General features: G+C 40.7%; 1 protein-coding gene across 2 annotated transcripts; it reads right to left on the bottom strand.

Annotated features, from left to right (window-relative positions):
• Positions 1 to 38462: 38462 nt before the first annotated feature.
• On the bottom strand, positions 38463 to 56095 carry gdf6 (growth differentiation factor 6). Of its 2 annotated transcripts, NM_001016077.2 has the most exon segments (3): positions 38467 to 39174; positions 40414 to 42098; positions 55174 to 55529. In NM_001016077.2, coding segments are annotated over 2 exon segments (1191 nt in total). In that variant the 5' UTR covers positions 55490 to 55529; the 3' UTR covers positions 38467 to 39174; positions 40414 to 41223.
• Positions 56096 to 72089: the final 15994 nt, after the last annotated feature.

Below are 72089 nucleotides of genomic sequence, written 5' to 3'. Positions count from 1 at the left end.
ATTGAGTCGGCCCAGTTGGAGGAACATGAAGGGAAATTTGGCACAAATCCGCTCACTTATGCAGTTCGCACTGAATTCCGCTGTGAGTGCCTGCACCCATGCCAACACAATGACTCCGAGTGCAGGCACATCAGTAGGCTTTTTTAAACGTAGGGGAGAGAATCTACAATTGTGTTATCTATTTAAGCCCTCCTCTATTCATATTTGTGTCACTTTTTTAAACCACTGCCTGGTTGCTAGGTTAAATTGGACCCTACCAACCAGATAGCTGCCGAAATTCCAAACTGAAGATCCGCTGAACAAAAAGCTAAATAATCCAATAACCACAAATAAGGCCAATGAAGGCCAATTGCAAACTGTCTCAAAATAGCACTTACATCATAGTAAAAGTTACATTAAATGTGAATAACCCCTTTAACTCTTCTTATTCAACCTTTGTCTCCCAAGTCTCTAAATCTCTATTTTCTTTTCATTCTCAACTTCTTCCCTTGCTTGTCCCCTCTAGCAGAATGCTTGGCATGAGAGAGACCTGGGGGCAATGTGAACAGATCCCAAAGGGGCATATGCAGGTGTGGATTCCTGCAGCATCTTGGCATGTCAGTATAACCTTTTGTCCATTTCTACTAGGGATGCACTGAATCCAGGATTTAGGAAAGATTCTGCCTTTTTCAGCAGGATTTGGATGCATGCCTCTGGCCGAATAGAATCCGAATCCTTAAAATCACTTGACCTTTTGTCAAGTTGAAAATGTTTCACTGCACACAAAGCTTAGTTACAAAGCAATCACTGTAAGTTTTATTAGATAGACCATTAGGGTACTGGCACTTGGAGCAATTTCTGGAATTGTAAACCGCTGCCATGTTATCAGAAGAGAATCTAAGATGAGCTTAAACTATTGATTTCATGGGATTGTCCTGCGGGCCACTTGTGGGCACATCGGTTCCCAATATTCGATTCTGGGGTTTCAGTACTGCAGATCTCTAACCAGAACAATGAAGAGTTCATTTACTAAGAGGCACAAGATCCTACGCCTATATGCTTCCCCCTGTGCTATCAATATAACTGTAAGGGCTCTGGCACACGGGGAGATTAGTCGCCAGCGGCAAAACTCCCTGTTCGCGGGTGACTAATCTCCCCGAGTTGCCTACCCCTGCCATCCCACCGGCGAACATGTTAGTCGCTGGCGGGATGGCAGATGCGGCGGCGCGATTTCGCGCAAATCGCCCCGCCGCATCTGCCATCCCGCTAAAGAGAAATATCAGATTATGGTCCTAAAGGGTATATTCTCTATTACGTTTGCTTCTTTGGCAGTACACAATAATTTAAATAGCAAGACAGTGTTTGCTGTGTGGCTGCCTAGAATAAAAAAAGTTTTAAGCTACTGAGAACCTGCCTCAAATGCACCAAATATCATTTCTATAACTGTTTTTAATATACCTATGTAACAAGATCAGTAGAAGATATCTTCTTTTGGATGAACAGAATCTCTTAACCAGCACAATGATAAACCAGCAGAGTAGGTCCTTGCTTTTATACTTTGCTTGAGATACACCTTGCTGTTGCCATGCTCGGTCTCACAGATCCAGGACTCTTGCCCTGTTGCTCATTTCACCTACTCCCTGCCAGAATGACTGAAGTTCTTCCTCTTCTTTCTGCCTAAATAACCTGCCTGCAATAGACTTTATGGACAACAGACAAACAATGCTGAGCATTCTTTGAGAGTTGGTAGGGTTGCCACCTGGATGATAATAATAATGCTTGATGCCAGGCTGGTTAATTTTTTTTACCAGAGAGGTCCACAACCCTACAAGATAGCATACATTTTCCATTGGGTGGTTAGATAATCAGTAGTTATCTAGCTTTTATAGTTCATCTTAGAGGGCCATCCTTTGCTTAGTGCCTCCCATTCTGCCCAAATCTCATCCTAATTGACCTTAAGGCTGAGCCTTCCCATGTCTATGCTCCAACCTTACCAGAGAGGATCAGCCCCACAGCTTGGGGACCACTGATCTAGTTCCTTGTAATATTTCGATATAGTTAGTCATTTTAGCCTAATGTAAAAAACTGCTTTGGGGATTTAGAAAGATTAAGGGGTATATTCATCATGCTGTATAAAAAGTGGAGTGAAGCTTAACCGGTGATGTTATTCACTAACGTAGTGTATGGTGCAAAGTGTATTTTTTTCTCACAATACAGCATTTCCCAGAGTTCCAGCATTGTTGTGACTAAATTGAGTCCAATGCATCTGCTTCAGTAGCTGCAACCATTCAGTGCAACCCAAGAATTACATACAGATCCAGGGTGAAAGTAAATGCAGAGTTCCCATGCATTAGTACATATACTTGACTTGTGGTTCCAGTTGTTAATGAGCCTTTTACTTGAGGTTAACTAACCTTGCATAAATCTATACTAATGACAGCACAAAGGTTTTTAGCAGACTTAAGCACAATGTTTAAAAACTACAAACCACATGTTACAAATTACATATTATCTGGAAAAGCCCAGGTTTTGTTTGTATACCTGTTCCAGGTCAAAGTGAAAATGAAGACTGATGCAAAAAGGGAGACTGATGAAGTAATATAGGGATGCAATATAGGGATGCATATTCCAACATATTAAATACATTAGGGCCCCAAGGCAGGCAGTAAGCTTCACTGGGTGCCAGATTTTTGCTGAAGACTGGGGGGTGCAAGTGATTCTCAAATGAGCACTAATGGGTGCACTCTTGTGTCTCTTAGTGCTCTTGCACTTTCACCCTCCTCAAAAATGACACCAATTCAAAAAACCCTCTAGTCAAAACCCTTGAATGTGATTTCTTTAAAAAAAAAAATTGAATTTTCTTTCCCAATGCTGATGTCAAACTGTTTGGTGAGTGCTCCTCCATACTATAGATAGATATATATGTATACTCTGTGTATATATAACAGATAAATAACAATAACATCTGTCAGGGACTGGGCATTTGGTGAATTATTCTGCATCATCTTTCAGACAGTTCATGGCAATTTTTTACATGATATATTCACTATAACAAGTTGTTTTTGTCCCAGAAGTGTTGAACATGCTGCTGATCATGAAGAGGTGGCTTTAAACTTCTTTAGAGAGTAGGTTTATTAGGGGAAAAGGGAAGGGGAAGAAGATAAATGCCTTGGGGTAGGGTGGTTGGCTCTGCACCACTTTCAGTAAATGGCAGGGAAGGAAGATGGGACGCGGGGGGGGGGGTACTTAGTAGGAGGTTACAGTATATTAACCAATACAGGAATTTATTGGTCATTTAGTGAACAGTAAGGGGCAAAAAAGCCTAAGGCCACTAATAGGTTTCTTGATTTATTAATTCAGTATACCCTTGGGTTGCCATTCAGAGTGAAAAAAAATAAACTCTGGAATTGAAACCAATAATAATAATATGGCAAGATGAGGTTAGATTTTAAAATGGTTAAAATAATGGGACGTTCAACTTTCTTTTTGTCAGTTAGGTAGTGATATTTTAAGGAGAGCTGCAATTGGCCTTGTGTATTTTTTGTTTTTCATCTTTTCACTTAGTCAAGTTACACAATGGTTCTGACTACAAACTTATTTCACAAGGGGGGAGTAGTAAGTGTGCTAGAGCTGTCTAAAAACAGGCTTCACTGTAAATAGGATAATTGGCCCATAAGTTGAGAAACTTCTTCTTGACAGCAAATAGCAGCTACTTATCTCCCTGTTATCTCCCAATAGCCTTAAAGGAACAGTTCAGTGTAAAATGAAACTGGGTAAAATGGAAAGACTGCACAAAATATTTCTAATATTGTTAGTTAGGCAATCTATAAATGTAATCTATAAAGGCTGGCGTGGACAAATGTCTAAAATAATAGCCAGAACCCTACTTCCTGCTTTCAGCTCTCTAACCTCTTAGTTAGTCAGTGACTTTAAGGGGGGGGGGGGTACATGGGACATAACAGTTAGTTTGTGAGCTCAGATTCAGAAGCAAATTAACTGCTAACAAGCCAGAGAGCTGTAAAGGAGGAAGTAGTGTTCTGACTATTATGTTAGACATCTGCCCACTCTTTATAGATTACATTTCTGCCTAACTATATGGAAAAACTTTTTTTTTTCTTTTTTTTTTTTTATTCTACCCAGTTTCATTTTTACACTGAATTGTTCCTTTAAGATAAACACCTAAATATCAAAGCATATCCTCATTTCTCTCCCCTAAAATCATTTTAGGGACCACTCATTAGGTTTAGGCTCAACACATTGGAACATTGAGTGGAAGTCACCCATAGCAACCAATCAACAATTATTTTTTTTTTCAACCAGCTGCAGAGCAATGAAAGCAGAAGCTTGATTGGCTATCATGGATTACCAACCAAAATTTGCCTAGTGATGATAAATCAGCCCCAATTGTGCCAGTGCCCCATATTTATACTTATACTGCCACTAAACAAACGCAAGAGACTACCCACGACAAACCCTACAAAGCTTATGGCTGGATGATCAGCTACAACTGTTTAAGCAGGATCATAGTACAGATACCATTAGGTATGCAATTAAGCAATCTAGCTAATTATTAGCACACTGTTTTTTAATCAAATGTACTTGTAGTGACTATAGCAAAAGCAATAACATATGTGACATCAAAATGAATAACGTCTGGGCGTGATGGGACTGTAAAGCCCCCAGAAAGCTCCAGGATACATATGTTGGCTCATGAATCAGTTTTATGGAGCATATCAGGGATTTCAACCTGCAGCCCTCCAGCTGTTGCTGAAATCTAGCTCCAAACATTCCAATGCAGCTGATGACCATCAAGGGATGCTGGGAGTTGTAGTTCGAAAACAGCTGTAGGCATAACGATTGTGTTGTTTTATCCTAGAGCAGTGGTCGGGGACCTTTTTGGCTGAGAGAGCCATAAATACCACATATTTTAAAATGTAATTCCATGAGAGCCATACAATATGTTTGGTTACGGATGCTGCGGGGCAAGGTAGGGTGGGTCCCAAGGATGCCGGATGCGATGCGGAGGAGGGCGTGGCCTGCGCTCGGCAGATAGAAGACGTGTTCTAAGGCTTAGAACACGTCTTCTATCCGCCGAGCGCAGGCCACGCCCCCCGTTATTTTTTTTATTAAAGATTTGGCAGCGAGCCAGATGGAGCCATCAAAAGAGCCACATCTGGCTCCGGAGCCATAGGTTCCCTACCCCTGTCCTAGAGGAACAAGAAACCCCAGTGCAATGGGGTCAACACAAAATTCCATATTCAGATATGATGGTATAGTGCATAGTATTGCTACAGGGTTGCTAGTCGTGATTGGGGGAATGTGTATCTGGGGGTGATGTGGAACAAGCTCTATAAATCTTTAGCTACATCACTGCAAAGAACTTCCCTTTTCTCCAACAATCTGATATCAGCAGACTGTTAGGATTATAAATGGTCATGCACAGACACAACCAACATATCCCATAATGCTGTAGTGCACAGGAACCAATCAAATGCTTTCTTTCATTATTACACTTGGTAAAATCCCCTATTTCCCATGTGGGTCTGAAGAATTCCTTGTCTGGCAGATGGATAGAAATCACTAACATCTCTCCACATTTCAGAATCGTAGGCAAGGCTTCTCTATTAATTTTCAAATCTTTAAATTTTAGTGATTTCTTTCAATTTAAATAAACACAAAATGTAACTAAACTCAACTGTTTACTTATTTATTAAAAGATTTGAATATAATAAACTCAGTATTGCCTAGGACAACTCCCACTGACTTCTACATGAGCTTGTAAGCTTTTTGCCTTTGTGTTTGATATTGAACATCTGGGTTCTTGAAACTATAATTCGAATTCATGAGTTTTAGCACAAAACAAAAATTTGAATCATGGCACAAATTTGAATTTGGGTGTTGATAAATCACCCCCTTTGTAAGACCTGACTTAGGATTTATTATCAGTAAGAAGTAATTCACTTCCAGTGGCACAGAATTGGCGGTATATAAACATTTTTATTTTGCCATAAAATGTCTAAATAGGATATTGTTGGCTTTATTTACTAAAAGTAGTAACAACACTAGACACACAAAAAAATTCATGTTTGTGCACAAAAATATGATACATAAATATTTCCTTATGCTGAACCCTGATATGTCTATTTACCCAATTACAGCATTATGACTGAAGAGCAAGGTACATCAGAGGCACAAAGGAGACCTGCAGGGTCAGACTGGGCTGCTGGGACACCAGGAAAAAAAACCCAGCCCCAGATCCGACCCCTGTCGGGGCACCCCCGCCCGCAGCTGTCCCTCTCCTGCCGCGTTTCACTTACGTGCAATCAGGGGAGGACATTGGGCAGTGGCTGGGGCCCCTTTTGGGGGGGTAGGTTGGTGCAGCAGGGGCCCCTGAGGCGGACACGGCCGGCAGCAGCACCCTGGGGTGGCAGCCCCGGCGGGTCCTTCGCCCCCCAGTCTGACCTAATCTTTTTTAGAGATGCAATATTTACTTATAGGCACAAGCTTTGCTCTTATGTTCAAGCAATACTTGTGACTAACAGTGTGTAAAAAAAATTGCAGTGGTTGTGCTGGATTTCTGGGAATAAGTGCCTCCAATTTTTTTAAAGTTAGCCACATTGGTAAATAAGACACAAGACTCTGTAAACTTTATAATTCTCTGCAGCACTTTGGAGTTGTAGGTCTGCAAGAGCCACAGTTCCAAGCTTGGACATCCCTTGTACACAGGGACAGAAACACATAGTTGTGCTGCTCCTAGCTTTCCCATAATCCTTGCTTACCAGCATGGTGTAAGAATGGTGCTATTGAATGTAGATTTAGTGAAAAGAATGTAGGGCTGTTGTGACTGGGGCACAGTGAGATCAGGCAGCCTGGGCTTGGCGTATTAGGGGTGGTAATTGAAAGAGAAATTTCTCAGCACTATGGGGTATCCCATGCTGCTACTTACTCATTAAAACTTTGCCTCGGGCTATTCCTTCTGTCAGCTTCTGCTGCTACTAAAGGAAAACAAGTGGGATCTATCAACTTTCTTGCAAACACACAAACCTTCCGTGCATATTTTCTTGCTACTATCATTACACTTGAGGAATCCAGTGCCATTCAAAGAAATCCAGACCTTTGATTGGCTTTGGCCTGATCTAAGACATGTCATCATTCCGGAGCTCAGATTGGCTACTGGTTGGTTTAGATTTTCAAATTCACATTTGTTTACACGCTATTAAAACTTGTGTTTACCTCACTGAATTGCTCCCAAAGGCAGATTACACGTGTGTACAGGTATGGGACCTGATATCCAAAATGTTCGGAACCTGGGGTTTTCTGGATAAGGATAAGTCTTTCTGTAATTTGGTTCTCCAAACTTTAAGTCCAATAAAAAAAAGTTTTGCCTCCAATAACAATTAATTATATCTTAGTTGGGTCAATTACAATGTTCTGTTTTATTATAACAGAGAAATATCAGTGCTGCAGAATATGTTGGTGCTTTATCAATAAATAAGATTATTATTATTATTATTATTATTATTATTATTATATGTTTTAACATTTTCAATTATTTGATTTAACCAATAAATGTATCCATAAACTGTCATAAAGCTCAATTCCATGCATATTGATATCAGCAAAACAGACTCCCAAGGTGAAAATGACAGTAGTGAGAAGGAGTAAGATGCCTGGAGAAAATAGAAATATGAAATTGGTAGAAGGTTTTTATGCAAACTTATTAACAACAATAAAGCATTAAATTCTCTTTATCCCTTGAATAATTAATTTGTAAATATCCTGTGTTTCCCAACATATGCCTCTTAATCATTTATTTTTTATCTGATTTTTATAAAGCACTGACATATTTGACAGCACTTTACAAAGATTATACATAATTCGCATTAGTCCCTGCTTCAGTGGATGTTACAATCTAAAGCCCCTATCACATTCACACACATTATGTTTATCATAAGCCTATCAACCTGTCTTTATGTTTTTGGAGGGTAGAAGGAAACCAACATACCAGGAGGAAGCTCGCACACACTGGGAGAATATACAAAGTCCTTGCAGTGCCTAGGCCAGAATGGAACTCAGCACCCCAGCTCTGAACGGCAGAAGTGCTACTTACTGTGCCATCACTGTGCCACCATGCTATGTATATTTATTTACTGCAATATCCGATTTACTTTCAGATAGTTTGTTTTGTTTTTGTGGTGATTAGGGATGAGTAAAAAAAATTGACATGGATGAATTTGCAGCAAAATCTGTGAGCTCTCCCATTGCAAAGTTTTTGTGATTTCGCCATGAAAATTATCATCAAATATTAGCCTATGAGTGCACAATGAGTAGATGGGATCAAGGTGGTACAGTGGCTTGCAAAAGTATTTGGCCCCCTTGAACTTTTCCACATTTTGTCACATTACAGCCACAAACATGAATCAATTTTATTGGAATTCCACGTGAAAGACCAATACAAAGTGGTGTACACGTGAGAAGTGGAACAAAAATCATACATGATTCCAAACATTTTTTACAAATAAATAACTGCAAAGTGGGGTGTGCGTAATTATTCAGCCCCCTGAGTCAATACTTTGTAGAACCACCTTTTGCTGCAATTACAGCTGCCAGGCTTTTAGGGTATGTCTCTACCAGCTTTGCACATCTACACACTGAAATCCTTGCCCATTCTTCTTTGCAAAACAGCTCCAGCTCAGTCAGATTAGATGGACAGCGTTTGTGACCAGCAGTTTTCAGATCTTGCCACAGATTCTCCATTGGATTTAGATCTGGACTGTGACTGGGCCATTCTAACACATGGATATGTTTTGTTTTAAACCATTCCATTGTTGCCCTGGCTTTATGTTTAGGGTCGTTGTCCTGCTGGAAGGTGAACCTCCGCCCCAGTCTCAAGTCTTTTGCAGACTCCAAGAGGTTTTCTTCCAAGATTGCCCTGTATTTGGCTCCATCCATCTTCCCATCAACTCTGACCAGCCTCCCTGTCCCTGCTGAAGAGAAGCCCTCCCAGAGCATGATGCTGCCACCACCATATGTGACAGTGGGGATGGTGGGTTCAGAGTGATGTGCAGTGTTAGTTTTCCGCCACACATAGCGTTTTGCATTTTGCCCAAAAAGTTCCATTTTGGTCTCATCTGACCGGAGCACCTTCTTCCACATGTTTGCTGTGTCCCCCACATGGCTTGTGGCAAACTGCAAACGGGACTTCTTATGGTTTTCTGTTAACAATGGCTTTCTTCTTGCCACTCTTCCATAAAGGCCAACTTTGTGCAGTGCACGACTAATAGTTCCCCTATGGACAGATTCCCCCACCTGAGCTGTAGATCTCTGCAGCTCCCCCAGAGTCACCATGGGCCTCTTGGCTGCATTTCTGATCAGCGCTCTCCTTGTTCGGCCTGTGAGTTTAGGTGGACGGCCTTGTCTTGGTAGGTTTACAGTTGTGCCATACTCCTTCCATTTCTGAATGATTGCTTGAACAGTGCTCCGTGGGATGTTCAAGGCTTTGGAAATCTTTTTGTAGCCTAAGCCTGCTTTAAATTTCTCAATAACTTTGCAGTTATTTATTTGTAAAAAATGTTTGGAATCATGTATGATTTTTGTTCCACTTCTCACATGTACACCACTTTGTATTGGTCTTTCACGTGGAATTCCAATAAAATTGATTCATGTTTGTGGCTGTAATGTGACAAAATGTGGAAAAGTTCAAGGGGGCCGAATACTTTTGCAAGCCACTGTATTTCCTTATTGTGCTGTCATTTCAGTCTGCAACATCTGTGCCAAGCACATAGTCATTTAGGACAGAAATGACGGCAATATCCTGCTCTGCACAAACATTGGCCACTGAAATGACAGCCAGGGGAAGCAGGAAATGCCATAGGATTGCCATAGGATTGCATCTCCTGCGTGCACTGGCTGTCAAAGAAAATGGTGAAAAATCTCCTGGATTTCGGGACCTCACAGGTGAAGTGAATCTGCTATGATTTGCGTATCACTAGCGGTAATAATAATACCTTACTAGAGAAAATGAATTTTGGAGGGGAAATTTTCAAAATCATAAATATTTATTTATTGGCAAAGTGCATCCGGATCAGCAGAAAATAAAGCCTTTTTTTTAAAAGAGGACAAAAATGATGGGTTGGCTAGACGTCCAAAATGGAAACTGATTGAAGTGCAAGCAGAGTCAGGTGTCAAGCAGGTTTGCAAAGACATACAAACTGTAAGTGATTTAATGGTGCATTGCAAACTTGTCTGGGGAATTTCAAAGTATTTCTAAACATAGGTGGATTGCTAATCCATTTTGACCCTAAAGTCAGTTAATGTTAGTAAAGTTGTAGAACAGAGAGCAATTTGGTGATTAATTGTTTTGTCATGTGTCTCTTTGGCTTAACAAAAGACTAAATTTAAAAACAAAAGTCATATTAGTGCAAAGAGCACTCTTTCAGAATTCTTTAAAATAATCACATTTTCCTTTACTTAGCGGATCAAGTATCCCTATGTGATATCTTCAAACCAATTGGGAAATTGCCTTTTTCAACACCCTTTCTTTATGAATCACTTTACAGCATAAGCCACTGTGCAGAAATATTTCCCTGTTGAATGGAAATATTTTGCAGATAACAAATCCTGGTGTGTTTTGTATGAAGGTGTGTAACATTTTAGTGCCTAATTGTGCTTACTGCAGGTGAACGCTAGGCATTGAGACTTATTTATCAAAGAATGAAATACAGCCCTCCACCATTTACCCCAGAGAAATTTCACAGCTCTCAATTCATTTGTATAGGATTTTTAGAGGTGTAAAGTCTATTTTCTCTATTGATAAGGTTGCTTTCAGGGCAGAAAGATTGAACCTGCATTCCTTTCTACTGTGGTCCCTAGAAAGTAATAACCCCACTATTTTTTCTAGAAGGGGTCTCTGAACTGCCCTTTTTCCACTCACCCTGATATGTCCCCTGGGGTGTAGTATTAAACGGTTTAAGCTATTACTTGCAAACTCCTTTTTAACAGGGTCCTGGTCTTGCAGAATAATATGGAGAAATACCTCCCTAATACAGGGCACAGGTCACCAATATGTAACATTCTACCAAAGAGTTCCAGCAGTATCTACCTTGCCCACCCTTGAATAACCTTTCTGTAAGCAGTGGCAAGCATGTCCACCCTGTTGGTTTAGCCAACATCACCTTGTTTTACCTGCCTTTCGTGTCCTAGGTGTGCCCTAACAAAGAGCAAAGATTGTTCTACCAGTGCCAGTGTCCCCTATCCTGCCTATTGCCCGGTACCTGCACATCCAATCTAGAGGCCAGTGACCCCTACAGTCATTTCTTTTTTGTAAACACTATGGGCCTGATTCACTAAAGTGCGATAAAATGTGCGCTATTTTTAGTGTGCGCTATAAATTTTACCGCGTCTTAATTTTGGCGTTTTTTCGCACGATTCACTATAAGCATACTTGCGTTTTTTTACGCGCGATATTGCATGCGTTATTTAACTCGCGAAGACTATTTCAATGCGGTATTTGCCGGTACATGCACTAAATTACGCACGCGAATAGTTGCCGCATATGAATGGTAGCATAGAAATAGTGTATAAAAATTGTCGCCACATATAAATGGTGTATATAAATATTAGCCACATATAAATGGTAGCATATAAATGGTATCATATAAATAGTAGATGCTTATAAATAGTAGCCACTAGTGATGAGCAAATGTGTTCTGGTTATCTTTAGTGAAAAATTAGCAAATCTTTCGAAAGATCCACGAAACGGCAAAAATGTTGTGCGGGCAAAAAAATTGTTGCCCGTGACTATTATTTTTTGACGCTTGTATACATTTTTGGATGTGCGTTGAATTTTTGCGTGGCAAATTTTTTCATGCGTTTTGCCATTGGCGGATTGTTTTGCGAAACGCATGAAAAAATCCACCGCAGAAAAATTCAACGCACGTCCAAAAATTCGCTGCGAATCCATGCCTGGCGAAACATTTCATCACTTTTAGCCAAATATAAATAGTCGGGCAAATGAACGCACGCCATGTTAGCCATACACGCCAATACTTGCGGAAAATGACTGTATTAAAAATGAACATTTCGCTGCAAACTGGCGGCTGCGTCACTCTAGGGGAAACACAGACTTCAATAAATAACACTGTAAGTCCATATTTTATTGCAAAAAACTCATTTACTGTACTTTTCTATAATTATCGCCTGTCTGTAGTAGGTGTTAATTTTGAGTAAAATTGAGTAAAAAGACACATACTTGAATAAATAACACTGTAAGTCCATATTTTATTGCAATAAAATCATTTACTGTACTTTTCTATAATTGTCGCCAAGCGAGCGGATCTTCACCCGATATCCCCACCTACGGGTGGTGATATCGGGGAGGCATGTAGGCGAATTCGATCGTTTGGCCCTGGGGCCAAACGATCCAATTCTGCACCCGGCAATGGGGCAGTCGGTTCCAACTGGATTTTCTAACCTGGCTGATCGATATCTGGCCAATTTCAGGCCAGATATCGGTCAGCCAGGCCCCTCGGTTCTGCCCCTACACGGGCCGATAAGCTGCTGAATCGGTCCAAGGGACCGATATTGGCAGCTATAATCGGCCTGTGTATGGGGACCTTTACTTGCATTCAAAGATGCACCTTGCACTTCTCTATAGCTGTGCTCAGCACCAGTGCATCTTTCCTGCCTCCTCATTGCACTGATGGCGCCTACACACCAATATTACAGCTAAACAAATACATTTTAGACGGTAGAGTGAATTATTTGCTTTGTAAACAGCGTAATTTAGAAATAAAAAAGTACATCATAAAATTCATGACAGAATCCCTTTAATATCAGTATTTAGAGTAATTTAAATTGTAGTCTAGAAGGACCTGGATCCTTTTAAATTGGCCATAGATAGAGATCATCAGTAACAGAAAGCCCACCTAATAAATTCCAGGACCATAAAATTTGTAGGTAAATGGCACACTGCAGCTGCCTTCTGACATTTCTGTCCACCTTTTACTACAACTAATATTACTGAATATAAAGCACCCCATTACATTTGGGTGCCGAGGTCTACCATTCACCACCCAGTTAGCATCCACTATGGCACTTTCCTTTAGGCAGTATTAGGAGCACTTACAGATTAACTATGGAGTCTTGACTGCTGTTGTTCTCTGCCGAAGGGTAGCAGTGGTCAAATCACCTAGTGTTCCATTAATATTAAAGGTGTAGTTGCTCCCTAGAGTAGATCTTTGGCGTATATAACAGACCAAGGATAAAAACCAAGGCAGCATAATATGGGAACAAGGACCGGGCAGGAAAAAGACCTACAGGACAGGAACTCAAGACAGAATACTTGGACAGAATTCTCAGAACAGGAATTCTGATGACTGGGACACACAGGAGAGCTGAATATAGCTATGGAAGGCAAAATTAAATAGCCCCTAAATTGGACTGTTGCCTGCAGCTGGATCATGGTTGTGGGCCAGGGAATACAGACAGGAGGAAAAGACATTGAGATAACATAGGCAGGCTGCAACCACATTGCCTTCTATGGCTCAGCTCAGAGGAGTAGTGGGCCAGGTCCCTGGTTCTAGAACAGAGGGTTCCTAACACACCAATTCAGCAAAGCACACAAAGGCAGGGGGCAAATGTCCAATAATCACTTTACCTGTGGATATTTTGAGCAAATTAAATAAAAGAGCTATATTAAGGGCCTCATTGGTGCACTGGAGTGTAAGCTGACTTGTAAACCAAAGATGTATGAGTAGGAAAATAAAAGAAGAAGGGTAATATTTGTATGGGCATGGCATTGCAGAAGGCTTTGGCTTAATGAGCAAGAGGAAGTTTGCTTAAAAACTGCTTCTCCTATTTAACACATACATCTATCACGACCACTACGAACATATGTACTTACTCAATCTTAAAAATGGATACTGTACCGTTACCTTGATTCTATAATGTCTTTCCTTGTTTTTCTTTCAAAATAAATAAAAACATACCGGTAGTTAAAAAAAACAAAAAACTGCTTCTCCGCTCTACTGGGCAGAGAATATATTTCTTATGGACTTATTGGGTGGCACCTAAGGGAAAATAATAGAAAGCAGGAGTGGAATGATTAATGCAGCGGTACTTGGGTGGCACTTGAGTAAAGATTATGGGGGCATTTACTAACACTCGTTTTTTTTCACAACTAACGTTTTTTGCGCTAAAATACAGTTTGTGTGTTTATTTGTGGTTTCAAAAACCTTTTAAAACCAAATGTTGATAAATGGGCCTCCCAGTAATGTTTGGTACCATCTGTACCAATTCGTGTGGATATCCACTTCTCTCCTTCAAAAGTAAAATATGATCCAGGCAAAAGTGACTGGTAGATGCTAGAAAGGAACATTTTCTAAATGGGTGTTTTTTTCTGATTTCTTTAAAAGAAGACTGTTCCATATGCAATCATTTTCTAGCTTTTATAGTAATTACATCCAGTTTCATTTAATGTTTTTACAATGTAAACACAACTAATGCAGTCTTTCCGTATAAAACAGTCCTGCATGCAATTTATTTCTTGTTCTCTTTATAGAATGAAGATGCTTGACACGGAGTTCATTGCCAGATGCAGTAATATCCACTTATGAGCTTTAAGCTTTGTCTCTTGTCCATTAAAAGGGCTCCTTGCCCAGGTGCTAGCCCTTTAAAATCAGTAGGACAGACTTTTTTTTTTTTAAGAAAAATCTAAAGCAGTGGGGGATATTTTCCAGAAGTAAATATAGTTATCATTTGCATAAGTGTCTTCCTACTGTGTATGACATTTTAATGCAAATACAGGAATAACATCTGTTGGTTTGATGTCGTATGTTCATCTGAAAGGAATCAGGAATAAATTGCGGGGCACTTCAGTAAAGGAGGAATGTTTAAACAGTTCATTTATTAAACACAGTTCTCCAAGCGCACAAGGGTTCTCTGTGAAACACTGGGAAACTGCAAAGGCCGCCCTGATGGTGCGCGGCAAGATAAAGTAATAACAAAACAATCTCTACAAAAACCATTCGGACTGTCGCTTCTTATCTCTGAAGCTGCAAGCCCCTTCCAGATCATTTTTTAATTAAGCAGACCTCTGTAACCCTCGATAATAAAAGAAAGCTGTATGCGTCTCAAAACAAGCCCCGAAGAATCCGTGATAGAATTCCCAGTAATTCAAAAAATTAGAGCCTGAGATATCAGCCGATCTCTGAATATCTGAACACAATCCAAGTGATAATGTGAAACCATCAGATGAGAGAACCTATTAAAAACCAAGACACTGAAAGTCAAATTGCAGGCTGGTTATTCAAAACAGCTGCTCCAGACATGTCTTCTTGCATACCTATATAATTAATCTAAGCTTTGTGACATGTTAGATGTCTGTGGCTTGGAATTCTTCCAAACTTATGCCACTGTTCAAGAAGAGCTTTTTGACTGAATCAAACTTATATGGACTTCAGCCTACCTTTCTAGCAGTAAATAAAACTATGTAGTAGCAACATATTCTCAGCAAGATGTTATTAAATGACTTATATAAATGTTCACTGGTTTATGTTACTGTTACATTGCATTATTCAGACCTTGAATGCAATTGTGGGAGCAACCATTAAGAACAAAAAAGTACAAGACTGCCCATGCTCAAACACCATACACAAAACCATTGAGATGTTTCTGTGCTGATAGAGCCAATACACTTGTTGCTCTGAAAGGGCACGGGGTGGAACCCACAGGCAAAAGAAGCCTTCTATTTTACACTTGGCATTGAGCAGGTGCATTGCGTATTTTAGAGCTTGGTGTGGAACATATCCAGCTGAATGTTGTGTAAATATGCCGAGCTGTCCTGCCTTCACACACCAATTTTGACACAGAAAAAAAATTAATAAGGTTGAAATATTTTTGTGAAAGGCCGCATTAATGTACCAGCAGGCAGGGGGCAAAATTTAATTGGTGGGACCCCACTGCCCCAAAACCTTCTAATAGAATAACCCTCAAGCACATGAAGTTCAATATAGTAAGGCAGGCAGTGAAGAAATGGTCTGTGCCTGATTCCCAGGTACGCCAACAGCCCTGGGAGCAGAAAAATTATAAAATGGTGATGCTATTAAAGACCCATACTGTAAAGCTCTTCTGCTGTAGTTGATTAAAATTAGGGGTCTGCCATCTCTGCAGGATTCTTATGTCAAAGGTTATCCCACATGAAATGTGAACTGGTGTGCCCCAATCCTAGTCGGCACTGGGCAAATGCCCCCTTTGGCAAATTTTTACCCAGCTAAATGTCGGATTGTGTTGTGGTTTTTGCATATGGCCTCTGATAATAAAGAGGTTCTCATTATCTTATTTTAACATTGGTTGCTTGGTTGAAAGGGTAACTTACTGGCAGTAAGTTATACTACAAATTCTTGCTGAAATCTATTTAGATCTGTTTACAAAGAAGCATGTTCTAAAATGCATTAAAATGAAAAAAAACCTATTAATTTAAAGTACGCGACTGCTAAATCGTATTGATTGAAATGTCTGACAAGTAAAATGTGGCTGTTACATGCAATATATATTAATTTCTTCATCACAAAGAACTTGGCACGGTGTCTGATGAAAGATAAGGAGCAGCTCTGGGGGAATTGAAAGTTCCATGTTTGCTATAGAAGTGGGCTTTTTCTGACCGTTTCTAAAGATCCAGCAACAGTCTACTTGGGTTTATGAAGTCCCAAAAGCATTGTTTTATGTCTTCCTTTTCACTTCATTCTCTCCTGTCTACTCCAGTATTATACACCTTCATTTCTCTTCTTGGAGTATGGGTATGGGATCCCTTATCCAGAAAGCTCCTAATTATGGAAAGGCCATCTCCCATAGATTCCATTTTAATCATTTAATACAAATTTTTTTTAAAAAATATTCCCTTTTTCTCTGTAATAATGAAACAGTAGCTTGTATTTGATTTCATCTCAGTTATAACTGATCCATATTGGAGGCAAAACAATCCTGTTGGATCTATTTTTAGTGGATTTACAGTATGGAAATTCATATTATGCAAAGACCCCTTAACTAGTGATGAGCGAGTTTTTTCAGCAGGCATTTTAATGCATTTGGAGAGAGAAAAAAGGATGTGCATATAAAAAGTTGCCAGCGTTAAATTTGTCACGTGTTGACTTCAATGCAGAGTTTTTGGCAAAGTGAAACGGGACAGATTCACTCATCGCTACTTAACTGGAAAACCCCAAGTCCTGAGAAAAAAAAAGTTTCTACTAAAATGTTTTGCTAGTTATTTTTCACCACCTTTATATGCTACATGTATACCTTATAAACTGTCTTCAACCCATGGCACCTTTTTTGCTGTTGGTGCACTTTCTTTAGATTAAGTATTCTTTTTATAAATAATGTCTAGCCTAAAGAATTATCTATAATATACAACTTTATAGAGGACATTCTAGTGTTTCTACTGGTCACTACCAGTGTTATTTGAAAGGGTGGTACACAAAAGGCTTATTTATAGATTTACATTTGTTTTAGATATTCTAATGACTATGGATCACTTTTACATGATTTAATATTTTTTCAAGAATCTGGAATTCTTTTTTGACTTCTCAAGAATATAATAGTATCACAGGTATTCAAAAACACCTATCATCAACATGTTTAATATTAACTAGATAGGATAAGAGATATTAAAGCTGTTCTGTTATGGAGAAGCTATGAGTCCTGTTGTCCAGTTGTAATTGTGGCCAGAATCTGTCAGTAATTACTGGGTAAATGATATGACCTGATAAACGACTAAATGCATTGTTACTTTGAACCCAGGACTCCCTGTATCAGAATCTGGTTAGCATTAGGCAAGATCATGCTGAGGTGTAAGATAAATCACTTAATAAGGTCTACTTAATAGTTGGAATGACATCAGGCCATATAAAACACCAGGGTTTTTAAGTTAAAGCATAAGATGTACGGCTACAGTAGCACATAGAAACAGCTGGAGAAGCAGTGGATTTATGATCATCCACCAACCTTTTACTATAATGTCATACAATGTGAATTAAAAGGGTTTCATATTTATTTAATGCAGGGGAAAAAGAGAGGGAAGTAAGTAAGCTAAAATACAAAGCAGGTGGGCAGATATTTAGGTATCTAGGCAAATGTATGCCTGTATTATACATAGACACAATAAGAATATTAAAAGATTAACAGGATTTTAAATAGCCTCAGATAGAATGTCACCAAAAGCTCACTTGGCATGAATGACATTGGCATTTGTGCACAAATTCTACTTTCATATTCCAAATACCTGCTGTACAGGCAAAAGTAAGATCTTTGCGTTCTCCTATTGGTGATAAAAAGTTAAACAATGTAAATAATATGATAGAGACAGACAGAGCATAATTAGATATAAGCTATAAGTATAGGCAGGGCTGCCATTTGAGGGGACAGTCCCAGGGGAAAGCAGTGGGGTTAGTACAGATATGGGCACTGCATATCAGAGGTTTGTTTGACTGTAACAGGGTGTGGCCAGGAAGCCATAAATTCTAATGGCAGCACCTAAACTATCTGTGTCCAGTTTACCTTGGTTGCAAAGTTATGCAGTATGAAGGGTATCTTAACTACTATAAGGATATCCTAAATGGGTGTCATTATCAAATGTTATATATAAACAATAATTAGAATAACTGTGTGCAGGTACATAACTATAGACAAAACTAGCACCTTGTGTACTGAGGAGGTGCAGGGGGCCCAGTGGGGCACTGACTGAAAATAGGTCCAATACATTTTTAAGAAACGCCATTGCGTGCCCCTTGTGTATTGCTCCATCAAGAGATTAAAGGGGGGACTGTATCGCTGTGAAATCCTGTACCAATGTGCTTATGGTAATCCAATGTGATAAGGTTTAGGTCCCTCAGGAAGGTGAGGGAGGGGCAAGCACTTGTCTCTTAGATCCCTCTTAGGTGGGAGTAAGGATGTAGCATCAGAGTGTGAGGAAGTCTCAACCAAAGGCTGAGACTATGTTAGGAGTATCTGTGTAAAAGCTGGTCCTCCACTATATATAGGTGCCATATAGGTTAAGTTAAGGAGATGTTTTTCCCTAGATTAACACATGGCTGAACATTTTTTAACTGCTTTGGTATCCTAATTAAAATATGCAAAACATTTTTGAGAATTAAGGACTTCTAGATGCAAACCCTTCCAACACATCACATACACATCAAGGAGTTTATCATAGTCAATGACAACATGAACATGAAGAACAATGGACAGCAATAGCAGCTACCATAGGAAGACAGGTAGTTGGGAGATGCAGATAGACAGATCTTGCAGAAACTAGTACAACTAGTCCTTCTTTTTTATGTATAGCCTCTTTCTCATGTCCTTCAAAAATCATTCATTGGTTGACATCACTCAGGAAGGTTTGTAATGATAATCTGTAAAGGCCCATCCAGTGAAGCAAGCTGTTATCTGTTGATGCTGAACAGGAAAGCAACAAAATATATACTCTTAGGGCTCTGGCACACGGGGAGATTAGTCGCCCGCGACAAATCTCCCTTGTCACGGGCGACTAATCTCCCCAAACTACCATCCCACCGGCGAAAATGTATGTCGCCGGTGGGATGGTACACGCTGCACAGGCGATTTCGGCAAATCGGCAAAGTTGCCTTGCGAGGCATTTTTGGTGATTTGCAGAAATCCCGCCACCGCGTGTACTATCCCACCGGCGACTTACATGTTCGCCGGTGGGATGCCAACTGACGGCTCTCTGATGGCAACTCGGGGAGATTAGTCGCCCGCGAACAGGGAGATTTGTTGCGGGTGACTAATCTCCCCATGTGCCAGAGCCCTTAGTCTCATTTAGGCAAACTCTTAACTGACAGCAGATTTGTTAGGGATGTGTCACACAGGGAGATCAGTCGCCACACAACAAATCCTCCTTGTCGCGGGCAACTAATCTCACTGAAATGCCATCCCACCGGCTACAATGTAAATCGCCGGTGGGATGGCATACGCGGCAGCGCAATTTGCCAAAGTCACTGAAGTTTCCTCTCAAGGCGACTTTGGCAACTTCGGCAAATCGCGCTGCTGTGTATGCCATCCCACCGGCGATATACATTCTAGCTGGGGGGATGGCATTTCGGGGAGATTAACAAGGAAGATTTGTTGCGCAATGACTAATCTCCCTGTGTGACACAGCCCTTAAATACCAAACATTTATGGGGGCACAAACTTAAATTAAACAAAGATTTAATTTGTTCCATGGCCTCAGTGGCTACGATGGCTATTTATATTGCACATGCCTGTAAATATACAACATATTAACATATTGGGAAATGGTCTTGCTTACTAGTTTCTTCTTCTAGCTATAGATAAAGTTGTTCTACAACATTTTTCAGAACATTAACATTTTCAAAGACCAATAACTGCTTTCCTTCAGCCATATTCACTGTCATAAGTGGCTATAGTTCTAGACAGCTCCCTTTAGATAGGTTGATTTTGTTTGGAATGTAAAATTTTACTTCTGTTAACATCTCACTTAGTACACTTTCCATTTATACCTTCCAGTTTCTCTTCCATTTTATTAATCTCTCCTTCTTTCTTGAAGCAGTAAATAAAATACCTCCCCCCTTACACTACACTAGGGTCTCTCATCAGCATATACTTAATAGATTTTAGTTTATTTGACCAGCACAGGGTAATTTAACCAATGACATTAATTAAGATGTACCTATATGATTACTGGCTATTGGTGAATTACAACCTCATCTGAACTACACATTCCAACAACTCACTGAAAACTATAGGCCAACTCGCTGCACACATATGGTGAGCCATCACCATCTGATAGCATTTAGTGATAAACAGTTAAAATGAAAACATCTCATTATATCATTTACTGCTACAACATGTATTCCAAAGTAAATAATGCTACGACAATACAAGGCAAATTGCTATATACATTAAGTGCATATAAACGGACACATGCTTATTTATGAGTGTATCATGTTTAAGGGTTTTTGACATCTATTTTACATTATAAAATAATCTGCTTCTCAAATGTGGCTGCAGAACAAGGATATAGTTACAGTGTTTATGAAAGAAATGTTTAGGCTGTTTAAATATTTTTCTATCATATAGCAATGCAGTGTCATCTAAAACATATGTGGCTTGCTATAGTATAAAAAGATATATGGGTTAACTTGCTGTTCTGGCAATGTGTAAAACTCAAGGTCCAGCTTTGTGAAGGAACAGGTCTGTGGACAGTGGGTCATCCTTGTTTTGCTTAAAACCAAAAGTTATGGTATCTGAGCTGTTCCCAAGATAATAAGCACTGATTTCAGTGTGTTTGTAAAGATGGCGTTATGCAGCTGGTCCACTCCACAGTCATGTCATAAAGCAAGTGGGTCTTTACTCCATTTGACCACCGAAATGTTAAGCTACATCTGACTAATGGGATCACTGTCTTGTAGATCAGTCAGCTCCAAACTCTATCCCAATAGCCCAACTGATAGCTGACCAAAGCTAAATCATATCCAAATTTAGTAGGTTGCGATTTAGAGCCCACAGACAAGTCAATGGGTTGCAGACTCATTAGCCAGCCAGTATCTGCCTATGTATGGGTAGCTTTACTGTGGTTACACAATATGAACAAGCAAAAAAGAGGTGCAATCCCTTTCACTTGAGTGTTGGACAGTGACTTCCCACGTGAACAGCTGGGAGATACCTGTAGATAGGACAGACGGACTGCAATTCCATGGGATCGCAGAGTGATCTGTCTAAATTGCCTGCACAATTTGGCTGATATCACCTAAACTGCCAACCATATTACTCCCTATACAGAATCTCGACAATTTTCTAAAACTCAAATATTAGACATTTTTGTGAAGTACAACAATCTTGAAAAAATAAGTATTTTATTAAAAAAATATAAAATTAACAACTATAGGAGGGGTATTTTCAAAATTTGAGCTATTTAAAAAAAATTTAAGATCACAGACCCCTTGAAAATAAAGAGTAAAATGCGATTACCAGGGTCAAATTTAAGTGATTTCATTTAGAGATATCTAGATTTTTGAGTTTTTCTCAAATCCAGAAAGGTTATTATTGATAGAAGTGGGTCCCCCTGTCCTGCTGGATCCTAAGCAAATGCATCTTTTGCCTATTTATTAAAACGACTTTGGGTGCAGGCTAGTAAAATGATGGAAGAAGTAAATTAGACTCTTTTCTTGTAAACAGTCTACAAAAAATCCTTCAATACGGCCAGAATTTGTATACATAAAAATTAGGTGCATTTTACATGTATATTATTTAGATGTGATATCCATTTCAAGCTGAATGGTGTCAATCCTCCACCCTGAAACCCCTATGTAAAAACACAAATTAAATCATTGTCAGTAAATGGGATCCCCAGGGGGGCAAAATCTGGAATCATTTGCAGCCAGTTCATAAAAGACACCTTGTAAATTTAATTAATAACCAACATTTTCTTAAATGATGTAACAGAATAAAAAAATTCTGACTCATGTCTGTTTTTTATTTGTATTTATATATATATTTATTTCAAATGGTCAATGCATCTATTTGTCTCTTTATTTATTTATTTTTTAAGACAAAAGAAAATGATGTAAAGAATCCTGTTATGTATGTTTATGATGTAGTATTTACTGGGGAGAACCCTGTAAACCATCATTAGAGAGATGTCCAAGGAAATTTCTTGAATCTCAGCATCTGAATAGGTTAAATATACAGCTGAATTGTATAATAAGTAAATCAATTTACAATTTACAATGCTGGATTTTAGTGGTAAAGATGCTGTTTTCTTTGCGAAGGCTATCGTACAAATAGAAACGTCTTTACATTTGATATGTGATATGCAATGAAAAGACATAAAGTACATAAGAAATGATTCATCTACTCCCTCCAACAGCTGCAGCACAAACGGAGGTGCAAAAATGGTTTATGTCTGCTTAACCATATCTGCTTAATGTTCAGATTCCTGAGCTAACTTGTGTCACCGATCACTTTGTTTTAGCATTTCGGAGTAGACCACACACTTGGGCAACTTTTGAATATTGCTAGGCTAAGGAATCCATTGGGACTAGAATGAATAAATGGAAGGAGACATTGATTGATCTATGCTTAGCAATGGTCAATAATATGTCAAGCTCTATTAATGACAAAGAAAAGTCACAATCAACTAACGTTTCCCAAAGCAACCAGTTTCAAAAAATGTTCTGTCATAATTAACTAAAAACAATGACACAGTGAGCATAGTGCAATTTTGGACACAATCTCTGTGTTTTTCCCTAAACACAATAGTTTTCCCAGAAAAAGTGGGTGCAATTGCCCTGCATCTGTGTCCAGAGCAATTGCACCTGATTCATCAAAATGGATGCAATTGTGACTGTGGGTCATTGCAAATTGCACATTTGCACTGAATATTTTAGAAGTCTGCCTAGTGTCATTTCAAGCGTTTGTCGTCTGAGTGGCATCTGTGCCTGATCCTTTAGTCTCGACCACTCTGTGACACATGACACTTAGGGAACCCTGGAGCTACTGCCTGGTCAGGAGGTGATTGTAGCTTCAGTGTTCCCACTGCGCCATTCATCAAAATGGCGCAACAGAGCTCAATTTGAAACAGAAGGCTCAAGGACTAATCGGCACTAAACCATAAAATTAGCCATAATATTTTTAGTAGGTGAAAGAACTGCCAAGGTGGATGCTGATTAGTTCAACAGAGATATTTTTGGTTCTTATCTTATACACTATCAATAGCAATGTACAATTTATAGCCTGCATGACAGGGTGGTAAGAAATGAAACTCTTATAAAGAAGATGTATTTGACTGTATTTCTATGAAATAGTAAACTTTAAACTGTAAAAGCATTCCTTCTTTACATACTTTCTTTATATATATATATATACCCATGGGCGTCCGCAGAAAATTTTCCAAGGGGGGGCAAGTAAGCTAGCATCATCCTGCAACAGATAAATATATATATATATATATATATATATATATATATATATATATATAAATATATATATATATTTTTTTTTTTTTGCAGGATGATACTAGGGGAGGCTAAATATGGCCCATACACAGACTGACCTACAGCTAATGTGACACTTAGTGGATTCGCTGCTGACGTAAAAAGTTAACCTCCCAACTACCTCTTGCCGTTCCCACTGACTCCCAGGGATACTGTACAAAAGTGCGGGTGGGGGTGCTTTTTTTTTTACCCTAAAATGTTTAGTATTAGTAGTAAAAGTATTCATACGCGCACTTCTGTTAGGGGATCTGCAAACATTTGTGTTTGTGATCAGTTAGCTTAAAGGGGTAGTTCGCATTCGAATTCACTTTTATTTTTAATGGTTTTTCAGTTATTTAGCTTTTTGTTCAGCAGCTCTCCATTTGGTATTTCAGCAGCTATCTGGTTGCTAGGGTCTTATTTACCCTAGCAACCAGGTAGTGATTTAAACAAGAGATGGGAATATGAATAGTTAAGGGGCCTACTTGGAAAAATAAGTAATACAAAATTATAATAATAATAAAATTGTAGCCTCGCAGAGCAATATTTTTTGGCCCCCATTTGAAATCTGTATAGAGGCAGAACAGAGGCAAATTATTCAAAAAAATTAATTAGGAAGACCAATTGCAAAGTTGCTAGGAATAGGCCATTTTATAACATACTAAAGGTTAACTTAAAAGTGAACCACCCCTTTAGATGTGTTTATGTTAGTTTTATAGCAAGAAAGGCAGTGGGTACTGACTCCCCATTATATACAGTGAGACGCAGTCCGTATTTACAAACCCAGCACATTATATACAGTGAGATGCAGTCCTTATTTACAAACCCAGCACATTATATACAGTGAGATGCAGTCCTTATTTACAAACCCAGCACATTATATGCCATGAGGAGCAGTGGGTACTGATGGCAGATATTCAGGCCCTGGCACTATAACACTGGCACTGATACACAGCATTGGCCCCACTGTAACTTACTATAAATGAACAAAACAATGACAAAAAAAAAAAACAACAACACATATATAAACACACAATGAGCTTTTTCAGAGGGAAAGAGTTAACTTACCCTCCATGTGTTAGGGTAGGGGATAGATTATAAATTATTATAGATGTCAGGCAAAAAACAATTTAATGTCAGCTAGTGATTCTTTAGAACTGTATAGTACCTGTGTATAGTACCTGTGTATAGTGCCTGTGTATAGTACCTGGGTATAGTGCCTGTGTATAGTACCTGGGTATAGTGCCTGTGTATAGTGCCTTTGTATAGTACCTGTGTATAGTGCCTGTGTATAGTACCTGGGTATAGTGCCTGTGTATAGTACCTGTGTATAGTGCCTGTGTATAGTACCTGTGTATAGTGCCTGTGTATAGTACCTGGGTATAGTACCTGTGTATAGTACCTGGGTATAGTGCCTGGGTATAGTACCTGTGTATAGTACCTGTGTATAGTACCTGGGTATAGTACCTGGGTATAGTACCTGGGTATAGTGCCTGGGTATAGTGCCTGGGTATAGTGCCTGGGTATAGTACCTGGGTATAGTGCCTGGGTATAGTACCTGTGTATAGTACCTGGGTATAGTACCTGGGTATAGTGCCTGGGTATAGTGCCTGGGTATAGTGCCTGGGTATAGTACCTGGGTATAGTGCCTGGGTATAGTACCTGGGTATAGTACCTGTGTATAGTGCCTGTGTATAGTACCTGTGTATAGTGCCTGTGAGATGAAAACTGCAGCAAAAGTTGAGAGTTGGTTCTTAGGTAAAGTTACAGGGGCAGATTCTTCTTTTCAGTCTTTATTTCTGTTTCCAGTTTGCAAAATCTCCCGATCCCTGTGTGCATCTCTGCTCTGATTGGTCAATTTTACTGTCTGTCAAGGAAGCTGTGCTCTGATTGGAGAATCCACAAGAAGAAAGATCCAATCGGAGCACAGCAAAAACGGGCTTGAGGGCACAGTGCAGAAACGGAGTAAGGTTTTTGTTTTTTTTGCTACTTTTCCAGGGGGGGGCAAGTGCCCCCTCTTGCCCCCTTCTGTGGACGCCCATGTATATACCGTATTTTTCGGACCATAAGACGCACTTTTTTTCCCCCAGAAGTGGGGGGAAAAAGTCCCTGCGTCTTATGGTCCGAATATAGCCTACCGATATACTTTAAAAAAATGTTTTTACTTGCCCATGTGGTCTCCGCAGGGCCCTCCTCTATTTGCCGGCGCTTAGCTATGGCGCTGTGCGCATGCACAATGACGCGCATGCCCATACGCATGCGTGTCATTGTGCATGCGCCAGAGCTAAGCGCCGGTAAATAGAGGAGGGCCCTGCGGAGACCACATGGGCAAGTAAAACATTTTTTTAAAGTATATCGGTAGGCTATATGCTGGTACAGATGGGGGCAATATGTTGGGTGAAATATGTTGGGTGCTGCTGGTAGAGGTGGGTGAAATATGTTGGGTGCTGCTGGTACAGGTGGGGGGCAATATGTTGGGTGCTGCTGATACAGGTTGGGTTTTAATGCACACAAAATATTTTAGGACACTTTGTTTCAGAATCTTTTTTTCTTCATTTCCCTTCCCAAAAAATTGGTGCGTCTTATGGTCCGGTGCGTCTTATGGTCCGAAAAATACGGTAATGAGAAATTTTTTTTGTCAGAAGGCTCCCTAATATGGTACATGCAATGATACCATATGGTACAGGTTTGCTTTCCAGAATCTTTGTTGAGTAATACACAAACTATGATATGGGCTTAGCATCTCAAGAGATGGCAAGATGCATAGACAACACTGAGAATAGCCTTTGCTAAAACACACGTAGAGACAATTATCAGTAAATGATCAGTATTTTAGTAGCCATGAAAAGTAGCTGCTACTAATAGGTCTGTGTGTCTTTACCCTTATGTTTTCTAATATGAGCCCATTCCTAAAGGTCCCCATAAACTGGCAGATCGCCAAGCGAGTTGATCTAATCCCAATATCACCCACCTACGGGTGGGTGATATCGGGAGAACCCAGGGTAATTCCAACTAGATTTTCTAACCTGCCGATCGAGATCGGTCGGGCAGGCCCGTCGGTAGTGCCCAGACACGTGCCGATTAGCTGCCAAATCGATCTAAGGGACTGATATCGGCAGCTAGAATCGGCCCATGTATGGGCGATTTCGGCAAATCGTCGAAGTTGCCTCGCGAGGCATTTTCGGCGATTTGCAGAAATCGCGCCGCCGCGTGTGCCATCCCACCGGTGACTTACATTTTCGCCGGTGGGATGGCAACTGATGGCAACTCGGGGAGATTAGTCGCCCGCGAACAGGGAGATTTGTCGCGGGCGACTAATCTCCCCGTGTGCCAGAGCCCTTAATGTAGCAGATCTCTAAAGTCTGCTTTCCATTGTCAGTCCCAGATCCATGATTTTATCTTATAACTTTCACCTTGGACAAATAATCACAGGTGTCCATTTCCTATTGTTGCTATAAGTCATAGTGATGAAAGTCAGGTACATTGAAGTCTATAGTTATTAGAACTCTAGGGAGAGGCACCTCTGTATAAGCAGGGAATTTATGCTATCTCCCATATAGTCAAACCACACTCACCAGCACACCCTGGCCTTTCCACACTGTTCCGCCTGGTGCACAGTATTTAGAGAGACTTCGGCTCTCTCCACCACAATCCAAATAGCGCAAAAATACCGGCACAACAGGACTTGTTTAAGCGGGATAAACCCTGCTGATTTTTAATAGTAGCAAACCATGTAAAGTTTTGGGGGCACATGGAGATGTGAGTGAGCCCTGTATATTATATCTGTGTGGCCCAGGTATTAGGTATAGGGTCACTCATGTTCAGCCTAGTGGTACAGAATTATACATACATGCCCTTACGTGGTGCCTAATTTGTCCCAAGTGCAACCAGCTGCTATTGCATGCAGTTTGCCAACTGCCACCCAAATTGTTAGGCACAAAAATGGCAGTGACTTTTAGTGGGAGCAATTAGGTTGGATTTCTTGGAAAAATATGTAAAAGAGACCCTGTAAGTTGCTGACTTTAAACCTGGATTGTGGAGATCCATGGAATTTCTTACCTCAACTTAGCATGATCATAACAGTTACATATGTCCTAAAGTTTTTTTCATGTGCCACCCTACAATGCAAGTGGCCTCCAAGAAGATGGATGTAATCCCATGTAATAGGGAAAGCAGTGCCCAGAATAAGATCAATGCAATGTCTGTATTATTTGCAGAGAACAAAAAAAGAATTGGGAGTAAATAATCAATGTAGGTCCTGCAGATATTAATTAAAAATATGTCAGTAAATTGGAAGATCCCAACTTACCTGGTTTGAATATTTGCTTAGTACAGGCTTGCTCTTACCTGAATCACATTAAACTTATTTCTTTCGGGTTGCTGATGTTTTTGCATGAATGACAATGGACTTGTTTAGGAATAAGAGGGAGAGTGGGACAGATGCTCTCTTGGGTAAACAGACATATGCAAACAAGACTGGGACTGCAAAAGGTCACTGATTCTCTTCATTGTTCAAGGAGGCTTAAGCCCTTAACAAGCCTGGCACCCATTTATATGATAAGTGAAGTGGGGGAGAACTACTACAGATATATCAGAAGAAGAAGAAATGATAAGATTAATTTGCTTCTGTTGCATGCTTGTTGTTCATGCTGGAATATTGAGATCATGTGATACATATTTAGATGGTTAGGGTATTATGATTTCCATAGTGTATCTTTGAAAGTTAGTTGCACATAGGGTAATCTCACAATGTTGTATGCTGCTTTATTTTCCATAGGAATTCAGTATCAGAACACCCATAATCACTCTTTATGGACCCTATGAGGATCTCTTGAGAGCACCAGTGTAGATGTTAAATGGCAGTATGCATATTTCTTATAAAGGAAAAGGAGGGCAATTTCAGGCTTTTTTACATGTTTTTATAAAGGAAGAAGTACCCCTTGTATTATTACCCTAAGGGCGGTATTTATAGAAATAGAAATGCTTTGGTTTAAACTGCAAGTGGAGTACTGGGGTATATAGACCAATTTGATACCAACATTGTTGAAAGGGCTCCAACTAGTTTAGTTATTTTTTCCTTGTTCAAAAAGTTCAATATCACCATCTCCTAATAATGACAGTATAAAACCTATGAAAGCTTTAGTACAGCATTATTTTCTCTAAAAATGTGAAAACGGGGAAAAATATGTAAAAAAAAAAAACTGAAATTGCTGTGTGCACCATAAAAAACAGTGGAGCAGTGAAGACCCAAAGAAGCAGAAATCTCTACAGGGAGCTCTAGGTTTTCAGTTTTTATCTGAGTAGGAAGATGGGAGTTCTAGTGTGACAATTGGAGGACTGCAGGGTAGACAGCCCTAATGTGTATGTTGAACAAGTACAGGTATAGGACCTGTTATCCAGAATGCTCGGGACCAAGGGTATTCTGGATGAGTCTTTCCGTAATTTGGATCTCCATACCTTAAGTCTACTAAAAAATCAGTAAAATATTAATTAAACCCAATAGGATGGTTTTGCCTCCAATAAGGATTATTTATATCTTAGTTGGGATCAATTACAAGGTACTGTTTTATTACTACAGAGAAAAAGGAAATCAGTTATACAATTCTGAATTATTTGATTAAAATGGAGTCTATGGGAGATGGGCTTTCCGTAATTCTGAGCTTTCTGGATAAGGGATCCCATACCTGTTTAACAACTATTACACAACATTATATGACCACACAAGTGACTGCGATTATCTCAGACTTTGAAAGGGAAGCTAAAATTCTGCTGAGTATGAGGGACCCATTGTGCTGTTCACTATAATTGATCCAATAGCAAATAAATATTTATAAAAATCTGTTATTTCTCCACTGCTGGATATTGCTATTTTAGCCCTCTCTCCTCCCACTTACCCTGTTCTATTAACTACCACTGAGTTTGGGGCCTGCAGCAAAAACTCGGTGAGATCAATTGGTCTCCTAACATTCCATGGATCTCAGGGTGGGCCTATTGTATTGATCTGTGTCTTTGGGGTGGGGGTGTCCTGCAGATGGTCAGGCTTCCTGCCTTCAGGTCTCATAGGGAAGAAAGAAGGCTGGCTAACAAAAGCAAGTGGTGTTACCCTATAAAGGCTAGCCCCAGCAGGAGAAAAATAGAGTTTACCTCAGGGATGTCAAACTCTTACCCCTCCAGTTGTCAGAGTTGCCTTTAGGCTAATCAAAGATGTTGGGGAATATCCACTGGTATTTGTTCCTCAGCAATAAAAATCCTGTGATTATAAATTACATTGTGTTTCCTCTTCTCTCAGTTGGGGATAAAGCACCTCAGACAGATTAATGTCACTATTTAGCATGGAAAATGGCCTGGTTTGGGCTGACAAATGTGTAGTAGGGAACCCTAGAATATCTAAAAGGCTCCAAACAACCATGTTTTAGGTCAGCTGTCCAGGAAGGCAGAAATACATTTGGCACACAGTACAGAGGAAAAGTTATGGTTCCTAATAAATGTGCAAAACTGATTATCTTCTTCCTTAAGATTTTGGGTATGGGGGACACTAACTATATTCTGCTGTAGGTCCAAGTAAAGACTAGATATGTCATGGGATCATTTCACAAACAAATTTCCACCTTTGTGTGGGTTCAGTTGCCTCCACCCCATCTGGATATACAAACAATATGCAGGAAAAAAATAACAGTTACATTCAACAGACTGGTGTATTTGCCATTTCCCTGTATCCTTCTGTATATGTCCAGTAAGCTCATATCTCTTTGTGTTTACATATTGTGCTGGCATCTATATATAATAATGTATCCCTCGAATATTTACTATTTTATATACAGGTATGGGATCCATTTTCAGAAACCCATTATCCAGAAAGTTCTGAATTAAGGAAACGCCATCTCATATAGACTGCATTTTTAAAAATGATTTTCTTTTTCTCTGTAATAATAAAACAGTACCTTTATCCCAACTAAGATATAATTTATCCTTATTGAACATATAAAATAATCCTTGACTTAACCTACACATACATGCCCCCACGTGGTGCCTTAAAGGAACAGTAACACCAAAAAATGAAAGAGCTTTAAAGTAATAAAAATATAATGCACTGTTGCCCTGCACTGGTAAAACTGGTGTGTTTGCTACAGTAACACTACTATAATTTATATAATAAGCTGCAGTGTAGCCACGGGGGCAGCCATTCAAGCTGGAAAAAAGGAGAAAAGGCACAGATTACATAGCAGATAACAGATAAGTTCTGTAGAATACAATAGTGTTTTATCTGTTATCTGCTATGTGCCTGTGCCTTTTCTCCTTTGAATGGCTGCCTCCATGGCTACATAGCAGCTTATTTATATAAATTTTAGTAGACTTTCTGAAGTAAACACACAACTTTTACCAGTGCAGGGCAACAGCACATTATATTTTAGTTACTTTTATACACTTTCATTTTTTGGTGTTACTGTTCCTTTAACGGGTGAGGGCAGGAGGGGAGATACTTACATCCCTTCCCCATCCTGTCCCTCATGAATACAGAGCTGCTTAATGCAGGCAGCACTGTATTCATGGAGCAGATGCAGGTTATTGCATTTTGCACGCAGTCTGCACTTCCTAAATGATGTCCATAATGTATTACCATTGTAAATATAAGGGTATAAAGTTTTAACAAGGAGTGCCATTAAAAATATAATTTATAACTGGTGCTTAGTAGCGTCACTTCTTTCACATTTCTCATTGAACGCAGCATATGATATAATAATGCATCCCTGTTGTTAACAGATGAGGATGTTAAGATCACCCCATAGTTCCACAACTTATTACATATTACTTATACATATTAAAATCACTCAGCCATAGGGCCCCTAAGGGCACACTTTCATTAGAATGGTAAGGGGCCAGTTTGGATAAGCTAGCAATAACATTTGTCCAAGCACAGGAGAAGGAAGGAAGTGCACAACTGATATAATTATTATCATAATATCCCATTAAATTCTGCAAGTACATTCAATCATTCTAAAAGACATTTTCTCATCAGAGCAATATGCATTTTTAGTTACACAAAACACATTATGTAGCCATAAGAGCAATGGAACTCAATATATGTGGGCTTTGCCATACAACACACTCAAAATCCAATTTTCTAACTTCCCACTCTTTTTGTCTTTTAAGAGGGACATAAACAATTGCTACAGGCTAACGATCTGATACCCTTAGGCTAATGTCATAAGGCTACCGTCTACTAATCACAAACAGTGGGAAACTCTCCCACAAAGGCCATCAATAGCCCCCCTAGGTGGGTCCTGTGAGTTACTGTTAAGTGAGACACTCTTTCATATACGTAGCTGCCCTAGCTGTGGCACTAGCCAGAAATGGAATAATACAGCAGTGCTTATTAGGATGTAAAACCTACATTTTTCTAATAAAAGAAAATGTAGTTATATGCAACTTTCCAATATACATTCATTAAAAATGTTCACAACTACCATACAGCAGACCCAGTGGCTGCAGTGGGACCTTGAATTTAGGACGGTAGTCGACAACCATAGCCTCATCTTCTCTTTTAACTTTCGACAGGAAAGGGGCTTCTAGCAGTTGCACACCTGGTTCCACCAAAAGATTTTTCCAGAGGGGGTGCTGGTGCCTTGATGTTATTTTTAATACTAATACTATTGCAACTGAAGGATTATTTGTCTGTCCCTTTTCGCCCCTCTAGTTCTGCGTAGTAATGTAGCAGAAGCCAGCCTTTTACAGGTTTGTTAATCAGCTGGTTTCTGCTACATTGTTTCAAAAGTCAGAACCAACAGGCCTGAGAACAGAAAAGGGCAGACAACAAGTTTATAAAAAAAGTTTATATTCTTAGCAACATTAAGTAAAATGTTATATTTTGGAGTTATTATACACATTAGAGGATGAATTACAACTGATGCCATGGTGAGGCACAGAAGTCTGCTAAGTGTACATTATCATTGGTTATTTCATCAGTGCTTGACTGCATGATTAGTACTGGCTGCCACTGTACAATACAGACACGGTCATGTCACCTTATTCCATATTAACCTAAGCACTAAATGCCATTATGTCTGTGCATATACTGTATATATAACATTATCTATATATATTAGCAAAATAAATTCACAAACCAATTTTTATTTGTGTTTTTTTTCTTAATAGGAGCTGTGGCCGTGATACAATACAAATAAATATACTGTGTTATGTCTGTTTTTGCCTTTTGTAAAGTCAATTGCAACACCATTTGTTTTTCCAGATTAGACCTTTCATTAACTGCCCCCTAGTGGTCGATAAACACAGACAATGCCACTAAGAAACCAAGGAAGGAGTTCCAGTTCAAATATTTGTCAATAACTGTTCAGATACAATTTTAGGGTAGGGAATAATATAGGGGCCTTCAGAATCAGTGGGCCCGTATGGGGAAAAATACAGATTCAAGTTCATAGTCATACTATATTATGTTATTATTGTAGTACCTTTTCACTTGTAACATTCTTGATTTATATTCTGTGCCCCCATGGGGTCTTCTCCCTCATGTTTCATGGGAAACAAATGAAGCTGGTAAATGAACTTCAGTGAGACTTGCAATGTTATGTTTCATTTCTTCCAAGTTAGGCTACAGAGCATTATTCTGTAATTACAGTGAATTCCTTGGTTAATAATTAAAGGGAAAATACCTAATTTATGCGAAGGTGGTATATCTCAATTATTTTTCATCATGCAGACAGCAAAGCATGAGGGCACTGGTTCATGTTTGCTCAGAACATTCCTTCTACACAGATTTTCAGACTCTCTGACAAATACAGTTTTATAGTTTGCTTGGGCTGAGGTATTTTGCGATCACCTCATGTAATAATAAATAAATGGCTGATTAGTGTTGACAAGTAGTTTGACAGCTTCCACTTCACTTTGTATGGCTAAATCCCCTTATATTTATCAACTTGTGGCCCATTGGTTGGACAAAGCCCTATGGTCAGCCTATGTATGGCTACTTTTATGTCCTTATTATACCCATATGCTCCAGGGCTGGTTTATATAAAATAATTAGGCAAAAGCAGGCAATTGTTCTGTGTTATAAAATCTCTTGCAAACCCACAGGGGCTACCAATTGGACAACACTGTTCTGCATCACATAAAAATTCCCTTTTACCTTTTAAGACAGAAATATATCACAGTAAAAACACAACTTATGAAAAAGTCATTCATATTTTTTAAAGTGGCCGTACACAGGCAGATTTAAGCTGCCAATTTGAGTCCTTTAGATCGTTTTGGCAGCTTTCTCCCTGTGTATGGCCCTCCCGATGGGCTCCCACAATTGCTATCTGGCTGAAAATCAGGCAGAAGTCAATTGGGCAGGTTTGATTTTCCCTTCGGATTGTGGACTACATCGTATCACACTGATGCGGCCCATGGTTTGACGGCTTCTATACCTGTTGTTGCAATTTGATCGAATTAGCTCAATATAACCCACCTTGGGTGGGCATATTGGGAGAAGATCCACTTGTTTGGTGGCCTCGCTAAAAGAGCGGATCTTAACATGTATGGCCACTTTAAGGCTTATGGCACACAGGGTGTTTTTTTCTGCTGCTACAATCTAGCAGTGGTGAACAAAATGTCAGCCTGTCACTTCACCTCATGTTATGAATTGGGATGTCCCCAACTGAAACACACAGAGCAGGGTATTTTCATTCACTGTAACATTGTAGGGCTCTATAACAATATATCACATAAAACCCAGGTCAGGGTCGGACTGGGCCGCCAGGATACCGGGAGAAATCCCTGTGAAGACCTGACCCTTGCCGGCGCTCCCCCTGCCCAAGCGCTCCGCCCCTGACGCATTAAATTTACGCATTCGGGGGAGGATGACGGGTGGGGGGCCCTGCGAGAGGGGTTAAGGGTGCCCATGCGCGGGGGGGGGGGTTAGGGGACGTGGCCGGCGGGCCCCTGGGGCAGGAGCCCCGGTGGGCCCTTCAACCCCCAGCCTGACCCTGACCCTGGTTCCTAAAAACAAAGCCTTTACACAAAAAACATATATTTGTAAGACTATGTTTAATCCCATATTAAAACGCAGCAATTTTAGGTACTAAAGTTGGTCCCTCTGGTTCATATGGCACTCACACAGAGAACACATGCATGTTAGGTTACATGAGCCAATGAATGGGCAGAGAAATATTATATACTTCCTTACTTCTTTCCTGTTATGTGATCACAGAAAAATCAAAATGGTGGTTTCTGGTGAAAGATGTAAATGGGAAATATTGACTGATAGGTAACTAACTAGGATTTTTCTTCATTTTCCTTCCATAATGAAACTGCTATTTTATGTCTGACCCTCTGGGGACACATATGAGGCCCTGTGCTCACACACAAGCCAAGGTCATTCTAACTGCTAGGTTATATCAGCCAATGAATGGACAGAGTGTGTATTTACTTCCTGCTTGCAGTTTTTCTGTCACAGAACATCACAAAATGGAGGCACAAGGTGAAAGATATAAAAAGGCAATATTTACTGGTGTATATTTGACAGTTCACTTGTTAAGGTGCCCATACACGGGCCGACTATAGCTGCCGATATGGGTCCCTTGGATCGATTCGGCAGCTAATCGGCCCGTGTATGAGCAGAACAGAGCTGCCTGGCCGACCGATATCTGGCCTGAAATTGGCCAGATCTCGATCGGCCAGGTTAGAAAATCCGGTCGGATCGGGGACCGCATCGGCTCGTTGATGCGGTCCCCGAACCGACTGCCCCATAAACTCAAATGTAATCCGATCATTTGGCCCCAGGGCCAAACGATCGGATTATTTTTTTTTCAAGTCCCTTCCTACCCGATATTGCCCACCCGTAGGTGGGGATATCGGGTGAAGATCTGCTCGCTCGGCGACATCGCCAAGCGAGCGGATCTTATAGTGTATGGGCACCTTTAGTATATACATTATCTGTTGGTTTTCCTCGAGAAGATATAGTTCTCCTTTATTATCATCAGGAGCAATGCCAGGCGGAATGGGCCAAATGCCTGTATGCCACTGGCCTACAAATTTCAGCATAGATATATGCCAGAAATGTAAACCCAAAATAAAGACACCGGTATTTTATTGTTTTTTAAGGAGCTTTAATAGTATTGTAATAATTTGAATATCCAGAAAAGTTTATTGAAAAAAAAAAAAAAAAAGATTTGAATATCAATTTACCTCAGAAAAGCATTACGTTTGTAGTTACTTGAATGATATTGAGGTAGACAGTTATGTTTCAATCCAATATTAGCGTTGGAAAAGTTGAAATAACCTTTAGGGAGAAGTCTATGAATGAAACACTTCGATTATTGGTTTAACCCTGTACAGCTCAAATATAAACTTAAAATTTTTACAAATTATAACATTAGAGTGCATATAACATTTTTGTACATTAAACTCTATTCCATAGATAGCCAACATTAGGGACACTAGCTGGTGCAAAACTACAACTCCCAGTATCCTCTGCCAACTCAGCAGAAAGATGCATTGTGGCAGGAATAGTTAAGACAACTTCCGAGTGTGCCAAAGGTTACCCATCCCTGCTTTAATGCGCCACGAAGATCTGGATTGCAGACCACATGACAATTAAGAAAAATAAGATTTTAAGAAGAAATGTCGTTCCAATTACATTTCAGAAATGTTTGGGGTTTTTTTTTTTTGTGTTTTTTTGGTTTTTGGTTTTTAAATAAACAAATATGTACAACCATGTCATGAACAACAGTGCATCACAAAGCAAATGTGCATTTTATTATTATTGCTCGGCCACTGAAGCAACCACTCTTCTTTTTACCAGTTTCTCACGTTGCCGAACCAGGTCCAAGTCACTCAGTTTAGGGAACAGATAATGTAAATGCATGAGTCGGTACGTTTAGTCAAGTGCGCTCATCTTGGGGGTAAAACTCCCACTATAAGGGGGTTCTATAAGGGAATACTGTTGGGTGTGGCTGGACATTTGTGTGGTGTAATAGAAAAAGAGACCATTTACATACACAGTAAATTATGAGGTTACAGAATGTTGTGTGCATGTAACACTCTGCGTATCTGCTTTCTTACATATAAGAGGGTCTGCCATGCTGCTTGCACTTGCACTAAACAAGCAGCTCCTCTAATGATCATATACAGTAAATCAGTGCCTTCCAACTGGAGGCCACCCATGGGATTTTTATGACCCCGGCCTTCTCAAGCTTTGACATAATCATTTTAATGTAACATGGACCTCAAATATGTGATATGTCAAATAATATGCCTACTGCATACAAAACCTTGGACAGTACTAATATAAACCTCTGTCCAACTGGAGACTGACCCTCCAAAGATTTTTTTTGTTATGGCTCCAGTCTCCTCGACGGCTCCATAGACTTTACTGTATGACATCATCATTTTAAGATAATCCGGCCCTTGACCACGCTGTATGAGAAATGATTGGCCCACTACATGTTACTTGGACAGCACTCTAGAGTAACAAATGTCAGACTGCACAGCAATGTTTCAGCGAGTGTTCCCTAGTGATCTGTGCCAGAGAAGAGCAGATTGTGTAGCTACCCATGTACCTTAACAGACTGAAATATGAGGACATTGCTTTTCTGGGTACATAGAACTTTCTTTTTCTGTGATTGCATATCTGCATTAATGGAAAGTGCCATATGGTTTATCTCAGGTACAGCATTCTCTGTAGATACTCTGGTTATCAAACCTATCTACTTTGCAAGGAAACTTCAGGCGACTTTGGAAAACAAAGCACTGCCTATGTTTTGCCACCAGCAATTTATTTTATCGCCAGTGGAAAAGCATTCAGGAGAGATTTGCCGCGGTTGCCCAGAATTAACAGCAGGCAACAAATCTCCCTGTGTACCATCACCTTAAAGCAGATGTGTATACAGAGATATTGACTGTAAAGACATTCACTACCCCACCCTAAAAAAGTGTCCCAGTCTAAAGACCAGTAAGGGTGAAATTTACTCTCTTTGATAGGGCAGTAACCATTACAGCCCTGTATTAATTTATCTACAGGCCTATAATAAGCTAATGGGGATACTTCCAAGGAATATCTAATTTGCTTTTGCAATATTCTTTCATGGATAAATAATTTTTTTCACTTTTTCACTTCTGCAGAAGAAAAAGTTAAAACCAATACAGCCCTGCTAATTAATTAAGGATATGTATCTTAAAGTGATACTGACACTAAAAAACTACTCTTTAAGATATAAATATACGTAAAAAGTTCCCTATAGTTCATGGTGATCGTTCTTCGCTGATAGGGCTGCTTTTGTAAGTAACTGTTACTTGAATTTCCTAAACCTGACTGTTTTACCAACCTGACTGTCCCTGTCAGTTATAGCTTCTTATGCTAACGGACTCCTGCTGAACAAATATGGCAGCCCCCTCATAGAGGAACATGGGGATTGTATGTGTAATTTCAGAGCACTGGGCAAATACTTTAATGGCAAAATTATGAATAGCTTGCAAAGACAATGATATGATAGATGCAAAAAAAGGTTTAATTTCTGGTGTCAGTATCTCTTTAACTTCTGTAACCATTAGGACAAATGCTGCACTTATGAAGATAACAAAGTCCATTTTTAGCACAATAACTTTAGCTTTGTTTTCCTTTAATATTGCAGACAAATCCCATGCCAGCTATGGTGCTAGAAGCAACAAGAAGAAGCTCAGACAGCAATACTGAAGAGGTGTGTATTGCTTTTAATTTAGGCTCTTTGCTATGTCAGAAGACTTTCAACTTCAGTCTTAAAAGTCCTCTAACTGGTAATTATCATCTCGAACAAATCATCTTTTATCTTTGGCCCGGGGCTCTTTAGAACTAATAATCTTGTAGGAATGCTAAAGATTAAAAAAGGAGAACAAGTAGCACATTTTGCAATACTTGGTAATGCTGTGATTTGTTCCGAAAGGATCACTAATGCTCGGTAACAATTGTTCAGCCCATGTGATATCAGTCACTGAGGGAAACGTTCATGATTGTGTACTGCACAACAAAGGGGTAATAACCATTCCCATGCTATGCTATGAGAATGTTCTCCTTCTGGGCCCAGGTGGCCTTTTTAGGAACTTAAAGGAAAACTGTACCCTAAGAATAAATAGCTAGAAAAATTTTATTTTATATGGGGAAATTACCAGTCCAGCAGCCCTATAACTTAAATAATCCATGCATTTGAAGTTGTTCTCAGCAGCTCCCCATCTTGGATCTCGTTGGGCTATGTTATCAGCATTACCAAAACTGTGCTCATTGTGCTCTGGGCTGCTGTTCAGTGGTCAGTCTTAGAGGTCATGAGAAATTATCAGATATATGCTGAAAAAGATGCAATGTCTCACAGGCAGCTGATATTACAGGGCTGGTTATATATAAATTCTAATGAATAATATGTTGGTTTCATTGCTTTTTGAGTAGTAAAGATTACTTTTTATGCTGTTATGTAATATGAATGTGAAATTATTACTCACCATCCTCATACTACAAGTGTTATATTGGTATATATTGTAAATATCTTGTATATTGGGAGACATTTCCTATGCAAGTGACAGCAGCCCAGAGCATGCGCTGTGCAGAAAAGAAGAAGGGGAGCTACTGGGGTGATCTTCGGGGGCACAGATATTATCTGCTTAAAAGTGCTGGGCTGGTTCAGCTCCCCAAAACATAAGTTGCCATCTAATTATTTGTTGAACTTCAGTCCTCCTTAAAAAATGCAAAGGTATCTGCTTTATAAAATACAGCACAACTACCTCCTTGTATCCTAACATAAACATGGCATAATCTGACTTATCTTGCAATAGCACAATATGTTCCATCAAATAAGGGCAACCTGCTGTAACAGACTGCCAAATTCTCTGCTCCTTCTCTGTTTCTTACCCTTTGTGTCACTGGGTAATAGTGCTTTATCTCTCCAATAGACAGAAGTAGGTTTGGATAATAGATGTATATATCTCATATCTAACAGTGATAGACAGATTGATCTCAGGCTCAGCCTCTCTCTCTGTGTAATTATTGGAGATACTGTTTGTGGCAGATCCCTCTTCCCTCTCTGTGTAGATCTGTCTCACCCTTTCAGATTGATAGGTCTCACTCTAAAAGACTGATAGATGGGTCTCTGTTAGCCTGTTTAATAGATTAGGAATCTGTCAGTAACAGAGGAGTAGCTATACCTTCTCTGCAACTAACATTCTCTCTCTTTTTCTCTTTCTCTCTAGATGTGTATCTTCCTTGCTGTCCCACTCCATGATAGATAGGGCTCTCTCTTTCTATACTAAACTCAAACATGCAGGTCTCTCCCTAACAAACAGACAGTGTGTGTGTTGTTTCTGTGTCTGTCTAACTGATAGGTTCATTTATCTAGGCAGATGATATGCTATAAGGAGCAGCACTCACCCACCAACACCATTCACATATTTTATGACAATCTCTCACCCAGCATTACCTATCTTCTCACCATCTCTAGGTCTCTCTTTAGCTGCTTCATTGTGCATACTACATTGTCTTAACCTTTACTGCAATGTAATTCCTCATGTGTTTGTAAAGGAAATTGGGTGAAAAAAAACTTTATTGGGGCTTATGTGCTTCCATTACTCTCCGCATGCCAGCCCATGAAAGGCACACACTATATTGCTTCCCTGTAATCTTAAATGGACTCAGTTTGAACAGGTGCCTGTCAATGCATCTTGTGTACACTCCAAAAATCAACAGAGAAAGCAGAAACATAATCCCTTTCTCCCCACACCTGACTCCCAGCACTCTGTCTGGATGGGGCTGGTTCCATCAGAGTGGGAACAAAAATAAAATAAAGAGAAAGAGGTGGGTTTCAAAGTGCCACCATCAGACTCCCTTCCCTCCTCTCTCCTAGAGGTGAGTCCTGGAAACTGAGCCTCCTGCAAAGCAGATCCTTATTCAGACTAAAGTAGATTAGTCATTATATTCCCACTGAATGGTCATTCATTCATCACCTTCATTTTAGTGGATCTGCACAGAACATTGACCTGCCATAAGGTGGCAGCTGGATTTATTGCTGGTTGCTACAAAGTGTCTGTGAACAGCACAGTCCACACGATATAACCTTTGATATAATAGTGCCCAATCCACTGTGGAGGGGTGTAGGTGCACACCAGATAGGCAGAATTGAACCCCTCTGGGGATCTTGAACCTGGGGCCAGCCCGCTCTTATCTTTGAGTTTATTTATTGCTCTGGTATCTCCATGCTAGCAGGTAGAAGACCAACCACACCAACTGCTACCTACATCCACAGGACTCCACAACCATGTCTTCATACTGTTTGTAGACCACATTATTACCGGCATCAATATAAAGAATACTGATAGGAGTCAATTTTGTGGGCACACAACAGCTGGGAGGAGTAGAACCCGGGTCCATTGAGTTCATTAATGTTTGGATAATGGCATGGTTGGTGGGCTCTAGGTGAGATCTCAGGGGGAAATCGCAGACCCCTTCGCAGTGATAAGCTTCATATTCCAGGGGCGCAATAATCCAGTCATCCCACCCGAGCTCCTTGAAGTTGACATGGAGGGGCTTTTTGCTGCATCTCAGCCTTGATTTCCTTCCATGTCTTTTCCCGTGCCTGCTGTTGAAAGCTGTCCTTCTCCTCCTCCTGGTTTTAAAATGCAGCCTTGTCTCCTTCTCCATGCCCTTTGAGGAATGAACCTGTTCCTTCAGTTCGTTGTAGAGGTTCTTCCTGGAGGACTTAGTAAAGACCACCAAGAGCGCCTTCTCCTGAGAGGATCTGGGCTTTCTAGCCAAACCCAAGCTTCTCAGGCTGACCTCCAAGCCAGTCGTGGAAGAGATGGCTCTTAGCTCCAGACAGATCTGTTTCTTGCCTTGGCTGATGTCCTGTAGGCTTTTCCAGACATCAAATACTTGCCAGCCCGGTGAGGGGGTGTCCCTCAGGTCCAGGGTTCGGGAGTCCAGCTGTGCGTGGGAGGTGCATGATGTTACCTGCAGGTTATACAGGTCCAAAGGCGCTTTGGCTGACTCCATGGGGGTTTTACGAAATACCCTCAGTTCGGCCCCCACCAGCTCCTCTTTGTCTGACAGAGTGGAGACATCAAACAGGTATTTTTTTCTCTTTACAGAAGGGGGAGAGAGATCGTCTGCAAGATAAAGAATAATTATATAGTCAGTAAGAATCTGGAAAATACTCCGTCTAGCCCAGTGTTTCCCAACCTGCAACTTCCCAGCTATAATTCAGCTACACCCTCCAACATCCAGCACAGTTGCTGGGGATGCCGAAAGGTGTAGTTAAACTGGAGGGCAAGAATCTGCATCTGCCCGTTCTTCCTCTGTAGAGGTTGACATCTTAATTGTAACTTTTAATAAGCAGTGGATATGCACAGCATCTTTATGGTGCCAAACCTTGCAAAATATACATAGTACACAGTCTGGGGAACAAGAGAACTGAATTAAGTTCCCTTTAATAAAATATAAATCACTCAGATGTGATGCATACATAAGGACGGGGGTTGTCACTGCTTGCCATGGTAAGGAGCTTCAGTGACCCCACACCCCTAGTGACCACGATCAGAATTTTCTGTTCTATTGAAGACAATAGAGTATTCTTAAAATGAACTACAGCATATAGTATGGCAGCTCCATTTACTGGTTTAAAGACAAACATTCAGAGAAAGAGAATTGTATGCGCACAGCTAGCTAAGGTCTTGGACACAACAGTCTTCGTACCAAAAATAAAAAATGCAGAGACTTTAGGGTCTCTACAGTCCGAAAGTAAAAGAGTATATAACCCTGGCAGTTTTATTAACTGCCCCATTTACTGAGGCCCATTATTAACTAAGATAACTGAGAATCTGCCCTAAATAAACGTGCCAGGATTCTGAAATCCATCCCATTGAAATAACAGAACATTAGAAACATAGTCTCAATCCCTCAATAAAATTCTAACCAGCATGCTGTCATGCCTTTTGTATTATGAAATATTCGGGGGGGGGGGGGTATAAAACTGAAGCCTTTTCATATCAGTGTGTGGACAGAGGGCAGGGGAAACTGGTGAGAGAGCACGTAGAGTACACAGATGACAGGGGGGGGGGTACCTAGGGAAATGTTTATGGCCAGGACTATACACAGATCACATGCCAAGGACTGCTAAAAGAGTCCAAGCTTGTTTACTCTGGAGTGGGAGGGGGGGAACCAGACGCTTATGGGGGTGCTACACAATTACTGGACCATATCCTATACAGGCCATAGACATGCTGCAGTCGCCAGAGGATACTGTAAATACGTTACACACAATTCATCATGAAAGAATGTAGGAGGGACTTGGCTGGTACACAGCATGTCAACCAAGATTAATTAAGGGACAGCGCCGAACCTGTAACTTAACCCTCTCTCTACCAGGAGTGCCCTCTTACAGGGCAAGGGAGACCAAAGTGAGTAATGTCCAGTTTAATTCTATCCGTCTATTGGGAGAAAAGCACAAAATAATTGGGAGGGAGCTTTAAAAAATGAACAATGAAATATCGAATTTTTCATTGAAATTGAAGTTTTTTTCGTTATCTATGATATTAGGTGGAGGAAAGAAAATCTATGTTGATTTTGATTGTTTGTGTATCAGTGAATGTGTGTGTTGATATCAAAAACAACCCGCATTTAATACATGTTAAACAAAGCAACATTAGAGCTCATATTATATCATCAGGTTCTGTTGTCTTGGTATATATTCCCTGCCAAAGGCTTTTCTTAAATTAGAGGCAGGACAAGAGCACAGATAGTGTTTAATTGTATACTATCCATAGCCTGTGAATTTAAAAGCCCTGTCATATTTCCTCTTTGAATTTTATGGTCACATTAAAACAATAAAAAACAAAAACGTTCTGCTCTATAGAAAAAATCCCAACCTCATATTTGTTTCAAAATATTTAATCCTACATAATTATGAAATCTGCAATTACTGCTCGGTGCAGGATTTTTTGTCAGCCAGAAATCTCAACTAAATGGCACTTCGCCAGAACAGATTAAGGCCAATTTTACATTAGGCTAAATACAATTATAAGTGTTGGACATGGATGAAATATAAAGCGATAGGAAACAGTTAAATAAATATCCGTCGAAACGTGATTTTCAAGAGTTCTGGATTTTAATCGTACATTTTTATCAGTCATTTGGTCCACAAAATGTATTTTTACAATAGGACCGAAACGATTTTGTTACTTCTAACTGCCACAGAATGGAGACAAAAAAAAACAACACAGTCTTGACCTATTTTTGACACAAAACGTTAAAAAAAACAAAGCTCTGGAAACAATTTATATCCCAGTACATAATAAGTATTTATTAGTGTCACCTAGCGGCAAAATCGCTACACAAAATTGTAACAGGGGCTTACAAAATGTCCAAGTTTGTTAGATTGTGTCTATTTTTCTGGTCGTTCTCTGTAAAATTAGCTTCATTAATACGTTTTCGAGTGTTTTGGACAGTTCCACAGCCTACAGAAAACAACAGACATTCCTGAAATGATTGTAGTGACTTGGAGCTTCAAATAAAGCAGGATCAAACTGGGAAGCAAATGCATTTTTTTCGTCATTTCTAGGACAGGTCTAATTTTCTCCAAGTATCCATTTGATAGGAGTTTATAACTAATAACAGATGTGAAACGTTTAAATACCATCATGGATTTCGAAGGAAAACTTCAAGACAAATAACCAGCAATTTCATCAAATATGGATTTAATCTTTTAGATGGAAAGCGCTAATGAGCAGGGCCCTTGTTACCACTATTGTACGGCGCAACACATTATGTTGGAGCTTTATATCTTCTTGATAACAATAACTATTTTATCTGAATGGTTTCTCACAAAAATCTACTCTAGATAACAGTTAACCAATCATCAGAATGAAACTGCACACCTCTTGGGGAGAAAGACTGTGTATAGTATGGTATGATAGGGTATAGTATGGTATGGCATAGTATAGCATAGTATGGCATAGTACAGTTTAGTATAGCATAATCACAAGACACCATCTAAGGCTTAGGCACTTGTGTTTGGTAAGCCCTTGTCACTCCTATGCTGCCATAGAAGTCAAAGTAACCACCCATCCCCCTCTTTTAAATATATTATTTTAAAGGGGAATTAAGCACATGGAATAGTTGAGATCCCACCTAAAGGGTTTAGATCCAACCACACCGATTCACCTCCTTTACTTTCCACTCTGGGTAACAGAGAGATAGAGCTAAGTATAACAGATGGCTTTTGGGGAGAAGGGGTGACTTCCAATTTTCATATAAAGAAGGGAATATATATATAAAATACATATAATAAATAATCACAGCCGTGTATGGACACAGGTTGAAATGTTTTGGTCACACTGCGTTCCTTCAGCACAGGTATATTTGCTCAGAACCACTGTATTGGGATCACAACTACCCTGGAACGCTGGGCTCAGACAATATAGTAACACCATAAATGTTTCCAACAATGATCATCTTGAAAAATATTCTAGTTTATAAATATATGCTTGGAACTCAAATATTTGCTGTCCTGCTGCGATTGCTTTTAGGTTAAAGTAAGGATCACTTAATAATGTTTGTGCCCACACAGCGGGGGAATAGGCACCCACACAGACGCATTAGCACCCAGTATTCACACAAGAGAAACACAGGTAGCAAAGAGGACAGCTCCCACCAAGGGACAGTATATTGTACATTTATTTGGCTCTAGCTCTGACCCCTTTATTGCGAGCTTCCCGCTATAACTGCAGCACTGGATTGGCCCACACATGTTCTTGGATCACAGAACGCTATGTATATTATATCTATTCCCATGTTTTTGTTATTCTTTGGGGCTTATCCAACAAGAAACCCCTAGCAGTTAGGGAAACCTTCAGCTCCCCAGAATGCACCCAAGACTCTGCATCAATATGACCCAGACCCCATGGTTCAAGCTGGCACATATCAAGGAATCCATATAAATTTTGATATGCTTTCAGATTCCCAAGTGGAAATTACTTTGTAGAAACCCTCAGCTTTTTGTCTCACAAGTGAGACGAGATACTAAATATAAACGTGTTCCAATCTTTTTGGGAGATATGTAATGGTAATAGTAACCCCAAGCCCCCGGCCCAAAGTCCCCCAGCAAATGACACATTTAGGATTGTGCATCCCTTAACTGCATTATTTATGTAGGAAGTTGTAATAAGCAGACAGATGTAAGCGTGGGCCAGTACTAGGGCCAGTTGTACACACTGCTTACTGTCATTCTGGGGCTTCCTCTGGCAGAATGGGCTCATTTTACTCCCACTAGGAAACCATCCCTACGTTTCATTGGCTCGCACATCCTAAAAAGGTGACTAAGCAGTGGGGTCGATAAAGGCCACAAAAGTTTCCTTTTTTTAATAGAAGACGAAGGACTGGGCACTTGGCCAACTCATCAGTGTTCGAATCTTAACTCAAATTATACCCAAACCGCACTTTCAGGAATAATTTGCCAGTAAAGGAAGCTGTTTCAAACCACATGTAAAGAAGTGCGCCAGAAAACCCTCTGTTAACAGCAATCCTGAACCATTCATTTATATCTATATATATATATACGACCATTAAACAATTGGGCGCATAGGCAGATATGGTAGGAGCACTGTAGTACTACCAGAGCACAAATGTAGGTACATGAGAGAAAAGCAAGGAATAACTGCTCCATACATGTAGGTACATGAGAAGGGGTGCTGCCCTTTACATGAGCCTGCAGGTATATTAGACAAGATAATGACAGCACCGGTCCTACACATAGCTACATCAAAAACATCATTGTTGTGGTACTGCTGCCCAATTCATGCAGGTGTATGAGGCAGGAAGATTAAATACACATAAGTACAGGAGACAAGAGTGTGATAGTGCTCTTCAGGTGGGCACACAAGACATGGGCATGGTAATACTGCCACATACACAAGCAGCCAGCTATCTGTGAAAAGTGCACTGCCATTGCTCAATTGTGTAGGTTCATAAAACAAAGGCAGGGTGGAACTGCCTGCTTACCTGCAGGTCCATAAGTTACCCGTTTTTATTTATTTTTATTAGGAAATATCTATGTGTTTTATTTCTGGCTTTGTACAGGACTAAATTTGAAAACAAAACTAAAGCCACATTCTACGTCTTGATCCCAAAGAGCAAAGTCAAACAAACCAGCAGTCTACTGGGAAACCTCTGTATAAATAAACCCCTCCCTTGCCCTAGCTTCAGTCTGTTATCTTTTTAGATAAAGAGCAGCTCATAATACAGAGACTTCGCAGTGGGCTGGTGGTGTGTTCATTTTGCTCTTTTGGGTGAGGAAATAGAATGTGGCTTTAGTTTCATTAGATATGGATATTTCCTAATTAAAGCAATAGGCAAACAGTAGGTTCAGCACAAGCCCTGTTCATTACACCAATGTTGACAAAGGGGTATACAGTTACTCTTTCCCTGTATGGCAGTAATAAACTAATAAACAGAGGTAGGTAGATAAGATAGGATAATGTATTACAATCCCATGGAATGGCAAAAGAGCATGACAGTACTGCCCTACATAAGTAGGCAACCAGAATATCATTGAAGTACTAGAAAGGAAAGCAGGTGATACAGAAGTATAAATAGACCAGTTGAGACAAGAGACTGTATGTACTGACCCATATTCTCAGCTATTGGAAGACAAGAACATGAATTACATGAGAAAGAGATGTGACAGTAGGGCCATAAGTTTAGGCAACATGTACTACTGCTACATGTAACTTACAGCATCTCCCCTAGAATGGAACAGCCTCCAGCCCCCAGCACAGTCATCGAGTTCTTTCTATGCCTTGTCTTTCTGTAACCCTGTTCCATTGTGAGCCCTTAACAAGCATCTCCCAGTCACCGCTAGCCAGCCAAATAAATCTGCAGGTAATGGCTGGATAATGAAGGCTTGCCTGACTGATACATTTTGGCAGGAGCTGCCTGAGTAAATCAGCTCTCAAGAAAAGGTTAAAATACATGGAAAAGATTTATTTCGGGTCCTTAAAACTTCAAACCTCTGCAGCAATTAAGAGTCGGTTTGGAAATGCTTTGGCTTGGGGGCACATGTATAACCTTTGCACACTCATAGAGATAGATGATAGGTAGATATAGATGATATAGATGATATAGATAGATAGATAGATAGATAGATAGATAGATAGATAGATAGATAGATAGATAGATGATAGATAGATAGATTGATGATAGAGAGATAGACGATAGATAGATGATAGATAGATGATAGATAGATAGATAGATAGATAGATAGATAGATAGATAGATGATAGATAGATAGATAGATAGATAGACAGAGAGAGAGAGAGAGAGATAGACAATAGATAGATAGATAGATAGATGATAGATAGATGATAGATAGATAGATGATAGATAGATAGATAGATAGATAGATAGATAGATAGATAGATAGATAGATAGATAGATAGATAGATTGCCATTGCAAGGATGCAAACGGACTGGTCAGTTATGGTAAAATTTGACCATAAATATTAATATACATGAACTTTAAAAACACAAATCAACTATCAGCCCCCTGTGGCCTTTTATCTTGATTTGTCATGGAACTCCTCTCCTCCTAAATACCTTAATATATATATACAGAAAAAGACAGAGCACACCCTAATAATAATCAACTGCCCCAGGTGCTTGCAAAAAACATGTATAAAGCAAGACAGTGAGCTGCACACACAGGGACTTAGAAGACAAACAAAAATTTTAATTAATGAAAAAAATCCAACGTTTCGAGCACCAACTGTGCTCTTCCTCAGGGACAAACCACATATAATATATATAATATAATATATATATATATATATATATAGCAAGAAAAAAGAGCTGCACTCACCAGGACTTGGCAAAAATATAGTAAGTTTATTTAAGCAAAGAGATATATATATATATATATATTCGATATATATTGGATATTTATGGCAGCTTGATGGAAAAAAATGTTTCCCTGCTCATCTTGTTAATGCATGTCGTAAGTGCTTTTGCAATTAACTGTGTGAATCTACTGTTTGCACCCTGGCATATGGCTAAATAAGTGTGTGCCTAAGCCAATAACTATATATAGGGAGAGATAGATACTGGAAATTGATCAAATTTATTCAATATTTTAGTACCTTGAACTAGGCTTCCAAAGCCAACTAGCTGAGTAAGTGGAGGTTATGGGAGAGGAGTGACAGGGCAAGTTAGGGCTAATGCAGTCACTGCAGGGTTAGTTGAAGCCTAAATGCAATATATATAACATCTCCTGCCTCGGTTTGGCCGTCTGGTCTGCATTAGTGTTTGTATAAAGGCTCAGACAAATCTAATACAAGGTCACCAAATAATTAACAGTAGAGAATTCCCATCTTGCCCATTAAAATACCTCCCTCCTTATATTTCATTTTCCCCTTGCCAACCACAACATTTCTTGGGCAAAGCTACCGAATGTATTGCGCTGATTACAAGTCCCACCCAGCCTTCCCTCTACCGAGCTGCTTGTAAAAATGTACTTTTTTTTCTACGAATACCAAAAAAAAAATTAATAAAAATTTATATGGGAGTCTCTTTTCAATCGCTTCAAAATCGGTGCAAATTCGAAAACACGTAGTGAATCCTTGTTAGATTCCATTATGTCTTAAAGTGCAACAGAAACACTTTTGTACAATGTTCCAAAATCATTTTTGTACTGTTAGGTCACAAAATTCACATCTCCATACATACACACACACACAAGATGCAATGATACAGGCAGCCATGCTCTCATCTTTCAACAGGTAAATTAGATAAACACCATAACGAGCAGATCATTCCAACACAGTTCATTTATGGCGTATTTCCCTAAACTAAATAGGGAGCGGTTATTTTGCCCCGAGTTAATACATATGCCTCTAATGAATTAAATAAACGGATAATACATTGCTTCATTATTTTCATTACTTCTCGATTGCCATCAGTTTTAATACAAATAACATGACACCATGAAACACCGAGGGACTTAAATACATCAAATACTAAGCGGAAAATGCGGTATTATTATCTCAATATTGTTTGTTTAGATAAGAAAAAAAACTAGAAAGTTAACAGCCACATAATATATTTATGATATAGAGAAGGCTACGCTATGTAAATCTCTAGCCTTTTCTGTTGCCCCCCGGAGATCCGGTACTGGGGGTCCTGAGCACCATCTGCGTTTTAATGAGTTACTTCATGTGCCAAAAGTAATTTTCTTACAGCCCTTCTGTCTGATCTTGCAACCATAACAAGAGGAGGCACAGACATCCCCTGTTTCCTTTTAACTAGTTTCATCTTTAAGGAAAAAAGTAAACAGAACAAACATTTTGCCCCTCCAAAAAAATCTCATTATTTCTGCGGAGCAAATGAAGTAAGTACGGACCAAAGCCCCCCTTACTGAGTTGGGAAAGGAGCCGATTTTGGGTGTGGAGTTTGCTGGTTAACATGATATCCAACACAGACTTTTCGTTTAACATTTCGTTAACATTCTTAAATATTTCGGGTTTCCTAACGTATATATATATTTGCGTGTTTATGTTTTAATTATTGTATTCAGTTCACCATTTAGTACAGATAAATATAAAACAGATAGCGTCGTTTAGTGCATATTTACTACTACTGTATCTAAGGGCCAGAGACGGTTGGTTCCATGTCAGGGGTAGTTTGCCTAAGGACTTCTATAAGGCGGATTACATTTAATCTACATTTTGTAAAATTTTTTTTTTTAGTTTTTTTTTTGGGGGGGGGGGGTTAATCAGCGTTCTTTATACAAGAGTTTCAGTTTTCTTTTGGTTACCAGGGATTGCAGCCCCTAGCGACCAGGCAGTTTTTGAAACTGAATATAAATAGGAGAGGACATCAATAAATCTGATGAAAAAGCAAAACCAAAAAGAACTATATAAATGTAGCCTCACAACCATTGGGGTCAATGATTTTAGCAACCACGAAGTATTCCATCCAAATGTAAAATCCACAATGAAAAATCTAATAAAACGTTTTTTTTTGTTTTTTGTTTTAAAAAATAAGTGAAAAACTTATAGCTTAACTTTCCCTTTGTCTAAGTAAACGCAGGAAAAAGGGGTTTAACCCTTAACGTTGTACCAAGGCACCAAGATCAGGTATTTTGTAGCATTAGGTCAGTTTTCGTTTGAAGTGAACTGACCCATTTTAATCCAACATTTTTTTTTTTGGCAGTCAAGAAATGCTTGGAGGTGGGTTTCTTTCTGCTGAAAAATGAAATTTATCTAATTGAGTCGTGTTTGGAGGCTAATCTGTCTGTAAATGAATTGACAGCTCTGATCCAGAGAATGAAGCAAGAAAGGCAGCAATTAACAGGGATATGGCCCCTGTAATGGCAGCGGAAGCTTCTCTTGAAGTTGCTGGGGATAATGCCATTGGCTGGTGCTGTTCTTTATGGAAGACTGGGCAATATTTGATATGTTATGGCATGAACACTCAATTAGATCATGGGCTCAGCCAGTCCAATCAGTAGCTTGATGCTAAGGGAAAGTCTGAAGGTCCAGAGCAAGGTCACAGCCTGTGACACATCAAATCAAAATCAAAGGGAAAGTGAGGCTGGCCCTTCATCAGTCCATGAGGGATTCTGTTCAGACTAGAAATGAAAATCACCAAAGAAAAAAAAAGAAACTGTCCCCCCTGTGAGCAGGCGCTGCCATGCAGCAAATTGAGTTCAATCTCATTTGAGTGCCAGAAGGTTACACAAGGCATTGCTGCTTATTCTTTCTGCTAAAGATCTAATTTGATGGCGAATCCCGATCCCCCTCCACTCAGGGTTCAGCTGCACTAGAAATCTTACACTATTTTATTGTCCAAAGACTTTTGCCACCTTTGACTTTATATATCATATCAGCATTTCTTTTTAAAGAAACATTTTACCAGCCACCATGTTGAATATTCTTCTTTACTCTCCTGCAGAAATCAACATGTTCAACCAGCTGCAGACTGCAGTGCAAGTACCAGCCACTGGCAATAGGGGGTGCTGGACTGGGGCAGGAATAATATAAAGAAAACCGCTGAGTTTATGGATATTTAGAGCAGGTCTGGACTAGGATTCAAAATAATCCCTGGCATTTTAAGTAAACAGAGGCCCAAACAGCCCCCACCAGCCCAATAAATAGTGTCTGTCTGTGGCATCTTACAGCAGCCCCTCTGGCATTTGCCAGAACCCACAGATTGCCAGTCGGGGCCTGCTTCAGAAATTCACCCTATGTTACTTCAGAGGCAACAACAGCACTTTAAGGGCTGCAGATTGGGCAACACTGACTTATGGCAAATGTAATGTCACCATAATACCCCACTATACCTGCAGGAACCACTGTACTGTTTAGAATTAGCTAATGCACTGGGGGTCCACAGTGAAGGGCCAAGTCAATGGTCCTGTGGCTTCACCCCATTAAAGACAGACATGAGTTAACTGCTAAACAGCAGCTAAAGGAAGTACAAAGACAGACGATTAGACAGACAGATGATGATAGATAGATAGATTGAGAGATAGATAGATAGATAGATAGATAGATAGATAGATAGATAGATAGATGATAGATAGATAGATAGATAGATAGATAGATAGATAGATAGATAATAGATAGATAGATAGATGGATAGATAGATAGATAGATAGATAGATGGATAGATAGATAGATAGATAGATAGATAGATAGATAGATAGATGATAGATAGATAGATGGATAGATAGATAGATAGATAGATAGATAGATGATAGATATATAGATAGATAGATAATAGATAGATAGATAGATAGATAGATAGATAGATAAATAGATGATAGATAGATAGACATTTGTCTCTGTGGTGCCAGAAGCCCCAATTTATTTAGAACTACTTTGTAATAAAGGGGAATCATACAAAGCAAGTTCTTTTACCATTCGGTTTTGCCAGATAAAGGAACGTTTCTCTACAGATCAAAAAGGAAAGCCCTTTGGCCAAACAAGTCTCAACTGTGTTGTTTTATTGAAGCTGCGACTAAATAACCAGCTCCAAGAACTACAAAGAAGCCATGTGGCTTTTCAAAGCCCAGTTTTGTCCTAAAATCAACATAAAATATAGTAAGTTAATTTGCCCTTCAGAGCTCTCAGCAGCTAATGATCCCCACTGGCAGAGCACAGCCTGTGTATAGTCCAGCGCACCCATAGCAGGTAGCATAGGGCAGGTCCCACTGTGGGGGAGGCGGGGGGAATGGACTAGTCCATGTATTTAACATTCTCATTAGGGGGGCTGTTAATTAGTCGCCACATAATGGCTTGAAAACAAACAAACACAAAAACGTGGAAACAAAAAAGGGGCTAAAAGCTTGAACATTACATAGGTAAATTTCCAGTGTAATCTCAAGGAACCTCTAAGCAATCCATTTCCACCCCAAAAAAATAGGTTTGAATAAATCAGCCCCCATAGAGAGTGACAGTTTGCAAATCGCATCAGTTACCCTTTTTTGCTACCAACAGATCAGCCTCCAAGGGGGTAAAAGCAGCAATGGGATTAGATGAAGGCATAGCCTGGGGAAGGCTCTCCATCCTTTATGGCATCTAATAGTGCTCTCTACAAGGGCCACTCATGACCTGCTCATAAATCAGCAGAACAAAGCAGCGCTGCTGGGAGCACCAGGTAGCCTTACAAGGGAAGCCTCAGTTCCCAGGGCTCAGGGGGAAACAAACACAAGGATCTAATGCAAGAAATTGGCAATTTAGAAAACATTCGCCAAACATCATCATCTCCAGACAGAAATATATCCAGCGCTGCTTCTAGGGTTGATTTAACCCCAGATTTACAGGGCCCATTGGGGTGGGAGATGTACAATAGATACATGTACAAATCAACTGTGGTGTGTATGTAAAACTCGAATGCATCTTCTATTACCCCAGGCCCCTATATAGATATATCAAATGGTTACATACCAGTGGTACAGGAGTACAACCCATTGTCCCTTAGATATATAACGTGGCTTTGTAACTACTTTGCGTCATGTTATCCTTACGTCATCTTTATCAAGATGCACAGGAGTGATGATTAAAAACGTCCCATACATTAACAGAGAAACGCAGGGTAAAATGTTCATTGGCCGATTGGGTCTTGCCTTAGCTGTGATGTTAAACTGCAAACCCCAGAACCCTTGCAACTGGCAGGCTGATTCTGAGAGTTGTAGTTCTGTAACAGCTGGGGAGACCCCACTTGCGGGGGCTATACACAATCACACATTATAGTGCTCCTTCCCCGAAGCTACACACACACACCTATACGTACAAACACACACACAGCTAATCCAGACCCCAGTGTCCCTCTGATAAGATACAACTTGGTCAGTAAATGTTTGTCCTTATTCAGCCTGAACCTTGTATTTGCTTTAAATCGGGACAAGATAAAATTAAGCTTCTCTCCCTTATAAACCGGATCAAACAGTCACAGAGCAAGCGGGCCCTCCACTAAATGCATTGTCTTCCCTTATCTGTGCCAACCCAAAGTGGCACAACCACACTCCTATTTCTTCTGCCATTTCCTCACATCTCTCAGTACAGAGATTCCAGCTGGGTTAGTGCTCAACTGTCTGTCTGTCTGTCTGTCTATCTACCATCATATTGCCATTCATATCTCTATGTGCACAGAGAGCCTGTTGTGTAGAAGGGACGGTAGGAGGTATGTGGTGTGCATTGGGTATATGGGGCACTGGGAAGGCACATGGAGCCCAGGGTACATAAGAGGCAGTGCAAGGTACAGTTCAATTGGGCAGAAGGGGCAATGTGAATAATGAGTTACAGTTCATCTGTGTGCATAATGTGCAGAGGGGGGCACAGCTAACCGAATGTGTAGAAAGCGCTGCACAGTTGGCGCACAGTTGGCGCACAGTTCGCTCAGTGAGTGGGATGCTAGGGCACAGTTTAGGGAAGACAGGGCTATGGGGGCACAGGGTACCTATGCTGCAAAATGTGTAATAAGGGCACTCTATGTACAGTTGAGGCAGGGTGGAAGGCACTGTTTACCCAGCGGACAGATGGAGTAGTGAGTGGCACTAGTGCCCAGCTTTGATCCCAGCCATCGTACCCCCAGGGGGCCCAGAGTGCAGGCACTGACGGGCATAGTTCAGCAATGGTACAGCTGTTGCCCTACTCTATAACAGACTTGCACACAGAGGCAAGGGGCACTCACCTCTCCGCCTATCCACAAAGCTGCTGATGGTGTTGGCAGACTTGGAGGACTGGAAGAAGCTGGCATTAATCCCCAGTTTCTCTGCAGCAGAGAAAGTCTTGTAAATCGATAGCATGTACTCATGTGGCACCACCGTGGGCACAGGTCGGGGCAGCAAGCGGCTGTCAGGGTTGGAGACTTTGCCCTCCCTGCGCTGCCTCCTTAGTGCCCTGGGCTGCAGAGCTGAAGGGATGGATGCCTGCTGGATACAAGGAATTTCCCACAGAAAGAAGAAGACCAACAGGGCGACGGGCAGGGGGCTCCTGTATGTATCCATTAGCGCCAGCGGGGGCTGCTCGGTGCGCACTGGGTTCCCAGAGAGGTGCGCAGAGGGGCAAGGGCAGCACGGTTCTTTCCCAAGCGCTTCTCGCTGGAGCTCTGCTGCTGGGGGAGAGAGGAGACCCGGAGCCAGGCTCGGGCACGCCCCCTGGTGCCGCCCTGTGGCTGCGAGTTCGCTCAGGGTCTGTCTGTGCTGCTACAGGGGTCAGCGACTCTGCCGGAGCAACCACTGCGGTAACTTCACCGATTCAACGCTCAGCTACATCGCTGACTTGTTATAATAATACCGTACGGAGCGCTCAGCATTTACACAAAGTTTTCTTTTGTGGTCTGTCCGAGTTGTTGCAGAAGTATCACTTTCATTGTAGACAGATGAATGAGAATCCAGTGATGGGAGTTCTTGGTATGTTAGAAGAAGCAACTTCCTGGTGTCTACCTGCTTGGGATGAATAGAATCCCCCATATTGAGTTGGTGCCACTAGCCCACTGGGGAACTATGGGCAAACTCCAAAAGAGCACCTTTAAAAACATGGCAGTGTCACTACCAGTGATTGACATCCATGTCAAGAATTCAGTTATCATACCCCCACCCCATTCCCCAAGCGCTGATGTATGGCGGCTTGGTGAAGACTGGCACTAGGTTTGCAATGACATTTTAAATTAGTGTAGTGTGGCTTTATAAGGCCTTTAAATGGGAGGATTTGTTATGTTACAATAAAACCAGCCTTTCTGGCAAGCACTCATTGGGCAAACTAGTAATGACTGGGTTAAAAAGGTTTTAAAAAATCTCATTATGTGGAGTGCAGTTCCTCAGGGTGCCATTATAAGCCTCTCCCCAGGGTGCAGCAGGACTAGACTAGACACAAGGACTAGGAGAAGCACTTGTAGAGTAGGGTTTAGACAATTCTTTGCTTTACACCTTCTAGGGCATTGGGGGATCAGTCCTGTTTAACTCTATCACTACTGCTGGGTTTGTGGATTTAGGCATTCAACATCAAAAATATGACCTTAGGAAATTTTTGAGTGATGCTCATTGCTGGGGTGCTGGTCCAGTGCTCATTTTGTGCAATTTGATATAGTGATATCAGGATTATTAGTATGCTTTTTGACCATTAAAGCCAAATCCGCTTTATAACAGGTGCAGCACCGCAATGGAGTCTGGCTTAGCCCTAAACAAGACAAAGGTTCTCCTTAGGCAGGAAATTAAAGCTGTCCATATATGCCCAGATTTGGTCAGGCAGTTGGCCAATTTGACCATACTACAAAGCAGCTGCAGTCCCCTAATAATCACTTCCCCTACTATTGCACCCTCCCCCCCAAAGTATTCCTAAGAGCAGTGGCACACGTGGAGATTAGGCGCCAGCGATAAATCTTCCCTATCACTAATCTCCCCAATGTGCCATCCCACCGGCAAGAAGGTAAATCTTCGGTGGAATGGTATACGCATCGCTTTGGGCGTCCGAAGTTGCCTCGCAAAGAAACTTCAGGCAACTTTATATTTAGATTTATATTCTTGCTGGTGGGATGGCATGTCGGGGAGATTTGTCGCCCGCTGTAGTGAAGATTTATCGCAGGCAACTAATCTCCCTATATGCCACTGCCCTTATGGTGGCCATAAACTCACTGATATTACCGTACAAAACAAAGTACGATAATTGGCATATATGGTGGGAGACAAGGCGACTTATATCAGTAAAAACCTTGGATATCAATTGCCTTGTTGATCGGGCAGGAATGAAAATTTTGATCAGGCGCCTTTGAAGGTGCCCAACATTGTAACATTAATGCTGAATCGTCAGATGGGGTAACAAATTCCTTTGTTTTTACCTGCATATCTGACAATTCAGCCTTCTAAGTACAGACCCAGGGTCGGACTTGGGGGTGCAGGGCCCACCGGGGCTCCCGCCCCAGGGGCCCTGCAGGTGCCCCAGCCAGCCGGGCCCCCTACCCACCCGCAGGGCCCCCACCTGAGGTCCTCCCCGAGCGCGTATAAATTGAACGCGTCAGGGGAGGAACAGTCTGAAGGAAGAACGCCGGCAAAGGTCGGACTGGGCCGCCGGGGCCCACCGGGATTTTTCCCGGTGTCCCGGCGGCCCAGTCCGACCCTGTACAGACCACCCATTATTTCATAGCAAGCTTATATTACTATAAGTTCACTCACCAATAGTTCCATGGATAACCAAATACAGTATATTAACACTGACCCTCAGTTTTTGCCCTAATTGACCTTCAGGGTGAGCCTTCCCTTTCACTGTTTTGGACCCTCCTAAGGGCAGCAGCCCCACACATCAGGAACCAGTGCTTTAGGCCCTGGGCAATTAAATCAGTTATCTGCTGCTCTGAAGGTTGGAGTTCTTCATTCATTTTTGAGACTCCCCAAAGTTCAGTGAGGCTTGTGTGGTGGTCTGCTCCCTGCTGGACCCTAAAGGTGGCCATACACGCACCGATATTATCGTACGAAACCTCGTTTCGTACGATAATCGGTGCGTGTATGGCATGTCAGCGAGCCGACCGATATCGCAGGAAGCTGCTGAAATCGGTCGGCTCGCCGATCGGCCAAGTTAGAAAATTTTGATCGGGCGCCATAGAAGGCGCCTGACCAAAATTCTCCCTTCAGAGCTGAATCGGCAGAAGGAGGTAGAAATCCTATTGTTTCTACCTCCTTACCTGCCGATTCAGCCCTGAATGGTGTGTGGCGGATCTGACGATGTTTCGTGCGACCGACGGTCGTACGAAACATCGTGAGATCGCCACGTGTATGGCCAGCTTAAGAAAAGCCTATTGTAATCAGCCATGTCTAGTGAGCTTTAGGCCTCTGCGCATAAACAAAGTCCTAGAAAAGCACCTATGTTTGAATCAGCAATTTGTAGTTGTGTTAATATTTATCTGACTTGTTGATACCTGATAACTTGGCCTGTGTTTGGCCAGCGTATCACTCACCAAATGACACTTTACTTGGAAATACCAAAATTATCATGATCATATAGGATATTTTCTTAAAGAAAAAGCATCAGTTCCTAGTAGAAACCAAATAATTTTATTTTAATTTTATATGGTGGTATTGCTCAGTCTGATTTTTCATTTTTTCAGATTTTTTACATATGCCTTTCTGTTTAAACCCATCACTGCAAAATGAAAAAAGAATGTATTGGGGTAGAAATTCTCTCAGTTCCAGAAAGAGCAATAAAGTGACAGGGCTGTTTTTATTGCCTGGATGCACAATATAGCCAGGCAGCCAGCACAGGAGTACAGGGGGAGGCATCAGTAGCAGGAAGAGCCTGGGAGTCCACTTGCAGATTCTAGCTTTGAGAAGACACCAGCAAACTATGCAAATAACTCTCCATCCCAAATAACAATTGCTATGCTGAAGGCACACACCATGCTGGACTTTTCACCCAAACACATGGGTGTCCATAAGTTTCAGAGGGAGCTGCTTCTATGCTCCCTGAGTCTACCATTATCATTATTGGTTGTGCCAGATCTGCCTTTGCTCATGGAAAGATATACTGCAGTTCTCTCTCAGGTCTGCTGAGCTACCGACTGCCCACCCAGAAGAAGGGGATTTGCTGGTATCCTGCAATGCAAGTGCTAAATGCCGCCGGCTCTCATAAATACCTGGAAAAAACAGTAGAATGACAAGGTAGCACAAGAAACCATTTGGGACACATACTTATTAAAGCAGTAAGCTTAAAGGCACATTTACACACATCTTCCTTTTGTAATAGAGGTGTATAATGCAATGGTAATTACTTGTAGTAATTGCAAAAGGCAATTTAAAGTGAAAATCTCCATGGTTGTTACTTGCAATGCAGTATTTTTTTTATAAGTCAGCAACAATTTGTGTGTGCAGGGTGACAAAGTATCTGACACAATTGTGTGAATAGGTGCAATGCCCACTATTCATCAGAACATTGGTACAAGGAGCGGCTTAAGACACAAGTTCCTTTTATGAATGGTATTATTTGTGCAGCGAGTGTGGCAAAACTTTGCATGTCCACAATTTCAGTAGCGACCTCTTCAGGCTGATGGCACATGTTGCTGTACACAGGCAGAATGAAGGTCTACCTATATAAAGGAACCAGATATGGTCTACCAGTCCCTAGGCCTGGACTAGAATTCAATATAGGCTCTGGCATTTCAAGTACAAAGCAGCCAAATAAATGCTGCTGTTTCTGAGTCCACAATATAGATATTGTCTGCATATTCTCCCCCTTCCCTACAGTTTCTTAAAAGCCAGGGGAGAGCACCTGTAATGACTTCATCTCCAGTGAATCATGCAGAGTTCTAATATGCCTGCACACATATCTCCCCCACTGTAAGTGCACGTGTAGCTAGTTATCTATTGTCGACTGTCTACCTCTTATGCCTGGATGTTATGTCAGCATTAAAAACTAAAGGGATACTGTTCTCCTGTATAATATATACGTATATATTCTGAATTCATTTGCAGCCCAGTAATTTTCCTCATACAGATGTTGGAGGGGGCACCCTGTCTGCCTGCAATTGCACAATACTGTCTGTGTGTGCAACAAGGAGCAGTAAGCTCTGGACAAACTGACCTTGCTCATTTTCTGGCACATTTCAGTAGGCCCCTTCTATTAACTGAATGTACTGTGGAAGCATGAACAGATGGGGGCAGCACTGAGCCATGCTGACTAGCATTTTGGCCATCACGGAATGCTTCCTAGCTTGTGGCTTAACATGGTGCAAATTTGCTCTGGTCAAGTATAACACTGTTTTGGTGTTAATTCTGTACTCCAGCTAATCTGCGGCTGAGCACCTTTACATTGCGCCTCCTCACTTCAGATGGGCTCTTGCAGATGTATAGGAGAAAGGGTCCCCAGATTTAACTATAACTCTTAGTATATTCATGCTCAAATAAGACTTCTCATTGTCAACCAGGAACAGTAGATTTACTAATCAGATTAGTACTTACTTTGTCCTACCCACTTGAGACTATACAATTTGGTTAGTATCACTTGCAGAACTACCCCACACTAAATCTCCTTGGTGGAGTACAGATCTGCTCATCCCAGCCCATGCTGTCTCTTTCTCATTCCTAGAACATTCTACAACAAAATCTACCTGCCATCAGCTTTACCTATTCACAGGGTCCCTTAGCCCTGAATTCATTTAGGCCTTGGTTACTTTACGGTCTACTCTTCTTACTGAGGCCAAAGTATAGTGGTCATAGCATCTTAGGCCTATTCTTCTTACCGAGGCCATAGTATGGTGGTCATAGCACCTTAGGCCTATTCTTCTTACCGAGGCCATAGTATGGTGGTCATAGCACCTTAGGCCTATTCTTCTTACCGAGGCCATAGTATGGTGGTCATAGCACCTTAGGCCTATTCTTCTTACTGAGGCCATAGTATGGTGGTCATAGCACCTTAGGCCTATTCTTCTTACTGAGGCCAAAGTATGGTGGTCATAGCACCTTAGGCCTATTCTTCTTACTGAGGCCAAAGTATGGTGGTCATAGCACCTTAGGCCTATTCTTCTTACTGAGGCCATAGTACCCCGGTATGGTGGTCATAGCACCTTAGGCCTATTCTTCTTACTGAGGCCATAGTATGGTGGTCATAGCACCTTAGGCCTATTCTTCTTACTGAGGCCAAAGTATGGTGGTCATAGCACCTTAGGCCTATTCTTCTTACTGAGGCCATAGTACCCCGGTATGGTGGTCATAGCACCTTAGGCCTATTCTTCTTACTGAGGCCATAGTATGGTGGTCATAGCACCTTAGGCCTATTCTTCTTACAGAGGCCAAAGTATGGTGGTCATAGCACCACAGTATGCTCCTCTTTAAAGTAATGATGGCTTTGCTCTTCCATTCACTTGAACTTAAAACTCACTATGTATTAAAGACACTTGTGCGGGGAGGCAGATGTTACTCATAAAGGATGACTTTGACATGTTTTGTGCCTGATACCTACTTGCCTACTAGTACTGATGTCTCACACAACACAAAACAGGAAGGGACTTTAAGAGAAGACCAAATCAACCAATGTGCTATGGGTATAACAACACTGCTTGTATTGTAGCATAAGGGAAAATTGTGCTCACCACTTAACATGTTTAAATCACATAATACAAAAAGTCTATAAATTAGATCCTTTGCACTTACCCACATCAATATATAACACATTTTATGCAAAAACATTACTACATTTTGGCCACCAATGCACTGGGCCAATTACCAACAGCAACTAATCAGCATTGCCTCTTGATCAGACTACTTCAAGTTACAAAAAAAAATAAAATAATATTATTTTTGTAGATGATACATTTGTGACCCTCATCAGCCTGCGCCATGACATTTCTTGGGTCCCAACCCCAGGTACAAGCCTTAGATCCCTAGCACTGGGACTAGGTTTCACTTCATATGCCTGAATATTTCTCTTATGTTTTACTGGATTTTAATAACACAGGGCTTGAGAGTATGATTATTTATGACATTTCAAGGCTCAGTGTCGGGAGGTGGACTGGCCTTAAATGTTAAGATGACTAATGTTATTACAAAACTGTCGCTATAAATATGCTTTCATTTTTATTTACAACTTGTGTCATATTGCCCTTCATGTAAGGTGTTTGAAGAACAATAGAAGAAGCAAAAGGAAATGTAAAAAGCTCCAAAAAAGAAATACAGTACAATTACACAGTTGGCTTTTTAATGTTATACTTGTATTCATAAAAACATGTTGCTCCGCTGCTTTTTATGTCTTTGGGTGCAATTTAGCTTCTTGTAAATAGTTAGCTTACTTTAATACAAAACTTTATAAGTCTTGGTTATGTTTCTAGGTGCAAGGATAGGCACTAGAACGGGTGCAGAATTGATATCCAGTAATACCAGAGTTTACTAGTTGCACAACTTTGGTGCATAAAGCACCAGGTGCAGAATGCTCTAGCCCAAGGGAGCCTGGTACTTAACACCTGTATTGCCCAGGAAGTAAGTACAGAACATCCTTTATGGGTTGTACCTACTATAATCGCTGTCAGTTGCACCAGGGAATAGTGCAAAAATAATTCTCATGAAACTCTAACGCTCCATACCATCCACATTGCCAATAATGCAACTTGCACCTTATTTACAAACAGGCACCAATTTTGGGCCATGATTATCATATCTTAACAGCAGGTGTGGTTATCCATAGCCAGGGCCATCAACAGGCAGGAGTCCTGTCAGAGGTCTACAATGTCCACCCCCACCCTCCTTCACACTGCATCCCTTTTACATCCTGGGTCAGGCAGGAGAGCAGGGAAGAGGAGGTGGCCCCAGAGTGGGGGAGCGGCCCAGGCAGGGAGCTGGGGTGGCCTAGGCAGGGGAGCAGACTTGATTTTGGCTGTCCCAGTCCAACTTTGCCCTTATGCCTGGGCACCTGATGTCTAGAGATACCACCTTTCTGAAAGAATCTTACCAGCCAGGGAAATAGTGTGTAAATGTGAAAGGGTCCTTAGATTGTAAGCTCCACTGGAGCAGATGTGAATAATGTATAATCTCTGTATAGTGCTGTAGAATATGTTGGGACTTTCTACATTATCATTATTGGATATGACAAATTAGAATCAGTTTCATAGTTGATGCTTGAAGCATAACTTAAAACTCTCCAACTCACACACAAATAGTAGAAGTCTTTGCAGATTTTTATAGAAACGCATTTAACATAAAGCAGGACCATTCCATTCATTCCCCCATCTGAACAGACAATACAAGACATCTTGGATCAAGCTCCTGCTGTGATGGAAAGAGCAAAGACAAACAAACCCATAAGCCCTGAAGAATTAGTGTGATCAACCTACTGTCACAGAGAAAAGAAGCAGCGTCAGGCACTTTGCAGAGCTCTATCCCTATGTGTGCAGTGTAGGAACCTCCAGGAACCTTCAGTCTACCCTGCTTGTGTCTTTTTATTGTGGTTTCCTAACTAGGATCTTGAACCCATGTCACATCCATGCTGATTAGCCAGACTACTAATCAAATCTTTTAGCCAAAATAAATATATAAGAGGATATCTCAACAGAAAGATTAGCCAAAACCCCAGAGAAGTCTACTTAACTCCTATCTTATTAAAATCATCAGCTCAAGACAAAACCCATTAAACACATTTTTTCACCCTAGAGGTTTTTAATATGGCAGGCATGCAACAAAATGCTTGGAATTGCCCTCCATTTACTCCTATGGGAGCGCACCCATGCATTCAGGCAATGATTGCATTTGTCAGCCTTTTTGAACTGTAAGTGCACCCTCAGGTAAAGCCAATTCCTATTGTAATGAATGGTGGTGATTCCAAGCTTTTCGTCACGCACCCACCAAGCATTCAGATACAACCCCTGGATTTACCTTTCAGTGTATTTGTGTCATGGAGCACCCATGAGAGTAGCCTTCCAGCACATTAACAGGCTACCTCAGTGATTCTTGGGCTCTTCCAATTATGCCCTTTGCCCTTGGCATCTCCCACTTTGGTTTCTTTTATATTACAACGGTAAAATGAGTAAATTTTTTTAATCCAAACTCTATTCACCACTTATATCATTACTAACTAACCATGTTTTAACATATCTCATTAACTATGAAAGCTGAAAGTACTAAGAATAATACTATACTACACATGAGCAAAAATGCATATTTATTAGTCGATATTACTTGTCTATCACTAGAGGCCACTATGGTTCCTTATAATTGCTTGTGTTGGACAAACGCTCTGACTAAGACTTGATGATTAATATCTCTTTCATAAGAAGTTCACTTTTATAATTTAGGAAGTGCTTAGCAAAACTAATATCTATGGCAGTAGTTGGCAGTGGATTGAAAATGGGTTTAGGTAAAATAATAGAGATATTGATAATACATGGAAATGGTTCAGCCCTGCCATTTGGCCCATCCCACCCCTCTGGCTTTTCCATTTCTCAGGCTGTTTTCTAACAGGGAATGTAACACTTGGAGCCTTGACACTCAGATGGCCTCCACTAGCCAGAAGGAGAGCACTGCCTCACATACAAACATCTTTATTAACAAACTGGTCTTTTGTTGAACAAAGCTAAATAAAGACACCTCAGCAAGCAAACAGGGTCCAGATTAGCAGCCATATAACAGTAATACATAATGGTAGTAACAGGTACAGGTATGGGACTTATTATCCAGAATGCGTGGGACCTGGGGTTTTCCAGATAAGAGATCTTTCCTTAATTTGGATCTCCATAGCTTAAGCTTACTAAAAAATCATTTGAACATTAAATAAATCCAGAAGGATTGTTTGGAGTTCTCAATACATACCGACCAAAATTATGAATTGTGATGTTTGGGGCCCCAATTGATTAGCCTTGACTGTTTCCATTTATGCCAGACAATTCCAAACCATCAACCATAAACGCAACCAACTTGGGTAAGAAATTTGGAACAGTAAGCAGGTATGGTTAATAAAATAAATACTGGTCTAGGCCCCTCTGATGCTTGTCCCTCTCTCCACTGGTAGGCCAGCCAATCCCAAGCGTGCATGGTGTGGGTAGTGGTGCCATGCGGCCATCAACTGACTGATTTTGACCTTAATTAAATCAGAATGCAATGCAAATTCCAGCCTGTTACATTAAGTAAACGTGCATTATGTGGTTCAGATCAGTTTGTTCAGGTGAGCAAATAACCCTACAGTGTCATATTAAGTCCCACTGGTAGGTTAGCCTGTATGCTAGTCTGCTAGTCACAGTTATGTCCTGCACCGAGATATAAGGACACAGCAAATGTGTTGGAGTGATCTAGATAAGTAGGAACCTCAAGAATCATAGTAGATTTCCTAAGGGTGTAGTAAAGGTGCTGACTGGAAAAGTGCAAAAGCATCCTACTACACTTTCATTCTTTATTTAATGTGACACAATGTTCTAAAACATGTCAGAAACCAATAAGGAACGCCATAATAGATTCTTGTGGGTTTCTACTTATAAAGGCTTTGACTCCTGTCAGCTGACCCACCCCAGTCAGATAAGAGAAAACCAAATATTAGATAAATTAACCCACCACTCTTAAGGCCCCCATACACGGGCCGATAGAAATTGCCGATATCGGTCCCTTGGACCGACTTGGCAGCTTATCTGCCCGTGTAGGGGCAGAAACGAGCGGGCTGGCCGACCGATATCTGGCCTGAAATTGGCCAGATATCGATCGGCCAGGTTAAAAGATTTAGTCGGATCGGGGCCACATCGGCTCGTTGATGCGGTCCCCGAACCGATTGCCGCCTACATAATCGGATTATTTTTTCTTTAACTTCAAGCTCCCCGATATCGCCCACCCGTAGGTGGGGATATCAGGGGAAGATCCGCTCGAGCCGATGTGGCCCCGATCCGATATGGGCGATATCGGGTAGCAAGTGGCTTTTAAAAAAATAATGCGGTCCCCGATCCGACCGGATTTTCGAACCTGGCCGATCGAGATCAGGCCAATTTCAGGCCAGATATCGGTCAGCCAGGCAGCTCTGTTATGATCATACACGGGCCGATTAGCTGCCGAATCAGTCCAAGGGACCGATATCGGCAGCTATAGTCGGCCCGTGTATGGGGACCTTTACTCTTTACCAGCAATTCAAGTTTTGTTCCCAGGCCTGTGAATACTCTAAGTTTCATTCTGAGAAACAACAGGAGTTCTACATATTTATTGTCATATATTGTGGTTACTTGAAATGACCAGTGTTAGCTGCCTCCAAATAGCTTAATATACTTAACCGGTTTGGTAATCAGTGCTGCTTTATGCCAGAGCAAAGGTCCCTTAGATAAGCTTTTGGGTTTCTTTCTCCATAAATACAGCAATTCCTACATTTGGCATTATTGAGGGGAAGGTGCATTAATGATGACACAGAGGGGTGTATTTATTAACACTGGTGATGCATGGACGCACCTGTGCATGCAGTTATTCGCAAATTGGGAAAAATATCACCAAATATTTTTGAAGCCTCATTTCCGGTGTTCGTTGGCATCATGTCCAGTGTTGGGCATTTGACGTGTGCATCCTATTCTTTTGGCATAAGTGTGGTGCACCTAATGACCCCTGGGGCCAGGGCCGCCATTAGGGGGGAAGGGGGGGGGTACTTTTGTGCCGGGAACTATGAAAATCTGCTTCGGAAGGGGGCCCGCGAAGGGTACGAAATTTACATATAAGGTTACACTAAAACTTACGCAATTTACGTAACCTCTGTAAAAGTTTTCTATAAATCTTAAAAAACTGCTGTAACTTACCTAGAAACTTTTGTAAATTCTACTTCCCCCCAATGAACTGACTGAGAGCACATTTATTATTCATTTTAACTATTTATATGTACTGATTATTATAGTGAAACATCATCTGTTTATTTTGGAAGCTATTTACTAAACTTTCAGCTGTAGAATGACTGGTTATTGGGCCCCTACCCTTACGCAATTTAAGTTAATTGAGCAGGAACTTACGTTATTTTCAAAGAAACTTGCATACCTTACGTATAAACTCAACTGACCCCCAAGTAAAAGACTGACTTATTATCACACTATTTTTACTATATTTTTACTATGGCCCCTAAACTTATGCAGTTCACGTAACTTATGCAAAAACATATGTTTTTGCTTTCATATCAAGCAATGACAGCACAAAGCCAGTGCAGGAAGGAGATTAAGTTTAGGGCCCACTGACTCCACTGACTGTTAATGAACTGGCTGTGTATTGCACACACAAGGGGCGTGGCCAAACTTTTGGCGCTGTGCACTTTTGTTGTGCACAATTGTATGGGGCCCAAAGTTTCTGATGGTGGCCCGGGGCACTGAGGGAACCATCAAGCTTCTCCCTGGTCAGAAGTTGGCGGTATCTTCAGGGTTCTCCTGCGTCAATAGGCACTGTGGCGACAAGTGCAACTATAGGGAGAAGCAAGGAGCACATTTTGACACAAGAACCTTTAATGAAAGTGGCTTTATGCACAATGTGGAAAGCATACGTTCCAATTGCACTTGTGGATGTAACTGAGCCCTAAAGAGGTTTGAAATGAAATATTTTAGTTATATCAAACATTTAGAATGGGTAAAAGGGAAAAAGGAGGTTTCATATGAAATCCATACAGTTTCTGAACAGTAAAGCATTGTTACATTGCCACCCTCTGTCAACTGAGTCCTCACTGAAAGTGTCTAGAAGAAAGGTGTTGTTGCTGAACTGTAATTTTACCTGCATGGTTTTAAATAATGAAGCAACATTATTGAACAGGAAAGTTACTCTCTTCGTACATTTAATGGTTAAGGCAATCAATACCGCAAGACAATATCCGGCATTATAAATCCACCAACTGGCTTGGAGACAGGAGGTTCCATTCACTGCTGTGGGTCCTACATTAAAGGATTACCAACCCCACTACTACTTCTTCTTGGTGGAGCACAGGACTTCTCTTGCTCAACAGACCTGACTATCTTACACCCCTGGGGTTTAATAGAACAGCAACTATTACATGCCAAGCCTTGTTCATGAGGTCCCTACACCTCAGCTTCTCTAAGGATTGTTACTTAGGGCTTGGATTATATGGCATCTTACCTCTCTAACAGAAACACCTCCTGCTAAGATGGAGACCATAAAGGGGATGAGCACATACAGTATTCCCTTCATCTTTATACAACAGGGAACCAGGATATGATAAACTACCCATGAACCAACGGGAATGCTTCTCCCCACAGGACATAAGTTACAGATCATGGACTTCCTGAGAAGTAAGGGGAAGTTAAGCCTTTGGTTTTAAACCAACATCATTTCAAATAATAACACTTCTATTTGTATTACACATTATTGTTTGCATGTAACTGGAATAAAAAAAACAATGTTTTTACACCTCTTTTCCACCATTCTATAGTACAGGCAATGAAAATTGTAAAATATGTCTCCCATCTACCAACATATTGAAAGTGTGGGATTTTGTGTGTGTGATTATAAGGCTTTCCACATAGTTTAATAACATGGCATATGAGGAGTGTTTAAAGTACATTCATTTATTGGTATTTTTGTACAGGAGTTAACAAGTACCTTGAAATCTATGTTGTTACAATAAAGTTTTTATTATGTGACAAAGGAGTACTAATAGTTGGCTCTAGAAAGGGAAACAAATCAAGGAATCTGAACTTTGCCTAAAGGGGATTTATGCTTTGGCTTATCGTTTAGAGAATTACCTAGTTATGGCTCATATCATTTACAGAGAGAATAAGCAAACCCCTCCCCAGCTGCATTGCAGAGAAGCACTCTAAAGCATGAATCTGAATACACATTTAGGTTACTCATATAAACACAAGTCTGAATACCAAATGCGATTGTTGTGCTGGTAAAATACCTATTATTTTGCAACCCTATTCCCAATATCTTATGTAACATTCACTCTTAACTTCTTTATTCCTTCATTCATCTCCTATTTCTCTTATTGCCCTAGAACAGGGGTGCCCAGACTTTTTCTCCCCACGGTCGACGTTTGGCCCCTCCGTACGCGATGCAGGGTATGTACGCATATCCCATAAAATCAATGTATTTCCGCATTCACGCCGCACTTCCACATCTGCATGCGTCGTCGCAGTCCACCAGAAGTCCACAGGGGATCGACTGGTGGACTGCGATCTATGTTTTGGCCACCCCTGCCCTAGAACATAAAATGATTGCTCTCTGTCATAAAAACAAAGTGGCAAGTGGCTTAAGGAAAGTGTTACATTTGTTATGAAGCCCACATTTCATTAAGACTTATATCATAGACTACATGCCTGCATCTAAATCGCATCCAACTAGTAAACCAAAAGTTTTAATATAGTCCATTGTAATAAATACATAACAAATAATTTAGGAATTGAAGCCATATATGTGTAGGGACCCATAGGGTTAACATTCCCTATGGCTTTAAATGTCCTACACTTTATCCCTACACTATTTTTTTAGTTGCTCCTTTCTCTTTGGCCTGTCTGTTGAATCAGGTGGGTGTTCACTGATCCTGGGATCAGCAGTAAATCTGTGCTACCCTAGAGGGACACCACCTCTAGTAAAGTTGGGAAGCAGGAACCCCCCAAACAGTGACAGGTTAATTGATCTAATAGCACTTTCAAGCAAAATAAGATAGATTTGGCTATTAAGAGCATCCTGTGCTCCAACAAGGATTGATTGCAGGGTGTATCTCTCACCTAGGCTCTGCTTGCCTAAATGAAGGGACCACAGTACCGACGAGGGAATCAGGCATAGTTTTCTCCCTCATCCATGTCTGCTATATGGGATCCGGATCCAGACCAAAGGGATTAAAACCCTAGGGATGAACCTTAAACTTTCCTAAGCTGTCTTCACAAGGTGTCAAAGTCTTGTCTTTGACTGCCCTGATACTAGCCCTGATAGGCAAGTTTGCCTGTGGATCTGTGAGCATATGCATCCCTGTTGGATTTATCTAAAACTAGTTAAACTAGTTTTGTTTGAGTTTGCTGCAAAAACCTTCTTATTTTAGCACACAGTACAAATGAGTTGTAGTTGCAACATTTCCTCCTTGATCCTTCCACATAGCGAAGGCTTATCCTGTGTGTTAGAGCCAAGTGTAACCAATGCTCTATCTAATATCTAGCTGGACAGGCCTTTTCTAGACAATGGGTATCACATATAGAGATGTAGCGAACTGTTCGCCGGCGAACTAATTCGCGCGAACATCGGGTGTTCGCGAGTTCGCAAGTTCGCAAACTTTTCACGTATGTTCGCAATTTGGGTTCGCGTGGCGTTTTTCCGCTGCGTTTTTTCTCGGCCTAAAAACGCCGCACAAGCCACACATGGCGTTTTTCAGCAAATTCTGTTTCCATGGTGCTAATAGTGCGAAATAGCAAAAAACGTCGCGTATTTCCGCTAGGTCTGCCAGCTGCCTTTGCGGTTTTACGCAACGCTGTATCAACAAAGTATTTTTCAGAGAAATTTTTGCCCTTGATCCCCCTCCTGCATGCCACTGTCCAGGTCGTGGCACCCTTTAAACAACTTTAAAGGTTTTAAAGTTCGCCTTCCCATTGAAGTCTATGGGGTTCGCAAAGTTCGCTACATCCCTAATCACATACCCATAATAGAAAAAAGTCTCACAATTAAACTCTGTATTCCACATAATAAAGGGGAACTCCAGCCAAACACAACTTAAGCTCTTCGAAAAGTAAACATAATTTCTAACAACTTTGCAATATGCCTAAAAAAAATATGCAGCCTTTTCATGATTTTTAATGTAATGTTCACCTGCTCATCTGGCTGACTACTTTAAGACTCAAAAAACATGTAACAGTAGTCGCCTGTCCTCAGCCTTCAGCCTGTATCCTCCCAATCCCACAATCCTCTGCACATGTGATGTCAATAAGGAAAGGAACATCACAGTGCAATGCATTGTGGGTTATGTAGTTCCTGCATGCTGTCTGTAAGCTGTGGAGAAATTGTTACAATTTGTAACATAAACATTTTAGTCCCTCCTCCCCTGTCAGCATTTTAAATGATGCAGAAAGAGAAGACCTGTTTTGCAGCTAGATTTCTGTGATAGGTATATTAGGGGTTGCTGTATAGTATCTTTGGTATGGAAGCCGGATTTCCACTTAATTGTATTTACCTACCTTTCATTCCCTGTGTTAAAGTTACTAAGAATATAATACAAAGCTTGAAAAGTATGTCGCATCAGGTAATACCTGGCAGTCAGTGTCTGGCTGGCGTGTCCGGTGCCCACCGGGGCTGCCAACTTAGAGACCCCCCACCCCAGTCAAACTCTTACCTCCATGTGTCAAACCTCCTGCCTCCAACCCCCCCCCCCTCCATGCCATACCCTTTACCTCCTCCTTGCAGCCAAGATCTGGGTGTGGGGGGTGGAGCAGGGATCTAGTCTAGGTTGGTGGGCCCGCAAGAGCCCCAGCGAGCTTTGGTTGGGGTCCACTGGGTTTTCTCCTGGTGTCCCACTGGCCCAGTCCAATCCTGCTGCCAGTAATATAACTTTATGTACAAGACATATCTGGCATTCATTATTAATTGAACAATATTTGCACAACAGTATATTCAATGGGTTCAGGGTGCAGCAAGGAACATGGGGCCAGTCTATCAGTAGTCAGCACCTATTCCTGTGCATGCAGAGTAAGTCCTTACCAAAACAATGATCATTGCTTGATCACTGCAAGGTGAAGAAACTCCTTCCAAATGCAATACCCGTAGATATATGTTCTTATAAATAAGCCAGCGTAAGAGTTAAAATTAGTTTCAAGTTTTATGGGCTCAGGGTTCTTTCTGACTTGTCCAAGAATCTGACCTTGAAGTTACACTTCCATCCATCACTGTGAATATATAAGCATACATGAAATGAATATGTTTATTTAGGTTGTGTAAAGGCATGCTCGTTCTAACTGTACAGACCAATATTTATGCCCTTTTGATAGGCAGGGTGTTCCTGGCTGAATCACATGTTGCTCCAGCATTATATTTTTGGCAATAAATTCAATATAGAAATGGCCATTTGCCATCAATTTTTAAAACAATACCATACTTCAGCTTGTCTTTATCTTCCCTGCCCATCAGGGAAAACAGATTTATGAAAAACGGCTACTCCCTGTTTGATAATATTACTTAGGATTTTTATTAAAATGTAGGTGAAGAA

This window comes from Xenopus tropicalis, chromosome 6 (genome assembly GCF_000004195.4).
Source record: "Xenopus tropicalis strain Nigerian chromosome 6, UCB_Xtro_10.0, whole genome shotgun sequence".
Lineage (NCBI taxonomy): Eukaryota > Metazoa > Chordata > Amphibia > Anura > Pipidae > Xenopus > Xenopus tropicalis.
Note: the sequence above shows the minus strand (reverse complement) of the source record. Positions and strands in the feature narration are given on the sequence as shown.

Bases quoted from the DNA above. Each gene is read 5' to 3' on its own strand.
- gdf6 (XM_031903373.1), bottom strand. From the start codon at position 55,489: ATGGATACATACAGGAGCCCCCTGCCCGTCGCCCTGTTGGTCTTCTTC. The intron at 42,099-55,173 runs GTGAGTGCCCCT...TTTATCTTGCAG, and splicing joins CTTTGTGGATAGGCGGAGAG to ACGATCTCTCTCCCCCTTCT.